The sequence below is a fragment of the Petromyzon marinus genome, chromosome 19, assembly GCF_048934315.1.
Source record: "Petromyzon marinus isolate PM22_M1 ecotype Great Lakes invasive population chromosome 19, UKy_Petmar_22M1.pri1.0, whole genome shotgun sequence".
Lineage (NCBI taxonomy): Eukaryota > Metazoa > Chordata > Hyperoartia > Petromyzontiformes > Petromyzontidae > Petromyzon > Petromyzon marinus.
In genome coordinates, this window is record NC_133685.1 from 13,100,616 (window position 1) to 13,172,704 (window position 72,089).

The window sequence follows — 72,089 nt, forward strand, 5'->3', positions numbered from 1 at the left end:
ATACTCTAGACCAGCGGTGTTTCACTCTTACGTCCCAATACTCTGAACCAGCGGTGTTTCACTCTTACGTCCCAATACTCTAGACCAGCGGTGTTTCACTCTTACGTCCCAATACTCTGAACCAGCGGTGTTTCACTCTTACGTCCCAATACTCTAGACCAGCGGTGTTTCACTCTTACGTCCCAATACTCTGAACCAGCGGTGTTTCACTCTTACGTCCCAATACTCTGAACCAGCGGTGTTTCACTCTTACGTCCCAATACTCTAGACCAGCGGTGTTTCACTCTTACGTCCCAATACTCTAGACCAGCGGTGTTTCACTCTTACGTCCCAATACTCTGAACCAGCGGTGTTTCACTCTTACGTCCCAATACTCTAAACCAGCGGTGTTTCACTCTTACGTCCCAATACTCTAAACCAGCGGTGTTTCACTCTTAAGTCCCAATGCTCTAAACCAGCGGTGTTTCACTCTTACGTCCCAATACTCTAAACCAGCGGTGTTTCACTCTTACGTCCCAATACTCTAAACCAGCGGTGTTTCACTCTTACGTCCCAATACTCTAAACCAGCGGTGTTTCACTCTTAAGTCCCAATGCTCTAAACCAGCGGTGTTTCACTCTTACGTCCCAATACTTTAAACCAGCGGTGTTTCACTCTTACGTCCCAATACTCTAAACCAGCGGTGTTTCACTCTTACGTCCCAATGCTCTAAACCAGCGGTGTTTCACTCTTACGTCCCAATACTCTAGACCAGCGGTGTTTCACTCTTACGTCCCAATACTCTAGACCAGCGGTGTTTCACTCTTACGTCCCAATACTCTAGACCAGCGGTGTTTCACTCTTACGTCCCAATACTCTAAACCAGCGGTGTTTCACTCTTACGTCCCAATACTCTAGACCAGCGGTGTTTCACTCTTACGTCCAAATACTCTGAACCAGCGGTGTTTCACTCTTACGTCCCAATACTCTCGACCAGCGGTGTTTCACTTTGACGGTAGCAACTGCACCCTTTTGGATCTCATTCGTAAAAAAAATGTTTTGATAATGTTAATTATAAATACTTCGATTTGATGAGATAAAGCAGTTGTACTTACGTGCCCGTGATTACTTTGTGTTTTGACGATTTACTTGCCACAAAAATCTGAACATCTCTCACCCCCAGGTTAAGAACCACTACATGAAGACATTGAAGGACGCACATTGTGTACCCATACGGATGTACATGCACAGGTATTATATACACACAGTTGTATGACGTACCGTCCCATATGCCTACAGCATATACATTCTTATACATTCGCAAAGCAGGGAATCATCTCTCACAGACGATTTACCTTGGGGAGTTCCCCAACTTCCCGTCGTTCAGTTACCATTCAGTTATCATTCAGTTACCATTCAGTTATCATTCAGTTATCATTCAGATATCATTCAGTTATTATTCAGTTATTCAGTTATCATTCAAATATCATTCAGTTATAATTCAGTTATCATTCAGTTACCATTCAGATATCATTCAGTTATCATTCAGTTATCATTCAGTTATCATTCAGTTACCATTGAGTTATCATTCAGATATCATTACGTTATAATTCAGTTACCATTCAGTTATCATTCAGATATCATTCAGTTATCATTCAGATATCATTCAGTTACCATTCAGTTATCAATCAGTTATCATTCAGTTACCATTCAGTTATCATTCAGTTATCATTCAGATATCATTCAGATATAATTAAGTTATCATTCAGTTATCATTCAGTTACCATTGAGTTATCATTCAGATATCATTACGTTATCATTCAGTTACCATTCAGTTATCATTCAGATATCATTCAGTTATCATTCACTTAACATTCAGTTACCATTCAGATATCATTCAGTTACCATTCAGTTATCATTCAGATATCATTCATTTATCATTCAGTTACGATTCAGATATTCAGTTACCATTCAGTTATCATTCAGTTATCATTCAGTTACCATTCAGATACCATTCTATTATCATTCAGTTATCATTCAGTTACCATTCAGATATCATTAAGTTATCATTCAGTTACCATTCAGATATCATTCAGTTATCATTCAGTTATCATTCAGATATCATTCAGTTAGCATTCAGTTATTATTCAGTTGCCATTCAGATATCATTAAGTTACCATTCAGTTATCATTAAGATATCATTCAGTTAACATTCAGTTACCATTCAGATATCATGCAGTTACTATTCAGTTATCATTCAGATATCATTCAGTTACCATTCACTTATCATTCAGTTACCATTCAGATATCATTAAGTTACCATTCAGTTAGCATTCAGTTATCATTCAGTTACCATTCAGTTGCTATTCAGATATCAATCAGTTACCATTCAGTTATCATTCAGTTACCATTCAGATATCATTCAATTATCATTCAGTTATCATTCAGATACCATTCAGTTACCATTCAAATATCATTCAGTTGTCATTCAGTTATCATTTAGATAGCATTCAGTTACCATTCAGTTACCATTCAGTTACCATTCAGTTACCATTCAGTTATCATTCAGTTACTATTCAGTTATCATTCAGTTATCATTCAGATATCATTCAGTTATAATTCAGCAAACATTTAGTTATCATTCAGATATCATTCAGTTACCATTCAGTTATCAATCAGTTATCATGCAGATATCATTCAGTTATCATTCAGTTATCATTCAGTTATCATTCAGTTACCATTCAGTTACTATTCAGTTATCATTCAGATATCATTCAGTTACCATTCACTTATCATTCAGTTACCATTCAGATATCATTAAGTTACCATTCAGTTAGCATTCAGTTATCATTCAGTTACCATTCAGTTGCTATTCAGATATCAATCAGTTACCATTCAGTTATAATTCAGATATCATTCAGATATCATTCAATTATCATTCAGTTATCATTCAGATACCATTCAGTTACCATTCAAATATCATTCAGTTGTCATTCAGTTATCATTTAGATAGCATTCAGTTACCATTCAGTTATCATTCAGTTACTATTCAGTTATCATTCAGTTATCATTCAGATATCATTCAGTTATAATTCAGCAAACATTTAGTTATCATTCAGATATCATTCAGTTACCATTCAGATATCATTCAGTTATCATTCAGTTATCATTCAGTTATCATTCAGTTACCATTCAGATGTCATTCAATTACCATTGATTTATAATTCAGATATCATTCAGTTATCATTCAGTTACCATTCAGTTATCATTCAGTTATCATTCAGATATGATTCAGTTATCATTCACTTAACATTCAGTTACCATTCAGATATCATTAAGTTACCATTCAGTTATCATTCAGATATCATTCAGTTATCATTCAGTTACTATTCAGTTACCATTCAGATATCATTCAGTTACCATTCAGTTATCATTCAAATATCATTCAGTTACCATTCAGTTATCATTCAGATATCATTCAGTTATCATTCAGTTAGCATTCAAATACCATTCTATTACCATTCAGTTATCATTCAGTTACCATTCAGATATAATTAAGTTATCATTCAGTTACCATTCAGTTATCTTTAAGATATCATTCAGTTACCATTCAGTTACCATTCCGATTTCATTCATTTACCATTCAGTTACGATTCAGATATCATTCAGTTACCATTCAGTTATCATTCAGTTATCATTCAGTTACCATTCAGATATCATTCAGTTACCATTCAGTTATCGTTCAGATATCATTCAGTTATCATTCAGTTACCATTCAGATACCATTCAATTATCATTCAGTTATCATTCAGTTACCATTCAGGTATCATTCAGTTAACATTCAGTTACCATTCAGATATCATTCAGTTAGCATTCAGTTATTATTCAGTTACGATTCAGATATCATTAAGTTACCATTCAGTTATCATTAAGATATCATTCAGTTACCATTTAGTTACCATTCAGATATCATTCAGTTACCATTCAGTTATCATTCATTTACCATTCAGATATCATTCAGCTACCATTCAGTTACCATTCAGATATCATTCAGTTACCATTCACTTATCATTCAGTTACAATTAAGATATCATTAAGTTACCATTCACTTATCATTCAGATATCATTCAGTTATCATTCAGTTATCATTCAGTTACCATTCAGTTGCTATTCAGATATCATTCAGTTACTAATCAGTTATCATTCAGATATCATTCAGTTACCATTCAGATATCATTAAGTTACCATTGAGTTATAATTCAGATATCATTCAGTTATCATTCAGTTACCATTCAGTTATCAATCAGTTATCATTCAGATATCATTCAGTTATCATTCACTTACCATTCAGTTACCATTCAGTTATCATTCAGATATCATTCAGTTATCATTCAGCTACCATTCAGTTACCATTCAGATATCATTCAGTTACCATTCAGTTATCATTCAGTTACCATTCAGATATCATTAAGTTACCATTCACTTATCATTCAGATATCATTCAGTTATCATTCAGTTACCATTCAGTTAAAATTCAGATATCATTCAGTTACCATTCAGTTACGATTCAGATATCATTCAGATACCATTCAGTTATCGTTCAGATATCATTCAGTTATCATTCAGTTACCATTCAGTTACCATTCAGATATCATTCAGTTACCATTCAGTTATCATTCAGATATCATTCAGTTATCATTCAGTTACCATTCAGATACCATTCTATTACCATTCAGTTATCATTCAGTTACCATTCAGATCTCATTAAGTTATCATTCAGTTACCATTCAGATATCATTCAGTTACCATTCAGTTATCATTCAGATATCATTCAGTTATTCAGTTACCATTCAGTTACCATTCAGATATCATTCAGTTACCATTCAGTTATCATTCAGTTACCATTCAGATATCCTTCAGTTACTATTCAGTTATCATTAAGATATCATTCACTTACCATTCACTTACCATTGAGATATCGTTCAGTTACCATTCAGTTACCATTCAGATATCATTCAGTTACCATTCACTTATCATTCAGTTACCATTCTGATATCATTAAGTTACCATTCAGTTATCAATCAGATATCATTCAGTTATCATTCAGTTACCATTCAGTTACCATTCAGATATCATTCAGTTACCATTCAGTTATCATTCAGATATCCTTAAGCTATCATTCAGTTACCATTCAGTTACCATTCAGACATCATTCAGTTACCATTCAGTTATCATTCAGATACAATTAAGTTATCATCCAGTTACCGTTCAGTTACCATTCAGATATCATTCAGTTACCATTCAGTTATCATTCAGATATCATTCAGTTATCATTCACTTACTATTCAGTTACCGTTCAGAAATCATTCAGTTACCATTCAGTTATCATTCAGATATCATTCAGTTACCATTCAGTTATCATTCAGATATCATTCAGTTATCATTCAGTTACTATTCAGTTACCATTCAGATATCATTCAGTTACCATTCAGTTATCATTCAAATATCATTCAGTTACCATTCAGTTATCATTCAGATATCATTCAGTTATCATTCAGTTAGCATTCAAATACCATTCTATTACCATTCAGTTACCATTCAGTTACCATTCAAATATCATTAAGTTATCATTCAGTTACCATTCAGTTATCTTTAAGATATCATTCAGTTACCATTCAGTTACCATTCCAATTTCATTCAGTTACCATTCACTTATCATTCAGTTGCCATTCAGATATCATTCAGTTACCATTTAGATATCATTCAGTTACCATTCAACTATCATTCAGTTACCATTCAGATATCATTAAGTTACTATTCAGATATCATTCAATTACCATTCACCTATCATTCAGTTACTAATCAGATATCATTAAGTTACCATTCAGTTATCAATCAGATATCATTCAGTTACCATTCAGTTACCATTCCGATTTCATTCAGTTACCATTCACTTATCATTCAGTTACCATTCAGATATCATTCAGTTAGCATTCAGTTATTATTCAGTTACCATTTAGATATCATTGAGTTACCATTCAGTTATCATTAAGATATCATTCAGTTACCATTCAGTTACCATTCAGATAGCATTCAGTTACCATTCAGTTATCATTCAGTTACCATTCAGATATCATTCAGTTACCATTCAGTTACCATTCAGATATCATTCAGTTACCATTCACTTATCATTCAGTTACAATTCAGATATCATTAAGTTACCATTCACTTATCATTCAGATATCATTCAGTTATCATTCAGTTACCATTCAGTTGCCATTCAGATATCATTCAGTTACCATTCAGTTATCATTCAGATATCATTCAGTTACCATTCAGATATCATTCAGTTACAATTGAGTTATAATTCAGATTTCATTCAGTTATCATTCAGTTACCATTCAGTTATCAATCAGTTATCATTCAGATATCATTCAGTTATCATTCACTTACCATTCAGTTACCATTCAGTTATCATTCAGATATCATTCAGTTATCATTCAGCTACCATTCAGTTACCATTCAGATATCATTCAGTTACCATTCAGTTATCATTCAGTTACCATTCAGATATCATTAAGTTACCATTCGGTTATCATTCAGATATCATTCAGTTATCATTCAGTTACCATTCAGTTTTAATTCAGATATCATTCAGTTACCATTCAGTTACGTTTCAGATATCATTCAGTTACCATTCAGTTATCGTTCAGATATCATTCAGTTACCATTTAGATATCATTCAGTTACCATTCAACTATCATTCAGTTACCATTCAGATATCATTAAGTTACTATTCATATATCATTCAATTACCATTCACCTATCATTCAGTTACTAATCAGATATCATTAAGTTACCATTCAGTTATCAATCAGATATCATTCAGTTACCATTCAGTTACCATTCCGATTTCATTCAGTTACCATTCACTTATCATTCAGTTACCATTCAGATATCATTCAGTTAGCATTCAGTTATTATTCAGTTACCATTTAGATATCATTAAGTTACCATTCAGTTATCATTAAGATATCATTCAGTTACCATTCAGTTACCATTCAGATATCATTCAGTTACCATTCAGTTATCATTCAGTTACCATTCAGATATCATTCAGTTACCATTCAGTTACCATTCAGATATCATTCAGTTACCATTCACTTATCATTCAGTTACAATTCAGATATCATTAAGTTACCATTCACTTATCATTCAGATATCATTCAGTTATCATTCAGTTACCATTCAGTTGCCATTCAGATATCATTCAGTTACCATTCAGTTATCATTCAGATATCATTCAGTTACCATTCAGATATCATTCAGTTACAATTGAGTTATAATTCAGATTTCATTCAGTTATCATTCAGTTACCATTCAGTTATCAATCAGTTATCATTCAGATATCATTCAGTTATCATTCACTTACCATTCAGTTACCATTCAGTTATCATTCAGATATCATTCAGTTATCATTCAGCTACCATTCAGTTACCATTCAGATATCATTCAGTTACCATTCAGTTATCATTCAGTTACCATTCAGATATCATTAATTTACCATTCGGTTACCATTCAGATATCATTCAGTTATCATTCAGTTACCATTCAGTTATAATTCAGATATCATTCAGTTACCATTCAGTTACGTTTCAGATATCATTCATTTACCATTCAGTTATCGTTCAGATATCATTCAGTTATCATTCAGTTACCATTCAGTTACCATTCAGATATCATTCAGTTACCATTCAGTTATCATTCAGATATCATTCAGTTATCATTCAGTTACCATTCAGATACCATTCTATTACAATTCAGTTATCATTCAGTTACCATTCAGATCTCATTAAGTTATCATTCAGTTACCATTCAGATATCATTCAGTTACCATTCAGTTATCATTCAGATATCATTCAGTTATTCAGTTACCATTCAGTTACCATTCAGATATCATTCAGTTACCATTCAGTTATCATTCAGTTACCATTCAGATATCCTTCAGTTACTATTCAGTTATCATTAAGATATCATTCACTTACCATTCACTTACCATTCAGATATCGTTCAGTTACCATTCAGTTACCATTCAGTTACCATTCAGATATCATTCAGTTACCATTCAGTTACCATTCAGATATCATTAACTTACCATTCAGTTACCATTCAGATTTCATTCAGTTACCATGCACTTATCATTCAGTTACCATTGTGATATCATTAAGTTACCATTCAGTTATCAATCAGATATCATTCAGTTATCATTCAGTTATCATTCAGTTACCATTCAGTTACCATTCATATATCATTCAGTTACTATTCAGTTATCATTCAGTTACCATTCAGATATCATTCAGTTTACATTCAGTTATCATTCAGATATCCTTAAGCTATCATTCAGTTACCATTCAGTTACCATTCAGACATCAATCAGTTACCATTCAGTTATCATTCAGATACAATTAAGTTATCATCCAGTTACCATTCAGTTACCATTCAGATATCATTCAGTTACCATTCAGTTATCATTCAGATATCATTCAGTTATCATTCAGTTACTATTCAGTTACCATTCAGAAATCATTCAGTTACCATTCAGTTATCATTCAGATATCATTCAGTTACCATTCAGTTATCATTCAGATATCATTCAGTTATCATTCAGTTACTATTCAGTTACCATTCAGATATCATTCAGTTACCATTCAGTTATCATTCAAATATCATTCAGTTACCATTCAGTTATCATTCAGATATCATTCAGTTATCATTCAGTTAGCATTCAAATACCATTCTATTACCATTCAGTTATCATTCAGTTACCATTCAGATATCATTAAGTTATCATTCAGTTACCATTCAGTTATCTTTAAGATATCATTCAGTTACCATTCAGTTACCATTCCGATTTAATTCAGTTACCATTCACTTATCATTCAGTTACCATTCAGATATCATTCAGTTACCATTCAGATATCATTCAGTTACCATTCAACTATCATTCAGTTACCATTCAGATATCATTAAGTTACTATTCAGATATCATTCAGTTACCATTCACCTATCATTCAGTTACCATTCAGATATCATTAAGTTACCATTCAGTTATCAATCAGATATCATTCAGTTACCATTCAGTTACCATTCCGATTTCATTCAGTTACCATTCACTTATCATTCAGTTACCATTCAGATATCATTCAGTTACCATTCACCTATCATTCAGTTACCATTCAGATATCATTAAGTTACCATTCAGTTATCATTCAGATATCATTCAGTTACCATTCAGTTACCATTCAGTTATCATTCAGTTACCATTCAGATATCATTCAGTTACCATTCAGTTACCATTCAGTTATCATTCAGTTACCATTCAGATATCATTCACTTACCATTCAGTTACCATTCAGTTACCATTGAGTTACCATTCAGTTATCATTCAGTTACCATTCAGATATCATTCACTTACCATTCAGTTACCATTCAGTTACCATTCAGTTATCATTCAGTTACCATTCAGATATCATTCAGTTACCATTCAGTTACCATTCAGTTATCATTCAGTTACCATTCAGATATCATTAATTTCCCTTCAGTTACCATTTAGTTACCATTGAGTTACCATTCAGTTAACATTCAGTTACCATTCAGATATCATTCACTTACCATTCAGTTACCATTCAGTTACCATTGAGTTACCATTCAGTTATCATTCAGTTACCATTCAGTTAGCATTGAGTTACCATTCAGTTACCATTCAGTTACCATTCAGTTACCACCGTTTACCGTCGACATTGCTCTAACCGCGCCATGTCGACTCGAGACGTCGAGGGGGGTGCGGGGGGCGGGGGAGATAAGTCCACGTGACCACGGGGAGACAGAGAAGCGCCGACTCCAAATAATACAGCGGGCTTCAGGGTTGGTGATCTGGAACCCACGACTCCCTGTGCACCAGGCGAGGTAGTTAACATCCCTCCCCACCGGGTCGCCCCGGTTGACCTCGGAGCCCGGCGCGTGCCTGGCGCCTGACAAGGGCGGCGGTGACTTCAAAGGCTTCCCCCGCTTGCCCTGGGCTATTGTGACGTCACGTGCGCCGTGATCTCTCTTGAGGGCGCGCGTGCGTTTCCACGTATCCGTGTGTATGGATGTGTGTCTGTGTTTTAATTCGAGTGTGTGTGTTCTAAATCTGTGTCTGTGTGTGTGTTAAATGTGAGTGGGCGCGTGTGTGTTCATGTATGTGTGTGTGTTTTAATTTGAGTGTGTGTGTGTGTTCTAAATCTGTATCTGTGTGTGTGTTGAATATGCGTGGGCGCGTGTGTTTATTTATCCGTGTATGTGTGCGTTTTAATTTGAATGTGTCTTTCTATAATTGTGTGTGTTTGAATGTGTGTGAGCGCGTGTGTGTTTCTATATACCCGTGTGTGTGTGTGTTACCAGTGGGGAGCGGTAATGTTGCGGTTCGTGCATTGCGCTACGAACCTGGCGACCCGGGGTTCGATTCCCGCTCACGGCCAACACCGGTGACGATTATCTGAACCGGTCCTGGGACTCCCCTAGGCCGACTCAGCCTAAAATGAGTACCTGGTGCGGTGTTCAAACATCGCCACTGGGGAGACAAAGGCGGCCGGGCGTGGTGCTGGTCACCCACCCCCTCGTGTGCCTTTTCCGGCCTTCAATGGTGCTCGCTAACAGCACTTGCCCCAACAGTCCCTTGAGGCTATACGGGGGATCTTTGACTTTGTTACTACATTTCGGTGTGTGTCTTTGAATTTGAATGTGTGTGTGTGTATTCTAAATCCGTGTTTGAATTTAGATGTATATGTGTTTCTATATAGCCGTGTGTCCGTGTGTCTGTGTGTATTACTCTGCATGTGTGTGTGTGTGTTCTAAAATGGACGTGCGTTTGCATCTGAGCGTCTGTGAGTGGTGGCGCTGTGGTTAGTGCACTCTGCTACGAACCGGGTGAGTTCGATTCCAGCTCACGGCCACCAACACCGGTGACGATTATCTGAACCAGTTCTGGGCCTGCTCTAGCTCGACTCAGCCTCAAATGAGTGACCTGATGCGGTGTGTAAACATCGCCGCTGGGGAGACAAAGGCGGCCGGGCGTGTGCCGTGTTGGCCTTCGTAGATACTACTCGCTAAAAGCACGTGTCTTTTAAGGCTATCCGTGGGATCATTGTCTTTTATATTTGTGTGTGTGTGTGCTTTGTTAGTTTTACTAATTGTGTGCGTGTGTGTCTATATGTGTGTTGTAATTGGAACGTGCGCGATCGCGCGTGTGGTGCTTGGAGTTTAATATGTGTGTGTCTTCATATCGTGTGTTTTAATTTAAATGTGTGAATGCTTATCTATGTGTGTGTGCGTCTGTCTTTATCCTATCTGTAATGCGTATGTATATTTTCATTTAAATTTGCGCGTTTTAACTGTGTGCGTGTTTTATTATTTGTAGGGAGAGGTAGTATAGCGGGTTAGCGGGCTGCACTACGAACCAGGCGTCCCGAGTTCAATTCCCGTCCACAAGCCAACATCGGTGACGGACAGCAGGAACGCTCCTGGGTCTTCAACCTCAAACGCTCACGCGGTGCGATGTGTCACCATCAGCATTGGGGAGAGAGAGAGGCGACAGGCGGGCGTGCTGCTTATCATGTCCACCGCAGGTGCTCGCGAACAGCAGCGTCCTTTGCCTCGACCTGCCTGGTGAACGCTGTATGGGCGATCTTTGTCAGTGTAGCCTGTGATTGTTAACAGCAGCCCCAACAATCATCACTTAGGGGCTAAACGGGGGTGTGTGTGTGTGTGGGGGGGGGGGGGTATTTATCCTCGCCGTAATAGCGGACTATATTAGGACGCCGTGAGCTCATTGGAAACATTTTCCCCTTCGGGCAACAAGAGGAGTCATTTGTCCTTTTTGTGAATCAGCAAGTCACAGCACTTACGTGAGTAATCTTCGTCGAAGGCATCCGTGTCACGAGGGATGGACCGGGTACAATCTGGCACTGGTGGCTCAGCTATTTAGTGACGATGTCCCCCCCCCTCTTGGAGCTCGTGCGAAATTGTTTCGACTCGCCCCGACTGGACATCCGTCCGAAAAGAGCTTTACAGCTCATCGGAAATCTCCAGGAGAAATACAGATTCCGATCCGATTCTGAAATTCAAACAAACCTGGGACGAAAACATTTTCGCCCGGCTCATCTAACGGGGACTTTCTAATGTTCTACGTTCTTCATTGTAAACGTTTCTTGGGATAGATCGCCTAAGTATGTGTCGTAACCCTCCGCCACCCGACACAGCCGGTAAGGTTTGTCACTTTAACAAAACGTGGCAATTATTTACAATTTCAGCCCACCGGTGTGTTGGAGAGTAAATCCACAACATTTACAACTTCAGCCCACCGGTGTTTTGGAGAGTAAATCCACAACATTTACAATTTCAGTAGTACGACGTTTCGCTGGTAATTTACATCCAGCATCATCAGGTGATTTTTCAGCATAGTGAAGCGATCCACCATGCTTCCGGTCTTAATAGCGCAGCAGGACGACGTGATTACTGTGACCCAATCAGGTGCGGAGAGCAGAGCTGGGAGGGAGGGGGGTATTGTAATTATATAACAATAGATTGCTAACCGTAGTCGATTAGCATGTGTTGCCTTTACAAGGAATACAATTGTAAGTGTTCCACGGTACCTCTTCCCATTGTACTATTACTATTAGATGACATTCAAAGTCACTCGAGCAAGGCAGCTTCATGAAAGTTTGCATTCATTTCTCCTTCTGAGATCCCTTCTCCTCCTCCTCCTCCTCCAAGCGAACCGTGGCCCATCAACACACGCGGTAGAGGGCATCACTTCCTCACCCGCTATGCTCACGAGATTCGCATGACCATCAAACCCATATTTTGAGTCTGGAATGTATCCCTCCCTCCCAGCCAGCCAGCCAGCCAGCAAAACTTAGTTTTTTGTTCTTGTTGAAAATAGTATAATTTTATGTGCAGAACCAAATGCGATGTAATGATGACTAGTTGTTATTGTTGGTGTGCGGCTATTAGTGAACATGCCGAGACCAACAACTAGCTACACTCAAGAGCCAGGATTCAATCACAGGTCAGCTGCCCGGCTTGGGCGGCACCACTTCAGCCCTCTTGACTGACCTCTGACCCGCGGGGGTTGGGGGGGTGACCTAAAGACATCCGCTTCGAAGCGGCGTCTTTGTGGTTTTTTTATAATTCGGCAGTCCCCAAAAGTCAGAGCCGCGTTACCGCTGCCACGGCGCCCGCGGACGAGAGAGCGAGACGAGAGCCTTGGAACTCCGTCGCCACAAAAACGCAACCGCCGCCGATCTCTCTGCGTGAAACCGCAGCCGGCCCTCGCTAATGAGCCCAAAGGGGGCGGGGGGAAGGGGGATGGCCGGGGGTGGGGGTCTCAAGGCGCCTGCGATTGTTCCGCAATTCAATGTGATTGCGATGTCAGCCCACGTGTGTTGGAACGAGTTCGCACGTGCGCGTGTGTGTGTGTGCGTGTGTTTGTGTGCGTGTGTTTGTGTGTGTGCGTGTGTTTGTGTGTGTGCGTGTGTTTGTGTGTGTGCGTGTGTTTGTGTGCGTGTGTGTTTGTGTGCGTGTGTGTTTGTGTGTGTGTGTGTTTGTGTTTGTGTGCGTGTGTGTTTGTGTGCGTGTGTGTGTGTGTTTGTGTGCGCGTGTGTTTGTGTGTGTGTTTGTGTGCGCGTGTGTTTGTGTGTGTGCGTGTTTGTGTGTGTGCGTGCGTGTTTGTGTGTGTGTGTTTGTGTGCGCGTGTGTTTGTGTGTGTGTTTGTGTGCGTGTGTGTTGTAAGCTCCGGAATATAAGACGCACTTTCCAGTAGCGGTGAGCGCGCTGCGCTACGAACCCGGAGACCCGAGTTCGATTCCCGCCCACCCGACGCCAGTGACGATTATCTGAATCGATTATGGGCCTCCCCTAGGTCGACTCAACCTCAAATGAGTACCTGGTGCGGTGTGTAGTAGACATCGCCACTGGGCAGACAAAGGCGATCGGGCGTGGTACTGGCCACCCACCCCCCTCGTGTGACGCGCCCGCCTTCATAGGTGCTGCTCACGAACAGCATCCGCTCCGACATTATGTTGAGGCTATACGGGGGTGGATGGGGGAAGCTTTGTCTTTGTAAACATCAGCGCTGGGGGAGACAGAGCGGCGGCAGCAGGGGGAGGAGGGGGTGGTTAAGAAATTGCGATTGTGGTGCCGTTTTGCGGCCAATTTCCTTCGTAAATAATCGCTCACGGCACTTGCGTGTTCACGTTCGCTGATGTTTTCTCGACACTCGCTAAGGGTGGCAGCCGCAGCCGCTGCGTGCGGCGTCTCGTGCATTGATCGGGGGTGGTGGGGGTGGGGTCGCTCTTTCATCTCAGCGTTTGCGCGATGTCTCTGTAATCTATTCCGCAAGGGAGCCAATTGCAAACCGCTTGGCTTAAAGCTGTACGCGTGTACAACAGCGCATGGGGGGTGGGGGGCGAGTAGCGTTTGGAAATTGCATCGCATTAACCGCTAACACCTAACGTCCTAACGCTAACGATCCATACGCGTGCGTCTGTGCGTGTGTAAATATATGTGGAGCTACGCGTTGGTTTTTTTTGGGGGCTTTTCAAGTGCGCATAATTAATACATGGCGCGCGCGGCATATATTCAGGCTATTAATATCAACTGAATACGTGTTGAGTATATTGTATGTGTGGTGTGTGTGGGGGGGGGGGGGGGGGGAATTGGTCTTTGTACGTATGTGGGGAGCGGTGGCGCAGTGGTTAGCGCGATGCGCTACGGATCCGCTGACCCGAGTTTGATACCCGCTCACGGGTATGATGATTACACTGAACCGGTCCTGAGCCTCCCGCTAGGACGACTCGGCCTCAAGTGAGTACCCGGTGCGGTGTATAAACATCGCCACTAGGGAGACAAAGGCGGCCGGGCGTAGTGCTGGCCTTCATAAGTGCTCGGTAACATCACTTGCCCCAACATCCTCTTAAGGCTATATGGGGAATCTCCGGCTTTGTTTTTTTTGTGTATGTTTACACATTGAGTCCTAAATTCCGAATGATTTAGTTACATTATCGTATTTACCGGATTTTTAAACGCCCCAAGGAAAGTAAGACGCACCCTCAAACGCCTCCTCGATTACAAGAGGCACCCACAGCATTTTGCGCGAGACGAGTCAAAGTGATTTCCTCCTGTTCAAGCGAACATTGGCACACCGGTGTTCATCTCCCGTTCACCAGCCTCGCACAGCCTATGGTGGAATGTCCACATTACTATGGCCCTGGGGGGGGGGGGGGCGAGTATAACCAGACGACAACGACCTGTTGACCGAACCTACGAAGTAGTACGTTATTTTATCGACCCCGGAGGAATGATGGGCTGACAACGGAGGTAGCCATGAACGTTTATTCACCGCGACAGAGGGGCTACGTTATGAATGAATCATGAATAACGCAGAATGGAAACTGTTGCCTATTTAAAATCCACCACGCATGACGAACGCAAATACGCAGAGAGGTTGACGTCATTCAGATATCAGCAGCAGCAGCAGGCAGTCATGGTGAATCCACTGCTGGATGAAGCCTCACCCCTAATGCCGCCGACACCACCACGTCTCACAATCCCCGCGGTGTGACATTCCACTCGGGCAGCAGAGGCAGCCAGACTCGCGAGCTTGATGATTTTAATTTGCTCCATCGCCTCTCGCGTGGTCGCTCGCTTCTCGGACGCGGCCCCTTTGCTCGGCTGCCGCTTCGTCACTGAATCAGAATGTCAGTTTCCTATTGGGAGAAATCCGATGAGCTGTGAAGCTTTGCTTTTTTTTTGTTCAAATATGTTTTTGTGCATATCGGGTTTTTTTCTTCTTCTTCTTCATCATCTTGACCGCCGATCACGAATCCATCTCTGCCAGGACGTGTGACGGACGGCTCCAAAAAATAAAAAATAAATCCCATTGCGCGGTTTTCCCTTCGCGGTTTTAGCACAAGTGAAGTCGCTAACCCTCACACGTGTGCTCCCCCAGTCCACGTGTTCCTCATCCTCCTCCTCCTCCTCCCGTCTCGCGACGCGACTCCAAGGAGGTTATTCCTCTCCGCGCTTCTCTGCTCAACCTCTTCTACGAGTGGGTTTTGCTTCGTTCGCAAACTTGAGCTCAATTGCTCACGGTTCACGCGCCTCCACCTTATGTCAAAGCAGGGCGTTACAGGTACGTGGTTTCCCACTCATTCACCCCATTTGTCTTCGTCGTCAATACCAATAGCACCGTGGCATATTTGATTTACATTGTCATGGGCTTCGTTTTAGCTATATCCCTCCAAGCGGATGATGATGATGGCACGGTGCCCCATTTCATAGGGTTATGCAATCAATTATAAAACATATATATAATTATTGATCTCATACTTTCTCTGTCTGCACGACACAACTGAACGGCTTTGCCAATGCCTCCACCGCAATTGTCCCGAGCAGCACCGGCAGCACGGACGGCGGCAGCGGGGGACGAGTGATGATTTCCCAAGATAATGGGATTTGTCTCAGATAATAACAACAACAACAACCAGCACCACCTCAGTGCGGGCAGAGAGAGAGAGCACGTCTTCGCGAAATTGTCCGTACAGTCCCCCAACTCACAAACGGCGGTTGTTGTTGTTGTTGCTTTCTACGATTACATAACCGGGCATTTGAAAAAAAGGGGGTTACGTAAAAACGAGACTAACAATCATGGTCAAGGCGCAGCCCTGCAATTGCTTGCTCGCGCTCACTGCTGGTGGAAGGGCCTCTACGAGGGGAGGAGGAGGGGGTGGCGGGAGGGCCTGTCGATCTCAGGAGAGGCTCAGGACAAGGTTCAAGACGTCAATCTTTTCAGCGTGGTGTCTATAAATGGATCGTTTTCAATGGTTAATCTTTTTAATTTATGTAGGCGCAGCCATGCAAGCTCTTGCTCACACCCACTGCTGGCAGACGAGAGGGAGATTAGAAAGCCCTCATCGCCATAGGGAGATGTTAACTACCTCGCCTGGTATACAGGAGGTCTTGGGGCCGACCCCGACCTTGACGCCTGCTGCTGTATATTTGAAGTTTTCACGTCTCTCTCGCCGTGGTCGAGTGGATTTTTCTCCGGGTCCTCCGCTTCTCCCCTCCACATTTAGAATCAGCATCGCGCGTTCACAGTATTTGGCTGCTGTAAATTCCCACACGATATGCCAAGTCGTCGAGCTATCACTTGTGGCCAAATTGTTTCTGAAAAAGAGCGACATAGCTCAGTGGGCCTTACCTGGTCAAATATAAATCGTTCGTTTAATTAGATGGCTGGATATCAGTCAACAAATCATCAGCAGCAGCATCAGCGGCAAGTGAATCCATGACGGAGCTGAGGATTTCTTCGAATCTTAATTTAGACTTGAGGAATCCGATGAGCTATGAAGCGTTGGGCGGCATCAGCCACCCGCAAAGGATGTCAAGCGCTCAGCGCGAACCGCGCAGAAATGATGAATGAATGAACCAAGCGAACGAGTAAATTGATGCGGGTGGAGGTGAAAGGTCAGCGAAATGTAATATGTCCTCGTGAATGGTGAGAGCCGTGCATGTAATAAACAGATCCCCTAACGTAGTGGGATAAAATAAACACGCGGACTTTACGCCTCCTCTCCCATATTTGCCTCTCTCTCAACATCAAAACAACAAACTAATGCAGGTATATTTTGATTTAAAGCTTTCGTGACTGCAGTAATTCATATTCTTAGCTCTATCGGTAAAGTCACGTTCAAGGGAAACAATAAATATATTTTATTATTATAAATATATTTTATTATTTTATTGTTTCCCTTGAACGTGACTTTACCGAAAGAGCTAAGAATACAATGCAGGTATAGTTTACACATCCCTTCAGCCGCACGGCCTTCTGGGAGATTTGTTTGTTTGCTTAGCTACTACCCAAGCAGCATTTGGTTTAATTCGAGCAAAAAATATATATAATAAAATCTGTACCGGTGTCTCATCAGCAGGGTCTGGCTTTGCTGGGGAAAGATCCGGGGCGCCTTCGGTCAGGGCAATTTGGTGGCAAGGCAATTTACGCCTTCGCCGTTTATTTAATCATTCACACCAGCGCTTGCGGACGGAATTAAGCGCCTTGCACGTTCACGGCGAGCTGATGCGACTGGGTGTTTGTAACAAGTTAATTGCCCCAACGCGGCTCGTAACGCTCCCATTGGGGCGCTATCAATTCACAGGTCGCACCTTTGCGTGGTGAGCGGTGGCGCAGTGGTGAGCGCATCATCGAAGCCCCGCGTCCCCGTCTGTGTTCGATTCCGGCTCGCGGCGGCGAATGGAAATTACCTCGATTCGTGGCTGCTGCTGCTGAACAGATGCTGCTCCGAAATTATCAAATGAATTGAACAAAACAACAAACGTTGATTCAATGAATCGTGAGCTTGGCGATAGGTAGCGCTGCGGTTAGCGCACTGCGCTCTGAAACCCAACCCTATGCCAACCGGAAACCTGAGTTGGATTTCGTGGCCAGGGTAAGCATCAGTGGCGCGTGATCTCTGAACCGGTCTCGCCTCGCCACCTCCACCAACCTGCACCGACCAGCGTGGTGAAGTATATTAAACACCACCCAACCCCCACTCCACTTTGACTGGCGTGGTGTTGGGGGAAGCCTTCATCTAGCAGTGGAGGATTGGCAGTGCGCTGTACATTACAGATGCAAAAAATACATTACGTCTCTTTGTCAATCCACTTGCAGGAGACCAATGGCCGTTCTTCATACCACGTGTCATAGGCGACGTTTCGGGCAATGAATCAGAATCAGAATCAGAAAAGGGTTTTATTCGCCATGTAAGTTCACACCGACACGGAATTTACTTTGGCAGGATGGTGCATACATTCAACATATAGGAATCTAAAATCTTAAATAAGTTTTAAACAAGTCTTACTATAATAAGGGTTAAAAGTCTAACACTAAGGGGCTGAAGTATATAAAATTAAATAAATATCGAATATAAAATAGCTTTAAGATATAATTTAAAAATACAAATGTGGCCCTCCATCATAGCACCACGTGCAACGAAGAAGGACCATTGCCCGAAACGTCGTCCATTTTATATACATATTTATTTCAGGACCCACACACATTGTGATACACAAATGCGTTGAGGATTTTTTTTTTATCACAGTACCACCACGCACATTGCATAAAATGAAAGTCTCGTACAGAGTATACGTGACATATATATGCTTGACGTAATGAATGCATGAACAATTGGACGATACATGATGCCAATGTGTGCAGATGAGTCCGCGTGTGCGCCGAAGCTCACGCCGCACGCGGGCCATGCACGTGGGCGAATCGCTGCCGCGTGGCAGCCGAGTGAGCGATGTGGCCACACGGAGAATAGACACGAGAAGGGAGAGGCAGGGGAGGGAGAGTGATGGACAGGGAAAGAGTGAGAGACAGACAGGGGAGAGAGCGAGAGCGAGACACGGTGGCATCGATACACGGGAAGGGGAGAGAGGAGGGGAGGGAGAGTGATGGACAGCGAGAGAGAGAGAGACAGAAGTAAAGCGAGATATGGAGACAAAGATACACGGGGAGGGCAGGGGAGTGAGAGTGATGGACAGGGAGATAAAGACACACACACATACACAGGGGGAGAGAGACACGGAGACAAAGATTAGCCTGACAGACTGCTAGCGATCACCTATGAAGGCCCCCAGCACGTGCGGCCACAACAACAACAAAAACGCCCGTCCGAATGTCTCCCCAGAGCTGATGTTTCAAGATGTCGCAGATTAAGGCCGAGGCAGGGGTGGGTGGCCCGGCACCGGCTCTGATAACCGCTGCTGACGTTCACTGTGTCCGGGGAATCGACAGCACGACGCCGCGTTCCGAGAGTCATTGCGCTGATCACTGCGCCACCGCTCCAACAAAAACTAAAACAAAGCTCCCACCCACCCGTATGGACTGAACAATTTGTTGGGTGTCAAGGGCTGTTAGCGAGCTCTGATGAAAGCCGGAACGGCACGCGAGGGGGCAGTTGGGTGGGTGGCCGGCACCATGCCCGGCCGCCTTTGCCTCCCGCAGTGATGATTGTTAACACATCGCACCGGGTACTCATTTGAGGCCGGGTCGACCTAGGGGAAGCCCAGCACCGGTTCAGATAATCGTCACCGGGTGTTGGCCGTGAGCGGGACTCGAACTTCTGGTCGCCGGGTTCCAAGCGCCGCAGCGCGCTAACCACTGCGCCACCGCTCCTCCACGCTCGTACACACGCAACGCTCTCTCTCTCTCTCCCACTTCTAGGAACTCCCCCCCCTCTCTCTCTCTTCCGCCCTCCCCGCCTCTCTCTCCCCCTTTCTCTCCCACACACAACTATCTCCCCCTATCTCTCTCCCCCCTCTCTCTCTCCCCGCTCTCTCCCCGCTCTCCCTCTCTCCCCCTCTCCTCCCTCTCTCTCTCTCCCCCTCTCTCCCCCTATCTCTCTCCCCCCTGTCTCTCTCCCCCTATCTCTCTCCCCCCTCTCTATCTCCCCGCTCTCTCTCTCTCTACCCCTCTCCTCCCTCTCTCTCCCCCCCTCTCTCCCCCTATCTCCCTCCCCCTGTCTCTCTCCCCCTATCTCTCTCCCCGCTCTCTCTCCCCCTATCTCTCTCCCCCTCTTCTCCCTCTCTCTCCCACACACAGCTCTCCCCCCTTTCTCCCCCCCCCCCTCTCTCTCTCTTCCGTGCGCGCTCTCTCCCACACATCTCTCTCTCGCTCTTATTCTTCTAACACACGTCTCCATTATTTATTTATTTCGTGCCACAAGGTCGCGTGTTGGATCGCAGCTAAGCGAGCGCGAATGTGATTACGTTACAGCGTTCGTCTTGTGCACGCGCGCGTGTATATATATACGTAGTTGTGTGTACACGCACACGTGCACGCGCATACGTACGCACGCGTGCGTCATCGTATCTTTCATATCTCTCTCTCTTGCTGTGTGTGTGTGCACGCGGGACGCGGTAAATAGAATAATAATAAGAGCAATGCTGCAGCTGCAAGCCGTGTATGCGCGGTTTGTGGAAGAGATCCTCCTCAAGGATGAAACATCAACCGTAGGTAGCGTTGAAAGTGTGTCTCCCTCCCCTGCTGTTCCAATGCTTCGACGTGAGATTCCAGTCACGCAGGTCGGGCGGTAGGCTGACTTGGCTGGCTAACTGGCTGGATAACTAACTAGCTGGATAAATAACTAGCTGGCTAACCAACTGGCTGGGTGGCTGGCGAATTGGCTGACTGGCTGGCGAACTGGCTGGTAAACTACTTGACTGGCTGGCGAATTTCGCCGCTAAACGAATGTGCTGGTTGGTTCGCTGGCTGGCGAAGCAGCCGGCGAACTGATAGTCGAGTTGACTCGCCAATTGGCTGGCTGGCCAAACAGGCTGGCTCGACGTTGTTGAAGAATTTTTGGAAGGTCACCTGCTTCGACTCTCAATAGGGGATGTCAACTGCTTCGACTCTCAATAGGGGATGTCACCTGCTTCGACTCTCAATAGGGGATGTCACCTGCTTCGACTCTCAATAGGGGATGTCAACTGCTTCGACTCTCAATAGGGGATGTCAACTGCTTCGACTCTCAATAGGGGATGTCAACTGCTTCGACTCTCAATAGGGGATGTCACCTGCTTCGACTCTCAATAGGTGATGTCACCTGCTTCGACTCTCAATAGGGGATGTCAACTGCTTCGACTCTCAATAGGGGATGTCACCTGCTTCGACTCTCAATAGGGGATGTCACCTGCTTCGACTCTCAATAGGGGATGTCACCTGCTTCGACTCTCAATAGGAGATGTCACCTGCTTCGACTCTCAATAGGGGATGTCACCTGCTTCGACTCTCAATAGGGGATGTCAACTGCTTCGACTCTCAATAGGGGATGTCACCTGCTTCGACTCTCAATAGGGGATGTCACCTGCTTCGACTCTCAATAGGGGATGTCACCTGCTTCGACTCTCAATAGGGGATGTCAACTGCTTCGACTCTCAATAGGGGATGTCACCTGCTTCGACTCTCAATAGGGGATGTCACCTGCTTCGACTCTCAATAGGGGATGTCACCTGCTTCGACTCTCAATAGGGGATGTCAACTGCTTCGACTCTCAATAGGGGATGTCAACTGCTACCGCTTGTGGCGGGTGTCAACAGCGAGTGCCCGCTTCTCTATGGCACTTGCGAAGAACGCCGAGTGGATATTCAGATCGCCGAGAGAGTATAAAACCACCACCCCACCTCTTCCTCCTCCTCCTTGGAAAGCCGAGCTGCGTTTCGCGCGCGGCCCGGTTCCAGCTCGCCTGATGTGGTAAGTCGAGGAACCTCGGCACGGCTCAGCCGGGACCGGAGTGCGTCTCGGGACCCTCCTGGCACGCGGTCGTGTGAACGCGGCGAACGAGTTGTTCGATTTAATTGGCCTAAAAGTTCGAAGTGGTTCTAATCGAGATAAGTGGTGAACGCGGCGGTGGGCGGTGGGGGGGGGGGGGGTGCTGGTGGGGACCAAATGGATGGCAACTGGACCTGGGGTGTCGATGACTCCAACGACACGCGGCCACTCGCCGAGCCGCGGCGGCGTTACTCAGTGTTCACCATCCTGACGCTCACGCTGCTGGCCATGCTCATCGCGGCGACGTTCGTGTGGAACTGCCTCGTGATCGTCACAATCATGCGCGTGAAGACCTTCCACCGCGTGCCGCACAACCTCGTGGCGTCGCTCGCCGTGTCCGACCTCCTCGTCGCCGCCCTCGTCATGCCCCTGGGCCTCGTCAAGGAGCTCCAGGGCAGGCGCTGGATGCTGGGGCCGCTCCTCTGCTACGTGTGGGTGTCGTGCGACGTCCTCTGCTGCACGGCGAGCATCTGGAACGTGACGGCCATCGCCCTCGACAGGTACTGGTCCATCAGCCGCCACCTGCAGTACACGCTCAAGGGCAGGCGACGCGCCTCGACGCTCATGATATCCACAGCGTGGCTTCTGTCGGCGATCATCTCGCTGTCGCCCCTCTTCGGCTGGGGCAATGACTACTACTCGCCCGAGCTGCTCGAGTGCCACGTGAGCCACCAGCCCTCGTACGCCGTCTTCTCGACGGTGGGAGCCTTCTACTTGCCCCTCTGCGTGGTGCTCTTCGTCTACTGGAAGATCTACAAGGCGGCGCGGCTGGGCGTGGGCAAGCGGCAGCAACGCAACGCCGTAACGCCGATGCTTCCCCAGCAGGAGGAGGTGATAATGGTGAGAGGATGCACCACCACCACCACCCTCGCATTGTGTCGCCTCTGCCGCGAGAGAAGGATGAAATGTCAACTGAGCCGGTTTGTTCTCAACCTCGTTTTGCCTACCCCCCCCCCACCTTTTTTGTTGAATTGTGTTTCAATCGAGTTTACGCAGCGGCTCCATCCTTCCGTGATCCACCAGCCCCCCTCCCCGCCCCCCGTGGTTCTACACGCACACCCCGTCTCAGGTTAGGGATCTCACCCACAAACATGATCCTGGGAACGTAGCGACCGTCCGGAGCCAGGTTCTGATCGTTGGGCTCGGCCTGTAGAGACATTGGAATGAAATGTTGAAACGAGATGAAGGGTGCAGCCCTGCAATTGTCCGCTCACGACGCTGCTGGCGGAATGGCCCCTCCCTCTAGAGGGAGCTCCACAACAGTGGGGCTCATCATTGTTTTGGCTGCTGTACCCCCTTTGCGAGTATACCCCCCCCCCCCCCGTTGCCTGACCCCAACATGCTTCTGAGAAATAAACGTATGAATAATTTACATCAATATTTTAACCATGTGTTAATTTTGATGAGCTAGTTAGTAACCGCAAGCGAAATTTTAATAAAAAAAACATGCAACGAAATCTCCGCATGCGTGACGCAATGTGTTCTCGCTCGCTGGTCTTGGAAACCGATTTGTTGACCATCAACGAGTTTAAAAAAGTCGATCATACCGTTCTAGGCTACCATGTGGATTCGAAACGTATCGTAGGCATTTCACATTGACAATATTTCACCACACTGGTCAGTTGGTTAAGACGGGTCGCGGGGAGCATAGAAGTACAGAGCAATAATTTATGTGGATGCACCGCCCCTCAACTGCCCACGCCGTATCGCCGCACGCGGCAAACCTACAGCACCTGTTATGCATGCCGGTTCGGCCCGAGCCAAATCGCAGTCCACGCTTCACCACGACTGATGATGAGTGAATAAAAGCACCGGGCTGGTCAACGGACTATAGCGTTGGCGGATGCTTCACCGCTGTCCTAACTCATCAGCAAGCCGCGGGACCTCGTGCACACGGAGTCCAGTAGTCGGGTGCGCGATGTGGCGACGCTTGCCTATCACCCAATAACCCGGGGACGTGAGCGCCCGACATCTGGCCAGAACCTGCGAAGATAATCGGAGCTCGGCCTGGATCGTGCGTGGACGCACGGACATCCTTGCAGGCTTTAACACTGCGGTGCTCAGCAGTGCCAGGATGAAGCTCGTGCGGGGCCTGTAGCATGATGTCATAAAGGGGCCCTAAAAAAAAAACGAAAATATTCAAACACAAATTTTATACTTGCATAGTAAAGTAATTGGATTTTTTCATTCGCTATACAGCCAGGCAATACGACAAATCACTAACTTTAAACATCCAGTCGCTCATTAAAGTTGAAGGCGGTATAGTACTATAGTAATAGAGCAAGTGCAGAATAACTGAACCGGAATTGACAGCTTGAAATCATTTAGTGCGGGGACCGTAGCATATGTCGCTACTTTTGCTACGAGGATCATCCGGCACTGGTGCTCAGTCTAAGATAAAGATTCTCCGTGTGTAGCCTTACAGTGGGGAAAAAAGTATTTGATCCCCTGCTGATTTTGTACGTTTGCCCACTGACAAAGAAATGATCAGTCTATAATTTTAATGGTAGGTTTATTTGAACAGTGAGAGACAGAACAACAACAAAAAAATCCAGAAAAACGCATGTCAAAAATTGTATAAATTGATTTGCATTTTAACGAGGGAAATAAGTATTTGACCCCCTCTCAATCAGAAAGATTTCTGACTCCCAGGTGTCTTTTATACAGGTAACGAGCTGAGATTAGGAGCACACTCTTAAAGGGAGTGCTCCTAATCTCAGCGTGTCACCTGTATAAAAGACACCTGTCCACATAAGCAATCAATCAGATTCCAAACTCTTCACCATGGCCAAGACCAAAGAGCTCTCCAAGGGTGTCAGGGACAAGATTGTAGACCTACACAAGGCTGGAATGGACTACAAGACCATTGCCAAGCAGCTTGGTGAGAAGGTGACAACAGTTGGTGCGATTATTCGCAAATGGAAGAAACACAAACGAACTGTCAATCTCCCTCGGCCTGGGGCTCCATGCAAGATCTCACCTAGTGGAGTTGCAATGATCATGAGAACGGTGAGGAATCAGCCCAGAACTACACGGGAGGATCTTGTCAATGATCTCAAGGCAGCTGGGACCATAGTCACCAAGAAAACAATTGGTAACACACTACGCCGAGAAGGACTGAAATCCTGCAGCTCCCGCAAGGTCCCCCTGCTCAAGAAAGCACATATACATGCCCGTCTGAAGTTTGCCAATGAACATCTGAATGATTCAGAGGACAACTGGGTGAAAGTGTTGTGGTCAGATGAGACCAAAATGGAGCTCTTTGGCATCAACTAAACTCGCCGTGTTTGGAGGAGGAGGAATGCTGCCTATGACCCCAAGAACACCATCCCCACCGTCAAACATGGAGGTGGAAACATTATGCTTTGGGGGTGTTTTCTGATAAGGGGACAGGACAACTTCCCCGCATCAAAGGGACGATGGACGGAGCCATGTACCGTCAAATCTTGGGTGAGAGCCTCCTTCCCTCAGCCAAGGCATTGAAAATGGGTCGTGGATGGGCATTCCAGCATGACAATGACCCAAAACACACGGCCAAGGCAACCAAGGAGTGGCTCAAGAAGAAGCACATTAAGGTCCTGGAGTGGCCTAGCCAGTCTCCATAACTTAATCCCATAGAAAATCTGTGGAGGGAGCTGAAGGTTCGAGTTCCCAAATGTTAGCCTCGAAACCTTAATGACTTGGAGAAGATCTGCAAAGAGGAGTGGGACAAAATCCCTCCTGAGATGTGTGCAAACCAAGTGGCCAACTACAAGAAACGTCTGACCTCTGTGATTGCCAACAAGGGATTTGCCACCAAGTACTAAGTCATGTTTTGCAGAGGGGTCAAATACTTATTTCCCTCATTAAAATGCCAATCAATTTATAACATTTTTGACACGCGTTTTTCTGGATTGTTTTGTTGTTATTCTGTCTCTCACTGTTCAAATAAACCTACCATTAAAATTATAGACTGATCATTTCTTTGTCAGTGTGCAAACGTACAAAATCAGCAGGGGATCAAATACTTGTTTCCCTCACTGTAAGAGGCTTTGTTTGGGGGGGAGTGCTGTCGACGAACGGGAACCCATGAATGCCGGCACGGCACACGAGAGGGGTTGGTGGCCAACGCTACGTGCCGGCCGCCTTTGTCTCCCCAGTGGCGACGTTTGCACACCGCACCAGGTATGCATTTTAGGCTGAGTCGACCTAGGGGGAGGCACCCAGGACCGGTTAAGATAATTGTCTGTCACCGGTGTTGGCCGTGAGCGCGAATCGAACTCGGTTCGCCGGGTTTGTCGAGCAGCGTCCTAACCGCTGCGCCACCGCTCCCCACTGCGGGGCTGAGTGGTGGACGCCACACGGCACATTGCTGTACTGTCCTTCTATGCTCCCACGACGTCTATAGCGAAATACAGTGAAGCTCTCCATGAGTCACGGGACGGAGCGAGGACTTCATCCAGCAGCGGATTAATGTTGGGGATCATTAACATTCCCACGCAACGTGGTCGTATGGCGTACCGGATTATCACTATGAAATACTGCATAAGAAGCTCCGCCAAAGTATAGGCGCGCCGACGGCTAAACGTGCTCCCTCTATCGATAAAATTAAACGTATCTGGTGTCACAAACGTACCTGAGTATATAAAACGTACACCCCCCCCCCCCCCCCCCAAACGTTTTGGTAATAAACCAAAAATAGAAGGTGGAGAATCCGGTAAATATGCTCTCGTAAGAAATTCAACGAGAGAGCGAGACGCGAAAGTGCAAAGAACAAACACATTCAATAGGGCAACTATCTAATTTCGCAGGCTAAAGGATGCGTCGTGGGTGTTAAGCGGAGTTTGTTTCTCGGGGGGGGGGGGTGGTTGTGTTCTGGCCGTAATGAAATCTTGAAGAGTCACTCAAGTGGGAAATGCAGAGTTGAGCGCGTGGATTTTATGCCATCCTTAAGACACTGGTTTCAGCATGGGTAGGTCCATCAGCACAAGTGCGGAAAAAAAAGACGTGTCCTGTTTGTTAAGAATGTCATCTCTCGCGCACAAAACACAGACAGCCTTTAACAGACTGTTGGGGCAAGTGCTGTTCGCGAGCACCTACAATGACCGGCACGGCTCACGAGGGGGTGGGTGGCCGGCACCACGCCCGGCCGCCTTTGTCTCCCCAGTGGCGACGTTTACACACCGCACCAGGTTACTCATTTGAGGCTGAGTCGACCTAGGGGAGGAGGCCCAGGAACCGTTCCAGATCAATCTTCACCGGTGTTGGTCGCGAGCTGGAATCCGAGCTCGGGACCGCCGGGTTTCGTAGTGCCGCGCGCTAACCACTGCGCCACCGCTCCCCACGACATACGCGCGTGCACACGCACGCACGCGCGCGCGTGGAGGGGTCGGTTGTTTGCTAGAGGGCAGTGCGCGCTTCGTGGATTCCACGAGCGCACGCCACATACATCACCAGCCGTCGCTACCACCGCTTCAGGTGGCAATGCTGTTGCCCGAAACGGTTCCTATCCCTCTCCCTGTCGACGCGGGCAACAGCAGTGAATTTATAACACCATTCCCACAAGATCAGGAGCAGTAAAGTGTTGTTATTAATGATTGTTTTAATTTATGTCAAGGGAAAGTAGAAGGTGCGTATTATTCTTGCGTGATGAGAACGTCTTCTTAATTATGACCTTTAAAATAATGGGAATTATTTTTTGCGATTGACGATTTTTCGATTTTACGTACCGTTTTTCAGGGACTAAATCCTAATCGTAAATTGAGGAATGCCTGTATTAAGGTTTTTTTTCTGGGTTAAATATTAATAGAAAAATATATAAGTTGTTCAGTTTAACACGTAGGCACTCGCGACTAATATCATCCATGATACAGGGTTTTGGGGTTAAATCGCGTAAACATAAATGTGTCGTTAAACCCGCCACCACCCGACACAGCCAATTAGTCACGTTACACACGTAGAAACTAAACTTGACAATCAGTTGCTACTTCAGCAAACCGGCGTGTTTTCGAGTAAAACCCACGACATTTACAATTCGAGGACGAGGTTCTGCTCGTGATTACAACCAGCTTCATCAGGCGATTAGCCCGGATTGTGAAGAAGTCTTCCCGTTGTTGCGATAACCGCTTGAAACGAGTGTGGTTACGCTTGAGTAAGTAATTCACTCTCATTAAGTAAGCTTATTCACTCTTAATTGGCAGTATATACAAATCGCCGTTGACTAAAGTTGAATCCGCCTCGAGGCGGTACCAGCTTCTGATGTGGCCCCATGGACTGTTATCGATTATACACCTGACGTGCACTTGGGTTGCATGCAACTTGGGTTGCATACAACTGGTGGCATGCAACTGGTGGCATGCAACTTGCCCCCTTGATAAAAAGTCAAGTCAATGAAGCGACCGGCGTAGCAGCCTTCAACAGTAGGCGGGGCCGGGGTCAGAGGTCGAGCAGAATGCGCGAGAGAGACGCAAGCTGATATCAGACATTTTCTCATCCTGCCGAGCCTCGAACATTTGTTGACATTTGTTGACCGATGTTTATTTAGAATTGCCCGTGTGGTGGCCTTCAACACTCAGTGCGTGCGTGTGTGTGGGGGGGAGCGGTGGCGCAGCGGTTAGCACGCTGCGCTACGAACCCGGCGAAAACCGAGTTCGATTCTCGCGTCACGACCAACACCGGTGACGATTATCTGGATCGGTGCTGGGCCTCTCCTAGGTCGACTCAGCCTAAAATACTCTCCAACACACCGGCGTGCTGAAGTAGCAGTAACAAAACAAAGTTGAACGCGTAGGCTTTCCCGTAACGAATTGTGTGTACAGCACACACACCGGTGTGTGTACTAGTAAATAATTGGCACGTTTTAGTTTACTAATTGGCTGTGTCGGGTGGTGGCGGGTTTAACGACACATTTATTACGCATCGAGGAGCAAGTCGCCCCTCCCCCCATCCCCCGCTGTGAGTCGGCGTTGTTCGCAGGCAACTCGAGTTTGACGCCACTGCCGCCTTCATTCTCGAACACCGCCCATCATCATCATCATCATCGTTTCTTCTAGCGGCGGTGTCGTCCACCTCTCCGCTTACTCTCCTGAGCAGCCGTCAACCAGCAGTGGATAGATCGGGGCACAGCATCATTGTGATTTTGACGTTTTGTTTTAATGTGTCTGTAGCCTCTCTCTCCCTCTCCTTCCACTTTCCTCTCTCTATCTCTCTGTATCGCTCTTCCACCCTTTCTTTCCCACTCTCTTTCTCCCGCCGTCTCTCTCTCTCTCTCTGCCTATCTCTCCATCTCCCACCCCCCTCTCTCCCTCCCTCCCTCCCTATCTCTGTCTACATATATCGCTCCCTATTTTTCTCCATGTGTCTCTCCATCCCCCCGCCTCTCTGTCTCTTTCTCTCTTCCCCCCTCTCTATCTCCCTGCCTCTATCTCTCCCCTTATCTCTCTATCTCCCTGCCTCTATCTCCCTGCCTCTATCTCTCCCCCTCTCTATCTCCCTGCCTCTATCTCTCCCCCTCTCTCTCTCCCTGCCTCTATCTCTCCCCTTATCTCTCTATCTCCCTGCCTCTATCTCCCTGCCTCTATCTCTCCCCCTCTCTATCTCCCTGCCTCTATCTCTCCCCCTCTCTATCTCCCTGCCTCTATCTCCCTCCCCGTCTCTCCCCGTCGATCTCTCTCCCCCTTCCGCGTCTCTCTCACACCATCTCTCTCCACCCCCCCGCGTCTCTCTCCCCCGGCCCCCCACTCTCCACCCCCCCGCTCCCCACGAGGAGGCCAAGCAGTCGTCGTCGCACGAGGCCCGAGTGGCGTTCGCGGCCCGCCACGCCGCGGTCTCCTTCCAGGCCGCCGAGGGCGACACGTGGCGAGAGCACAAAGAGAAGCGAGCCGCACTGATGGTCGGCATCCTCATCGGAGTGTTCGCCCTCTGCTGGATTCCCTTCTTCCTGAGCGAGCTCGCAGCGCCGCTCTGCCTCTGCGCCCCTCCTCCGCTGTGGCAGAGCGTCTTCCTGTGGCTCGGCTACTCCAACTCGTTCTTCAACCCGCTCATCTACACGGCCTTCAACAAGAACTACAACAATGCGCTCAGGAATCTCGTGCCGTGCGCGCAGCGCTGATGCGCGCACGGTGGGGGGGAGGAGAGGGAGGAGCAGAAGGTGGAGGAGAGGGTGGAGGAGAGGATGGAGTAGGAGAAAGAGGATGAGGAGGAGATGGAGGAGGAGAGGGTGGAGTAGGAGAAAGAGGATGAGGAGAGGGTGGAGGAGATGGAGGAGGAGATGGAGGAGAGGGTGGAGTAGGAGAGGGTGGAGTAGGAGAAAGAGGATGAGGAGATGGAGGAGGAGAGGGTGGAGTAGGAGAAAGAGGATGAGGAGAGGGTGGAGGAGATGTAGGAGGAGGTGGAGGAGATGGAGGAGGAGAGGGTGGAGTAGGAGACGGTGGAGTAGGAGAAAGAGGATGAGGAGAGAGTGGAGTAGGAGTGAGAGGAAGAGAAAAAGGAGGGGAGGGAGGAGTGGGAGGAGGAGGTGGATGACGATATAGAGGAGGAATGGGAGGAGGAGTGAGAGGACTCGGAACCCAGTAAACAGAACTTTGGAACAACGTTCGGCCAACGTTGGTGCGACGGTTTCAACCGCATGCCGACGTTGGCCCAACGTTGCATCCTTACCGGGAAGAGGAGGACAATGAGGATCACAAAGATGAGGAGGTGTGGAGGAGGAGATGGTGGGTCGATGTATTATTCATCACAATGAGACGTTTCTGTTCAGTCCGTCTGTTCAGGAATGGATTCTTCTGTGCTGCTGTTGTTGATGTTGGTGGGAGCAGGAGCAGCATGATGAGTAATCATCGTCAGCAGCAGCATCGACAACCCCATAATCAATACCATCTGCACCACCATTATCAATGGCATCGTGAGGAGTAGTATCATCAGCATCATCATCAACAGCAGCAGCATCATCATCAACAGTAGCAGCAGCAGGAGCAACCATATTTATATTCAACTGCAGGAGTAAGTTTAGCATCGTCATCAGCAGCAGCATCAACATCCAGATCGTCATCATCAGCAGCAGCATCATAACGGCAATTTTCATAAGCAGCAGCAGCAGCAGCGGTTGTACTGTATCATCATCATCACGAGCAGCAGCAACGGTAGTAGTATTAGCAGCAGCCATTGTCTATCAACTGCTGGATGGATCCCACCCCGTTCTGCTGTATATACTGATAGTCCACGTGTGTGTGTGCTTGCCATTGTTCTGGCCAATATTAATGCCTTGCCACGCAACGATCCGCGTAACTTTGCATTTTATCTAAAGAATCGTGATCATGATGATGAACAAAGCAACAATAACAATAAACATCCATTATGCTGAATTCTGCGGTGTGACTGCGTAACTCTCCCACCACCACCTCACGAGAAACAATTCCCAGGTCCTAACAGCCTCCTCGCGGTACGAGTCATTGTCTTGGGATGCGGGAGGGGGGACAACGATGGTTAGCAAGTTCGGAGCGGAGCTGCGGCTGCGATCTTTGAGAGCGGAAACTGAGATGGGTGAATTTTGACTGAAAACTTTCTTGACCGCAGGAATTCGTATTCTTGGTTCGTTCGGTAAAGTCGCATAGATAGAAAATAAAAATAATTAAATTAAATTAAAATTAAAAAATAATTAAAATAAATTGAAAATAATAAAAGCAAAAAACCATACTCTTTGGTTCTGTTCGGTAAAGTCACGTAAAAGTATAAAAAACAAAAATAAAAAAATAAAAAATTCACGACGTTTCGGCCACAACACAAGTGGCACTTTAAGGCCACGCGTCGTGTCGACCCTCCCGACTACGCACGGTTGTCTACGAAACGATTCAAAAGACGATCGGCATTACGAAACGCTCGCTGGAAGGAGGTCACGGAACAGACCCTAGGGAACGGGACTGACCGACCGATTCGTCGATGTCCCTGTCCGCTATAGCAGGGGTCCCCAGCCCCGCACAGCAGCAGAAGGTGAGAGCGGTGAGTCCGCGCGTGGCCCGCCCCCATTATTTTATTATTTATCACTTCCCTCCGCGCCTCTTTCCCGCACTGGGCACTCGTCTCAGTCACAGTGTTGGTAAGCCCACAAGCTGACCCTTAGTAGCCACAATGAGTAAGACCACAAGCTCTAACCCCTAGTAGCCACAATGAGTAAGCCCCATTATTGTATTATTTACCACTTCCCTCCGCGCCTCTTTCCCGCACTGGGCACTCGTCTCAGTCACAGTGTTGGTAAGCCCACAAGCTGACCCTTAGTAGCCACAATGAGTAAGCCCACAAGCTAACCCCTAGTATCCACAATGAGTAAGCCCACAAGCTCTAACCCCTAGTAGCCACAATGAGTAAGCCCACAAGCTGACCCTTAGTAGCCACAATGAGTAAGCCCACAAGCTAACCCCTAGTAGCCACAATGAGTAAGCCCACAAGCTCTAACCCCTAGTAGCCACAATGAGTAAGCCCACAAGCTCTAACCCCTAGTAGCCACAAGGAGTAAGCCCACAAGCTCTAACCCCTAGTAGCCACAAGGAATAAGCCCACAAGCTCTAACCCCTAGTAGCCACAATGAGTAAACCCACAAGCTCTAACCCCTAGTAGCCACAATGAGTAAGCCCACAAACTAACCCCTAGTAGCCACAAGGAGTAAGCCCACAAACTCTAACCCCTAGTAGCCACAATGAGTAAACCCACAAGCTCTAACCCCTAGTAGCCACAATGAGTAAGCCCACAAGCTCTAACCCCTAGTAGCCACAATGAGCAAGCCCACAAGCTAACCCCTAGTAGCCACAAGGAGTAAGCCCACAAACTCTAACCCTTAGTAGCCACAATGAGTAAGCCCACAAGCTCTAACCCCTAGTAACCACAATGAGTAAGCCCACAAGCTCTAACCCCTAGTAGCCACAATGAGTAAACCCACAAACTCTAACCCCTAGTAGCCACAGTGAGCAATAAACAAACGTCGCTGGAGAGCTTCTATGAAAAGTGGGAAAGACCCAATGACGAACCCGCCCCGGTCCGTGAAGACAGTTGTCTTCCACGAAACCGGTCCCTGGTGCCAAAGAGGTTGGGAACCGCTCCACGAGAGCCGCGGGGATTCGTGACCCGCGAAGTCCTCTCCACTCACCCAGCACCCCGAAACAGCGGAATATTCACGAATTGAGTCCATCAAGTTTCCATTCCGTTCCGTTACGCAGAATAACTTTAGATATTCCCAAGTTCACCGGTCTGCTGGGCGTTCCGCTTCTAAGACGAAGGTCCGTTGTCCGAAACGTCGTCTATTATCTATTGTTTTAATTGTACGGCCCCACACACGGCGTTGTTGTTGTTGTCGTTGTATTCATGAACGTGCATTGTGTTTTGTTGTTACTTGTGCTTGAGGACCGCTGGGAACGCGGCAGCAGTTCGCAGCAATCGGCGAATCATTTGTCCCACGTGTCGCGGGATTTCGCAGCCGCTGCTGCTAAGCAGGCAGGCGGAGAGGTCGACGGACCACGGGATGAAGGGAACGCGGTCCAGGGGGGGGGGAGGGGGGGTTATGGAGCAGCGCACGCGCGAGGTCGGTGAGGGGGGGGGAGGTCCGATCTTGTGACGAGAGAGAGCTGTTGTCTGTCCTATGCCGTGGATCTTGGGCCAAATGATCGAACGCGTCCTATCGGTACCGCGTAGGGTGGCAGAAGCTAACAAGCATTTTCTCGAAGAAGCTCATAACACAATCACAAATATCTATGATAGCAAGGTGACAATGGTAGTGTTTGTTTCTTTTAAATCAAAAGTTGTCATTAGATGAAACGTCTACCGTATGTAAATACATAGCAAAGTCTGTCCATAGACCAGGCAGTAGGTACGCTTAGCTTCTGGCCATAGTGCACACTGCCTATGATGGACACTGCCAATGGTGAACACTGTTCGTGGTGGACACTTTCCACGGTGGACAATGTCCATGGTGTACCGGAGCAATATGGGGGCGACGCGGTGGCGAGATGTTAACTACCTCGCCCGGTATGCACGAGGTTGTGGGTTCGATCCCGATCCTGACGACTGCTGTATATATTTGGATGTTTGCGCGTTCTCACCCCGTGGTCGCGGGGATTTATCTCCGGGTCCCTGCGGGTTCTCACCCCCCTACGTTGAGAAACGTGCGCTTCGAGTAATTTTGGCTGCTTAAGCCAGCATTGAAACGGTGGCAGCGCGGTGTTGGTGCAGCATCGACGTCAACGAGTCACGTTGACCTCTTGACCTTGACTCTCACCCGAATGTCATCTGGTCTGAACGCACGTCTGGATTCCCATCATCCACAGAAGATGCGGAGGCTAAACAAAGCTCGACACGTCCGTCAACATCGCTGTGTGGTCTTAAAAGGAAGGGAAAAAAAACAAGAGCAGACGACGTTTCGGGCAACGGCTCTTCTTCACGGAACATAAATAAGGCGTTAAAAACCCCCTTTATTAGGGATAGATATAGAGGCCAGTGGAGAGATTAGAGTAGTTGCTGAGAGTTGGAGACCGTACTTCTTTACACAACGAGGCCCTGATGATAGATACAAAAATAAACTAACGTATCCTGGAAGACGTAAGCTTGCCCTACGCACGATTTGAAAAAAAAAAGTTTGCCGGTACCTGACGATATATATTTATTTTAAAATAGCTCAACTCAATTATATAATCTCACCGCTTGATATTATCATCGGGGGCGGGTGAGGGCGGGGGGGTGATCGCCTTCGGCGTCAAATTCATCAGCTCGGCAATTGACCGAGACCTCCTGTGACCGCCTCCGCAACAGAGAACGAGTGGGGAGATAATGACCCCATTGCTAGCCGCGAGCTCTCAGTGCCGCGGTTGGCGCGCCTTCGTTTCCTGGCACGTGCCAGCAGCGATCATCGAAATCACTTTTATTTTATATTGCAGCTGTGACCGCGGCGGTCAAGGAGGGAGTCCGGTCAAGGATAGAATGCCTAGGGGTGGGGGTTGGGGAAGAGAAGAGGAACGGGAAGAGAGAAGAAGTAAAATAATTGGTAAATAAGAGGTATACGACGGGAAAGTAACGGAGAAGCGGAAGCGACGTGTCAGGCGGTGTTGAGAGGAAGAGGGCTACATCAGAGTCTCGATGCTGCTGCTGCTGCACGGAGGAGCGGCGTGTGCTTTCACAGCCTGGCGGCGGGGAGAACGGACGGGTTCAGAGTGACGGTGGCCGCACAGAGGTCACGCGAGGCTAGAGCTGATTTCTGATTTCGATATTTAGAGATGGGTTTTGTGTTGCAGGGTGGCCCAGGTGGCAACACTTGTGCCTCATGGGACAAAAACAGGTTTCTTGAGTTCGAATCTCGACTCGGGTGCCTTGCGGAGTGGAGTCTGTATATTCTCTCATCCCCCATTCTGCGGTGTCCTCCAATAGCTAAATGAATAAGTAAAGACACATGAAATATAATTGATATTGGTCAAAGATGCTCGCGCTATAAACGATAACTCCGAATTTCTCAAATTGGGATTTTTACACAGCAGCAAGATCTCCATGCTGCGAACATTTGGCAAGACTCCCCTGACTGAGTCTTGAGACTCGGTGAGGCTTTCTCGGGTAGACAAGCGAACTAATAATATTAATAGGAGCAAACGGTTCCAAAGCACAAGTGGCTAGCAATAAACGGCGCTATTAAACGTCGTATCAGCATCAGAATCGTGATGTAGACTGGATGAATCCGATTAGCTATGAAGTATATTTTTTCACAGATGTACAATCGTAATACACAGGCTGGGCAAAAAGTTAGGACAACATAGGGTTACGTCATTTATTTAAAAATTGGCATAAAAAAATTGTAATTGTTTCTTTTTCAAGGCAATATTTTATTCGACGATCATTATTCATATCTATTTTTATTCGTCTTCCTTTACAGATGACATTTCATAATTGGAAAGAAAATTAACAAAAGTCGAACGAGTTCAATTCATGTTTTATGTATGCTCGAGAAGGCAGCTGTAATCTAAAAAAAAGTTCAGAATTAATTTAAATAATTATTTAATTGATGCTTGAACGTTAATGGAGGTTGGTTTTAACATTTGTTCATAAAAATGAAATGAGCCCGCGTGATTTGTTAAAATCAATATAAGCACCATTTGCGTCCTGACATTTTGGGCCACCCTGTATAGAATATGGTTTCTCGAATTGAGCAACGTTACGTGAAAGTTGGGTGGGCGGGGTAGAGACGATGGGAGGAAATTCCAGAGTCGGGCAGTGCGAGAGACGATGAACGAAAGACGTTTTGTGACGTGCACGTGAAGGTACCGCCAGTCCAACGATGACAGTCCAATGAGGAAGCCACGGTTGCAGATGTTAACTACTGAACTTCCATCGCTTGATATGCCAGAAGGACGTGGGTTCGAGCCCCGACCCTGACGCTTGCCGTATATTTGGAGTTTGTATCTTCTCCCCGTGGTCGCGTGGATTTGTTTCCGGGTGCTCCGTTTTTTCCCCTCCACATTCATAAACATGCTTTTAGGGTTGCCACGTGATAAGCCACTTTGCTGAGCTATCATTTGTGGCCAGGTCGCTTCTCAAAAATGAGCTACGTAGCTCAGTGGGCCTTACTTGGTAAATAAAAAATAGTTAGTTTATATAAAATAAAAAATATTTTATTTAGAACCATCAGCTCTCTTCACCTGAGACGCTGCTTTAACAACGGGCGCATGAGACCCGGGTTCACACTCCAGGACATTCGGTGTCAGCGATACAGCTCTTCTACATTCCCGATTAACCACGTGGCCACCTCATTCCCCACGCCCTATACTTAATCTCGGGTTGCAGGTGCTAGGGTGGATTGTTACATAGGTCGACTCAGCCTAAACGTCGCCACTCGGGAGATAAAGGCGATCGAGTGTTATACCGTGATGCTGCCACCCCCCCCCCCCCCCCCCACTTCGTGTGCCGTGCCGGCCTTCATAGGTGCTACTTGCTAACAGCACTTGCCCCAAAAGTCTGTTATGGCTATACGGGGGATATTTGTCTTTGTTATATTCTTGCAACGCAGGGTCGTGAGAAGTAGAGACGCTTTGGGGAGGTAGCCTTCATCCAGCAGTAGAATTAGCACGACTGCTGCTGATGATGATGATTGTGTTGTTCAATGTTTTGTCATCTGCGCTGAATATTGATTCATTAACGTTGCCAGAAAAAACCTCTCGGATAAAATATAAAATAAATAAATAGAAGAAGAAAAACTGTCGCTTGAATATGTGAAGGGCATGCAATGTTTAATAGGGGGAGGTTAGGAAGAGCACACGTGACGTAAGAGGCGGCCTCACCGTGGTGATGGTGGTGGTGATGATGATGATGATCATGAATTATGAGCGGGCAGGAACTAAAGCGAATCAGACATTTAGAGGCGGTAGTTGATCAAATATGGAACAAAGTCTCCGGATGTCATCGGTGCACTCCTTCAACCTCCCGCGGTCGTCTAGCCGATTCATGACGGAATTTTAAATTGACTGATGCGTCTAGTCATCAGAATGGTAATGGAGCTCAGAGGAATCCACTACGGGGGGGGGATGCATCTTGCTTGTCCTCACAAGAACTAGGCTTCCCGCAACACAACAAAAAAATAACAACGGCCGTTCACCACTAAGTGGCGGCGATGTGACCCCGGCGGTTGTGCCAGGCTAGGTGCACGTTAAGGTCACTTGAAGTGTCGAACGCCCCCTGGCACCCAGGTGCCATGGGTTGCATCACTGAGTTAACTGGCTGATGCACCACCCGTGCCCCCTACTGTGCCAACCTGCTGCGCTTTAGCCACCCGGCACTCCGCTCCTTGTTGTGAGCGTCGCTCCTCTGCCCTTCGTTTTGCTGGAGGGCGACTGCCTCCAACTGCCCAGTAGCGTCCTTCACGAGCCTCCTCCACAGAGGCCGATCCTGACACCGCTGGTACCAGTCATCGGCAAGTCCACTCAGCTCCACGTCCTCCTGTACCACATCACTCCATCTCTTCTCTAGCCCGTGCCGTGCCCGTTTAGCCTTTGTCTCACAATTTAACTTTATATACAAATACATGTATTTAATGCTAATACTTTAGGTTGGTGAAGCGGTCGTGTGATACTCAATAGCTACTATTTGTTAACTATTCGTATGCCTATTTCGTATTTCATTTCCATCGGGCACCAGCCCCACGGTGTAGAGTGCAGTCTTCACCTCTTATCCTCCTATGTGCTCATGAAGACGAGCCATTGTCCGAAACGTCGCCGATTGTGTACCTGTGTTCCTCGCATCGAGGTCAACAAGATCCACACGCGTGCCGGTTGTGATGTTCGGGGCAGTGGCTGTGGTGACGTTGAATAGAAATCACCGCCTCACAATTTCTTATTTTTACTTTTTTTTACTTTTCATATCCATCATCATAATAAACAACCACGATTAATCCACTGCTGGATGAACGCTTCCCTCCCCCAAGCCGCCACCGCTGGGCTTACTAAACGATCCTGCGGGCGAAAGTACCATTGCAACCCAGCGCATGAAACTCACACTGCAATTATTTGACAACGCTCTCTCAATTCCGCTGCTGGATGAGTGAAGGATGCTCCCAGGCGGTCAACCGGGCTTGTTAGATCGCACACAGCAACGTTGGTCAGTGCGGTCTGTTGGTGAGTCGTTGATGCTGTGGGTGTTGTCAATTACATTTGTTCACATATCACTGACCTTAACCGGTTGGCCCCGAATCAAACTCAGGTGGCCAGATCGATCGCGCAGTGCAACGGTGAACAGTGACGTAATAACAACAGCTGCAGCAGCCACGAAAACACGTGGGGCGAGTTGAAATGGTGAGTTAAAGGCACGTTTGGCTACGTGCGGTGCGAAAGAAGTTCAACGCGCAGGACATACACTCACGGAGCAACCCTTGACATCGCTTGCTCGAGCCGCTGGTGGTCGAAGGGCGTCCACGTGGAAACTCGAGAGAGATTTTGGCCTCCTGTTTGGCATTTTGGCCAGACGTTTTGTAAGAGAGGTGGCATTTACCCACACTTTACCCCACCACCACCACTCGTGTGATGCACACACACACACACATCGCTGAGGTTGATAGGCTGACAGGCTATGACAAAAAAATATCCCATACGGGGTGAAAGAAGACGTTGAACTTCACCCCACGCGCGCATCTGTTTGATCTCGTCACTGAATGATGTCTGCCTGCTTGCCTGCCTGCTTGCATGCTGCCTTTATAAAGTGTAACAATTTCCACCACCCCATCGGATCATTTAACACACGTCCCCACATTGAGCATCCCTGGTTGTATTCAAAAGTAGATTACTACGCCTTTTGGCGTCCTCTGGTCTAACACCGTTTGAAGACGAGGCTCAAAAGATAGCCGTCTCTGGTGTGGACCAATCAGTTTCAAAGACAATGCATCATATTATCCGAGTATGTTTTTTGTTTGCATTCTGACCACAAGTATTGTGGTTAATACAGACATGATTCCTTGTAAAATGTTTCAATTTGGTGTTTTAAACATCTTAACAGAGCTGTTTTGTTGCCAGAAAAAAATGGGAAAACCTATTCTCAGTAGATTATTAATGCATTAATAACAACCCATTGCGGTGAGTGCTAGCGCCTCTAGCGGCTGCTGCGGGGAACACGGGGACGGCGCTGTCCAGCAATTTCCCACGAACAGAACAGCATCGGTGCTCTGTTTTATTATCTTACCGCACGTTCATCCTTGCATGAGTGCATCGTGAGCTTAGGGAGCGGTGGCGCAGCGGTGAGCGCACTTCGCTATGTACCCGGCCCCACATGCGCTTGATTCCCCGTCATGGATAACATCAGTTGCGAATGATATCTGAACTAAGCCTGCCCCCTCCCCCCCCCCCACGCTGCATCCCGCCATAGGAATGTGGAATGTGTCCACCACCGGCTCAAGGCTGCAAATAAGAGATGCTCATTTGAGAAGGCGACCATGGGAGAGCTACGCTCTTGTCAACACCTGATGATGCTGGATGCAATCTCAAGCGAAACGTCGGACATAATGACCGACACAGAATCTGTCAATCAGATGCGGGAGGAAGGCCAATAAATTAACACACACACACGACAAAGCAGTTGTAAAGAGTTGAGTTTTTAATTGAGACTTTTTGGGCAAGTGCTGTTAGCGAGTAGCAGCTATGAAGGCCGGCACGGCACACGAGGGGGTGGTGACCAACACCACGTCCGGCCGACTTTAACACTCAATGCGATCTCCTCTCCAACCTGCCTCTACCCCGATCCATGCCTTCCACTTTCTCTCTCACCGTGCAATTCGGAATCAAGAATCTTTAAATAGACAGAAGAGCTATGCAGCTTTTTTTTATTTCTTTTTTAATAAACCAATTCAGTTGGCACGTTTATCCACGTGTCAACTTCATTGGCCTGGTAAAATAAAAACTAGTTTAGTTTAGCTTAAGTAAAAAAAAAGTTTTCATTTAAGTAAAAAATAAGTTTTCATTTTATTAAATCTATCGGGTGGTGGAGAGGTTATAGCAAGGTCGTAGCCATGGAGTCAACATTGGGGGGATCAAGTCTTCCAGGGGGTCTGGGGATCCCCCCCCCCCCCCCACCAGAAAAAAAATCTAAATTTGAAACCGAATTTCCTGCCATTTCCTGCCTAAAATATTACTAAAATTCACTAACACATAGGATGGACTTGTTTATTTTTTACAACAATGTCTAATAGTGTATTGTATTACATTGCTCTGTTTTTTTATTTTACTTTTTACCTTTTCTTGTTTCATTGTATGTAATGGCAGCGATTAGGGATTAATAAAGCACAACCATAACCACAACCATATAAACAGAAATCTATTTTATAGCAATATATTGGGGGGGACATTTTGAGCATATTTTAATATTGGGGGGATGTGTCCCCCCAAATATATATTATAATTACGGCCTTGGGTTATAGTTAAACTAATTAGAATTATACCAGCGTGCACAATGATCGACCCTCAAAATAAACGTGTTACGAGTCGTGAATAATGGTCGTGAAATTACTACGCATGAAATGAACCCGCAGGAAATTTCCAACATTCGTCTCGACCAGTTCGGATACCCCGAGCCGCTGATGTTAACCATGGACGGGTTCCAATGGCGCAGTGCGCTAACAGCTGCGCCATCGCTCGCCGCGCCAGCGTATGGTAGATATTGCTGCATTGGCATATCGTCGAATTGTCTAACCGAGACAGACAGCGGAAGAACACGAGACGTAATAGACTATGCTATATACAAAAACCAAGTAAATTCCAATTCATCGTTTGTTATGATTGAAATCACGTCAATTGTAATCGAATCGTCGGGGGTTGGTGGGTGTGGTGGACGGGGGTTGGTGTAATAGTTACACCCCGACTGACAGCTTGTCGCAAGAACTCACCACATCCGTCACTAACACTGCGCTAAACATGACAACCGGATATCAAATTCGCGACGTTCGCCAGCAATAGTCCATCTGCGTGGCACATCCGAGATAAAGTGCATTGTCAGAAACGTCGTCTGTTTCATACGTACATATACAAAGAATGTTTAGGGCCACAGTGTTGTTGACAAATGTGTTGAGCTTCTTGAACTTGCTGCTTGTGCGCCACTGCTCATCAACGCGGCATCACGAGAACTGCGATCGCGCTCCGAGCATGCCAGCTGCTGCTGCTGCTATGAGGCTGCTGTTCGCTCTGAGTCCGCGAGAGAGCGCTGCGATTGCTGTTCAACGCTGTTGAGAACCGGATGAATGAATCAATTTTATCCAGAAGCGGTCGTGTGATTCTTTTTCAGGAGGGTCCCGCCGAGATGTTTAGAGCCGATTAATGATGAGTTGTGATTTTGTGTGTGTGTTTAGTTTGTCGTTTTTAACCCGCACCTCCGATTAGCACGTACGGGTGTGAAAGAAGTGCAACGTACATTCAGATATTATGCGAGAGGCACACCGAAGCACTCACAGAAAACCCACGCGAACGCTCCGTACAGATGGAAACAGATGGCGATCAGTCTACTTGCTGCACGGCCTTCTCCTGACGAGTCCAGGGATATGACATCTCCTCCGCACCCACCAACCCGCACTGGTGCCTCCACAGAGTGCTGGATTACAGGCGGCCGCGTGCAGCAGAGCCACCAACGCCGGGCCAGTCCGTTGAACCTGCCAGGGCGATGTTTATCAAGTGGCGTGGATGGGTGGCACGTGTGGTTAGCGCACTGCGCTATGGGAACTCGACACCTGAGTCTGATTCGCGGCCGCGGCTAACATCGGTGGCGAGTGACGTCTGCGCCGGGTCGTGAGACCAACCACCCCCTCTCCACCCCCTTTCTCTACTCTCTGAAGGACGATTGCCTGAAACGTCAGCCTATTACACTTGTTTCTGTTGAAGGCTCCCGTAGACTTCAATGTTAAAGGCTTCTATAGACTGAATGTTAAAGGCTCCCATAGACTTCAATGTTAAAGGCTCCCATAGACTGAATGTTAAAGGCTCCCATAGACTTCAATGTTAAAGGCTCCCATAGACTGAATGTTAAAGGCTCCAATATACTTCAATGTTCAAGGCTCCCATAGACTTCAATGTTAAAGGCTCCCATAGACTGAATGTTAAAGGCTCCAATATACTTCAATGTTAAAGGCTCCCATAGACTTCAATGTTAAAGGCTCCCATAGACTGAATGTTAAAGGCTCCCATATACTTCAATGTTCAAGGCTCCCATAGACTTCAATGTTAAACGCTCCCATAGTCTTCAATGTTAAAGGCTCCCAAGACCTCAACGTTAAAGGCTCCCACAGACTGAATGCCCTTCTGCTGAAATAGCTATGGATCGCACAACGTTCTGCTGCTCTACGGAAACGATGGCCAGACGCGTTAATCGGGCTTGGTCCATGGTACGCCGCAGATAATTTGTAATTAAACATTTAACAACAACAAAATCCTTCACATTTGTGTTACTTGTTTATCTGTTCATCCGGGGTCCCCCTGTGTCCGACTGAGCCCCTACGGCCTAAAGTTGCGAACCCGAGTCGAATGCAAACATTCACGTGACATTCACGTCGGTAATCCAATAAAAATACAACTATTAAACTTCATTATTGATATATATATTCATTTTCGGAAACCCGGTATATATAAAAAAATAACGCCAAAAAAATAATTAATAAAAAATCGTCAAACGCGCATGACAGTGCCAGACGTGCCTGAGGCCACGTCTGGCACTGGCATGCGCGTGTGACGATTTCGTCATGTTTAGCGCACCGAACTAGCGATGTGCAAGAGTCGTGGCGGTGATTTTTTCTTGTCAAACATGTCTCACTGCCTTACCTATATCACGTGTGCGGCATATGAGAACGGTCACTGCGAACGGGGTTACAATTGCCTCCCGCGTTCAGATGTTTGGCGGATTACTTTTCAAACGAGCAAAACTCGAATCGTCAGCCGTGATCAATCCACTGCTGGACGAAGACCCCCCAGCCCCCCCCCCCCCCCCGAGCTCCCTGCAGCTGGAGCTGACCTCGTCGCTCAATCTCCGACAGCGGACGCCCTCTCTGTGCGCGATCCCGCATCTGGCTTCCACCGCCCGCCCTTCAGTCTCGCTGACTCGCGGTCGGCCCTTGCGGCCGTGACGCTGTTGTCCTGCCCAAGCCAGCCCGCTTGACGCTCCTCAGACAATGATATCGCCTGAACAGACCTCTATGTACGTTGAAGTTGGTATTCTCTCTGTCTCTCTCGCACGTACTTGACCAACCGCGCTCATGGGGGATGCGGGAGGAAAACTAACACACACGCAGACAGCAGGTCTAAAGAAATGAGCTTTCAATCTAAGAAATTCGTTTTAAATTTAGACTTTTGGGGAAAGTGCTGTTAGCGAGTAGCACCCATGAAGAGGGGGTGGGGGGCCAGCACCACGCCCGGCCGCCTTTAACACTCAAGGCGATCACCTCTCTCACCTGCATTTCTGCGTATTCCGCGATCCATGCCTTCCACTTTCTCTTTCACCGTGCAATTCGGAATCAAGAATCTTTAAATAGACAGAAGGAATCCGGTGAGCTATGAAGCCCCCTTTTTTTCACAGGTGTCCAGTACGGACGGGTCACCAACTCCGAGCATGGTATCTCGCTCCCAGCGCTGCCTTGCTCACTCTTCAGCTCTTTTTTGCGCCATTCTCTATTCGCCATTGTTCAAATTTTATGACCCACGCGGTCGCATGCAGCAGATAGGGCGACATACGCCGATTCAAACGTTATTCTTTAGCTCGTGAGTTTGCGACTGTGTTAGCCTGCAGAGCAAATCCACCAGGCATACAAGGGAATCAACACTGAAAGCTCCCCACAGAGAGAGGGAGGGAGGGCAGTTTTCACGGACAACACTTTTGCTTGCGCTGCCTTGCCACCGACGCAGCAGCCCAGCGGGTTTGGGAGTCTCACAAATCTGTGCGTGACCCACCAACCCTCACCGCCAAAGCGCCGGATGACAGACCCGGCGTTCGGACGGACGGCATCGTCCTCTAGAGCAGTGGCTCCCGTCCTGGGCTCCTCTTGTACCTCTCTGGCGGTGGTGTGCAATGTTCGTGCGAAGTGAATCGCTAAATTGTACCGTGGCACTACTAAACATCGACTGCTGTTGTGTCTCGTCGCCACTGCCCGGATATTGCCGGACTCTGCCGACCGCCGGCACTGGTTTGGAGTACCGTTTATAAACATTTTCATTGGCGCATGATACCCCCCCCCCCCAATAACAGATTTAGTTTTGCAGGGTATGGCAGCGGCCCGATCGTCCAGAAACATTTGTGAACCGCACTGCTTAACAATTGCGAACCGCACCGCTCTCTGTCATCGGCCCAAGTGATGGACCACATCCGGCTATCCCGAGGGCCCCCCCGGCCCTAACGAGGGGCTTTGTGTGCTCATCTGCCTCCTCCACGCGGCCAGCGAGCCTGAGTGTTGTTTGCACGGAGAACCCGGCCACCTGGCGTCTCTCCATTGGGCCCCGTGCCTCGTATTTAAGTGGAGGTCCCATGTACTGGCCCTTAATCTCTGTCTCTGTCTGTGTGTCTCTCTCTGTGTCTCTCTCTGCCTGTGTCTCTCTGTCTCAGTGTCTCTGTGTGTGTCTCTCTCTCGGTCTTTCTCTGTGTGTTTCTCTGTGTCTCTCTCTGCGTGTGTCTCTCTGTGTATGTGTCTCTCTCTCGGTCTTTCTCTGTGTGTCTCTCTCTGTGTCTCTCGCTGTGCCAGGGACCATGACGTCGCTCCTGGCAGCAGCCACGCTCCTGTGCGCGGTCGCGTGCGTCGGAGAAGGCAGGGTCCAGAGGACGTTGGATTCCGGTACTGGCAGTCTACAAACAATCTATAAACTATAAATTACTACAAACTATTTATTTTTATTTACCAGGTAAGGCCCCGCGGAGCTATGCAGCTTTTTTTTCAAAAGCTACCTGGCAAAAAATGAAGGCTCAACGAGGTGGCTTATGTGAAAATTGATAGCAGCCAATATCTATCATATAAACGCACGTGTCTATATATACTATATATACACACAGTACATGTCTGTATAATAGGTGGTGGAAATGTGACGGTGTGTGACGCTGTTTTCCCATAGCCGGCACTTCTCAGAACATTTGAGACATATTTTAATTGTGGCTTATGTCGTCGTGTAGGTATAATGTCCATTTAGTTTCAATCAAATCAAGATGCCACGTTGGGCGAACACGCCAATTGGTTTATCATTAAAAAAACGTAAGGCTGTTAACAATTCTACATGAATCATCGTCATCATCAGCTATTAATAAAACACAAATCTCAGCTTGGCATCACATACAGTGCCTAAGCACAGTGATCGAACCTCAAAATGATCTAATTATTGTGAATCATACTATTGGTCGTGAAAGGCTAAGACATTTTTGCAATATCTAATCAGCTCAGAATGAGAATCTGAATATGTATTCATACTGGAGGAAGCCGATGAGCTATGCAGCTCTTGTTAACAGATGTTCAAGGGGGCGTGCTACGATCGCGAGATGTTAACTACCTCACCTTGTACACAGGAGGTCGCGCGTTCGATCCCGACACGAACAACTCTTTATTTGCAGTTCGCGGTGTCTCTCTGTCACCTGGATTTTTTTCCGGGTCCTCCGGTTTTTCCCTCCTCATTTAAAATCAACATCACGCGTTTAGGGTATTTGGCTGCTATATATTTCCACGTGATAAGCCACTTTGTTGAACTATTACTTGTGGCCAGGTCGCTTCTGAAAAAAGCTATTATATAGCTTTGTGGGCCTTACCTGGTAAAATAAAATTTATTAGTTTAATAAATTATGATTTAAAGCTTTCGTGACTGCAGGGATTCATATTCTTGGTTCTTTCGGTAAAGTCACCACGTAGAAGGGAAACAATAAAATAATAAAAATATAAAACAATAAAATTATCACGACGTTTCGACTGCAACACAAGCAATCATCATCAGGTGTGAAAACCACAGCAATAACATTTTATTATGAAGAAAATTTTGTTTTATATTTTTATTCTTTTATTGTTTCCCTTCTACGTGACTTTACCGAAAGAACCAAGAATATAGTTTCATAAAGTCAAGTGGGTCGTTTGAAATAAACGGGGTTGCCTCTAAATGGATTACCCTATGTTGTATACGCTGTGCCCAGATTTAAATGCTTATTGTGACTGAGTGGCTGATGTAAGCTCCACTTATGTTCCATGAGGACGATATGGTTGATAGTTAGCACACGTGTAATGTGATATATACTTTTAACAAAACAAAAGTGAAAACAAATTACGATTTGGACCCTCAAAAAATATTCTGATCGTGTAGTCTGGTTTCACTCATAGGGCAGGCTCAGCCTAAAGTTATCCAATGCTTTGAGTCTCGTGTTGTGTTGGCTGGGCCACATAGCCCGCATGCGCAGCCATCACATGCCCAAGCAGCTTCTGTTTGGCCGAAAAGAGGGGGCGAAATGGGCGCGGCACGGGCTTGGGAAGAGGTGGACTGATGCGGTCCATGAGGATGAGGTTCATGAAGGACGCTGCTACTGGCCAGTTGGAGGCAGTCGCCCTCCAACAACAGCAGAGAGCGGAGGAACGACGCTCACAACAACGAGCGGAGCACCGGGTGGATACAACACAACGAGTTGGCGCATTGGGGAGTACAGGCGGTGCATCTGCCGGTATTCTCAGTCAGTCAACCCACAGCACATGAGTTTGTCCAATAGCCTCCTGCCAGCAGCGATCCTTCCACACTTTCCGTGACAACCTCGAAGTGCACCTAGCATGGCACACACGCTGTGGTGATATCACGGCCAGTCGGTGCATGGTGTTGTTATAATTGCACTCATTGACGGAATGGTTTGGCTTGTGTGTTCTGCTGTGCCCTGCAGGCTGGGGAAATGACATCGAGTGGGTTCAGACTTATGAAGAGGGCCTTCTGAGAGCCAAAGAGACGTGCGTACACTCTGATGACTTCCACACATCTCATAGCTCATTTTAACACGCAGTAGGCTTTTGCGATCAATATCATCCATAATACAGTGGGTTTTTGGGAGGGGTTAGATCGCGTAAATATAAATGTGGCGTTAAACCAGCCACCACTCGAAACATGCCAATTGAAAAAAAAAGACTCACAAGTGATGTCGTCACATGTATCCCTCTTCTTCTTGGTTCTCTCGGTAAGAAGATGAATCCCTGCAGGCACGAAAGCTGTAAATCGAAATCTATCCCTCTATTTAAGGAACGAAACAGGTGGACTTCTCCACAAATCTGGCTGTCGCCTGATGAAGCTAGTTGGAATTACTTGGGAAACGACATTCTCAGATTGTAAATGTTGTGGATGTACCCCCCAACACACCGGTGTGCTGTACTAGTAACGAATTTGCATGTTTATTTACAAACCTTACCAATTGGCTGTGTCGGGTGGTGGCGGAGTTAACGACATATTCATATTTCTGTGATCTAACCCAAAAAAAAAGCTGTCTTATGGATTATATATCATTACTAACCTAAACTATTGTTTTTATTTGACCAGGTAAGGCCAATTGAGCTATATAGATATTTTTAGAAGCGAGCTGGGCCATAAAGGATAGTTAAACGAAATGGATTATCGTGTGGAAATGTATAGCAGCCAAATGCTCTAGACGCGTGATGTTGGATTCTAAATGTGGAGGAAAAAACTGGAGAACCCGCAGACAAAACCACGCGACCACGGGAAGAGAGAAAGACGCAAACTCAAAATATACAGCAGCAGCAGGCGTTAGGGTCGGAATCGAACCCACGAACTCCTGTAAACCAGGCGAGGTAGTTAACATATCCTAGCCAGTGTGATGATGATGAGAGAGAGAGACACGCAAACTCAAAATATACAGCAGCAGCAGGCGTTAGGGTCGGGATCGAACCCACGACCTCCTGTATACCAGGCGAGATAGTTAACATCGAACCCACGACCTCCTGTATACCAGGCGAGATAGTTAAGATGTAATTAGGGAATGCCTGAAACGTCACCTATTATATTTCTGTTTCCTTTAAAGTCCTCATCGACGAATGTGTTGCATACGGTGTTTTTGCTGTTGGTATTTGAATAGAAATTGAAACACGTGGAAGGAGATCGCATGACGGGTTGCTATGCTGCAGTGTGGGAATGGCGCTGCGGTGGCTAGGAGATGTTAACTACCTCGCCTGGTATACAGGAGGTCGTGGGTTCGATCCCGACCTGGTGTGTCTCTCTCCTCGTGGTCGCGTGGATATGTCTCCAGGTCCTCCGTTTTTTCCCCTCCACATTTACAATCAACATCACGCGTTTAGAGTATTAGGCTGCTATACATTTCCACACGATAAGCCACTTTGTTGAATTTTCATTCGTGGCCAGGTCGCTTCTGAAAAATAGCTACATCGCTCAGTGGTACTTACCTGGTAAAATTAAAATAGTAAAAAAAGTATTGTTTTTACATACATTTTCCATTTTAAGGTCACACGGTGTTATTGACGAACGTGTTGCGTTTGTGTACAACGCACGAATGTATGTATGTGTATGTATGTTGAACTTATTTCGCATGTATGTTGAACTTATTTCGCACCGTACGTAGCCAACCGTGCTAATCGGAGGTGCAGGGGAGAAGGACAACAACACTAAACACACAAAAAACAGTTATAAAGAAATGAGCTTTCATTCTAGATGTTTTAAAAGTGCAAAGCTCTTCAGTGGCGTCCTAATCTCGGAACGAAGAACGTTCCAGACGGCCGCAGAAGCGCGATGTGAAATCGCTCGATGCGGCGCCCGCCTTTGTCCGATGGGCCGCTTGGCGCGACGATGGCCGGAGTTCACGTCGCCGTTTTCTTTAATGCTCCTTGACGAACGGAGTTCGATGGCGGTGATGAAAGATAAATAAACGTGTTGCTCTGACGCCCGCAACGCGTGCCCCACAGGAGGCAGCCGCTCATGCTCATCATCTGGCTGGAAACCTGCCCCTACAGTAAAGGTGAGCTTGCGCCACGGAAGGACGTGGGAGCTGATGGGACTTGCCGATGGACCGGTTAGCGGCAGTGTCGAGATCGGCCTCTGCCGAGGAGGTTCGTGATGGACGTTGCGTGCGGGGGAAGTTGGAGGCAGCCGTCGTTCTCCAGCAACAGCGGAAGGCCAGAGGAGCGACGCTCACAACAACGCCGGGCAGCTAAAGCGCAGATAGCTAGTCTGCGTAGTGGGGGAGCACAGTTGGTGCATCTGACAGTCATCTCATTCGACCCATGGCGACTGGGTCCGTTGTGTGACCTCCTGCCAGCGGGCCTTCGACACTTCACGTGGCCTCAAAGTGCACCTAGCCTGGCACAAGCACCGCGGTGACGTCACCGCCACTTCGTGGTGAACGGCGTTTGTTATATATACATGTATGTGTATATATACATGTATATATACACATACATGTATATATACATGAATGTGTGTGTCTTTGTCTCTTGTTGGGAGCGGTAATTTAGCGGTTAGCGCACTGTGCTACGAACCTGGCAACACCAGTAACAATGATCTGAACTGGTCCTGGGCCTCTCCTATGTAAACTCAGCCTCAAATGAGTACCCGGTGCGATGTGTAAACATCGCCACTGGGGAGACAAAGACGGCCGGGCGTGGTGCTGTCCACCCACCCCCTCGTGTGCCGTGCCGGCCTTTATAGGTGCTCGCTTACAAGCACTTGCCCCTGCAGTCTTTTAAAGGCTATCTGGATATCTTTGTATTTGTTTCGTGTACCGGGGAGCGATCGTGTCCATTAACGCATTGCAGTATTTATATCTGCAAGGTAACGGAAGCGGCAAATGCATACCGGTAAATGCCACGCATTGGTTGTTGGTCCGGTCTGTGGTCGCGTGCAGAATTGCGCACCAGGATGAGTCAACACAGAGGCATTCAGAAGCTCGCCTCCGAGAACTTTATCTGCCTCAACGTTCGAGTAGGTCACCCGAGCCGGGGAGCTCACAGTTTGATGCCAAGCTGTCGACGATTCTTGATGATGACGACTTTCAGTTGCAGTTTATATATATACACACACACGATGCTCCAATAATATGTTTCCACTTACATGGGACTGTCGTTTAAAATTGAAAAAAGAACGGATGATGCACTATGAAATGATAACAAATAGCTTCAAAAAGTCAAAGAATCTCCACTTGTTCACCATCATTGTCAACACGTAGCCTGGAATCTTCTCCAGGTGCTGTCCAGAGTCAGGAGGCAGTAGCACATGTCACGTGGTGTTGGTGCACATTCTTAAAAGTGTTAACGTATTTTTTGAAGCACTCCGTAGAGTATCCTTGCCCGTTTACACAGCAATATATCGAAAGCAACTCAATCCTCCCGTAAAGCACGTGACTTCTGTGTGACCACCCGCACTTTGAATCCCTCTCTTCTCCCCGCCCACTGTGAAAACAGACGCTGCTGCTCCTCTGTGCAGCTCACTTCTGCTCCTGCCTTCCTTCTCTCTTCTTTCCTCTCTTCCCTCAACTCTCATCTTCATCCCCATTTTCTCTTCCTCCCTTTCTGCTGCCCATCTTGAGCCGTGCCCTCCTCCTCTTTATCCGTCTTGGGGACGCACATACCGACCCTCCCTCCCCTCCCCCTGTCTGCTGCTGCCCTTATGCGCAACTGGCTCTACTCCCCTCACCGTGATGCACCACGGGTGAATAGTTGCATTCGTACGATAGTCACCCTGTATCCGCTCAACGCTTCTGTAAATCAACTGCGAGTTTACTTGTGAACTGGCTCAGTCGACTCACACCGCGGGGGGGGGGATGCACAATTCAGCATCGAATTATGTTCGTGCAATAATTTAAACGTATCACGTGACAGTTGTTTTCGGCTCCGATTTCTGTTCGATTCAATGCAGTGCTTTGTCCCATTCGCGTGGCTATTGTCAGTTCGGTGGCACGTGGTCACGCCTGCGAATGCTGGTCTCTCGGGGTCCCTCACCGTGGTTAAACGGAATCGACTCTCCATAGAGGGCTCCTCTAGAGCAGTGCTTCTCAATCGGGGGGTGGGGTTACGCGGACCCCTGGGTGGTTACGTGAGGTGATTGATAAAATGTGTGAAATAATATGGCACGTGAGAGTCATTGGTGAATAATTATCACGCTGTCATGAATCTACCAACATAAAATAACGACGATGACATTTAAATCAACGTGGTCACCTAGAACGGTCGAAAATGCCTTGCTCAATGATCGTAATTTGTTAATTGATCGTATTCTATGAACAAATTAGGGCATGCGTGCAGAGCGTCCGTTTAAATTGTTTTTGTTCGCTTACAAGTTACTAGCAAGTTAGGATACCTCACCACAATGGACACGTGGTTATAATATTGATGCTCATTATTCATACGTTTATTTCTCAGAACGATGTTGGGGCCAGGCAAGGTGGGGTTATACTCAGTTGAAACTAAATCGAACAATGTGGGTACAGCAGCCAAAACAATGATGAGCCCCACTGTTGTGGAGCTCCCTCTAGAGGGGCCGTTCCGCCAGCAGCGTCGTGAGCGGGCAATTGCAGGGCTGCACCCTTCATCTCGTTTCAACATTTCATTCCAATGTCTCTACAGGCCGAGCCCAACGATCAGAACCTGGCTCCGGACGGTCGCTACGTTCCCAGGATCATGTTTGTGGGTGAGATCCCTAACCTGAGACGGGGTGTGCGTGTAGAACCACGGGGGGCTGGTGGATCATGGAAGGATGGAGCCGCTGCGTGCACACGCACGCACGCACGCGCGCATGCACACGCACGTGCGCGTGCGTGCATGCGTGTATGAGTAGAGAGAGTTGGTGCAGCAGTTAGCGTGCGTGTGCATGCGTGTGTGAGGGGAGAGAGTTGGCACAGCAGTTAGCGTGCGTGTGCATGCGTGAGTAGAGAGAGTTGGCACAGCGGTCAGCGTGCGTGTGCATGCGTGTGTGAGTAGAGAGAGTTGTGCAGCAGTTAGCGTGCGTGTGCATGCGTGTGTGAGTAGAGAGAGTTGGCGTAGCGGTTAGCGTGCGTGTGCATGCGTGTGTGAGTAGAGAGAGTTGTGCAGCAGTTAGCGTGCGTGTGCATGCGTGTGTGAGTAGAGAGAGTTGGCACAGCGGTTAGCGCTACGCCGTGCTACGAACCGAGTTCGATCCTCGCTTGCGGCCACCACCGGTGACGATTATCTGAACCGGTCCTGGGCCTCCGCTAGTTCGACTCAGCCTCAAATGAGTAGCTGGTGCGGTGTGTGAACATCGCCACTGGGGAGACAAAGGCGGCGGGGCATGGTGCTGGCTATCCACCTCCTCGTGTGCTGTTTCGAACCTCTGATTAGCACAGTTGGCTACGTGCGGTGTGAAAGAAGTTCAACATACGTTCCGGCCAATCATAGGTGCTCCTTAACGGCACTTGCCCCAATCGTCTGTTCAGACTATACGGGGGGGCTTTGTCTTTGACCCCTCACCTGCAATGGTGCCGGTAGTACAGCAAGTAGGTTACAGCCCCACTTGTGCGGAATCTGAGCGCTATGCCATGGCGATGCGTGGCATTCACCGAGACAAGCACGTGTCTGTAACACATTGAAACTTATGCCATCTAACCCAAAAAAAACATGTATTATGAAAAAAAGCCATGCTGGAGAAATGAATTGGCCAAACATCCCCAACCAGGACCCTCTTTAAAATAAGGCCTGCATGATGAGGGAGGAAGGGAGTGAGGCAGCTGGGTGGCTCAAAGGTGCAGAACCACTGAGTGGGCATCACTGGGTCACAATCCCAGTATGAGTCGACCATGATCTAAGTGGGTTCTCAAGTGGAGTGAGGTGTCCGCTCACCAATGATTCCACACACACACAAACAACATTACATTACATTTGGTTGGACTCTTAATTTCGGTCATTTTCGGGTCTGAGAATTAAATATTTGGGTTTCCCTATCTCAAGCAGTGACCATCGATTCTAGATTTTAAGCTTTCGTGACTGCAAGGATTCATACTCTTTGTTTTTTTTTCGGTAAAGTCAAGTAGGTAAAAATCAATAAAACCGTCACAGCAAAATTGCTGTATCTATGTATATCTATGTATAGATACAGCAATTCTGCTGTGATGGTTTCGACCTGAAGACGGAGGCTTGTGTTGCCTCCGAAACGTCGTTATTTAATTTAGTTGTCTTTTATTTTATAGATTTTTACCTACGCGACTTTACCGACAAAACCAAAGAGTAGAGCGGCCATCGCTTTCACGGATGAGCAAGTGCTGCCCTCTGCTGTGTAGACCAGGGCACTCGAAGGGTTGTGACTTTACCCAATAGCACCAAAGAGTATGGATCCTAGCAGTCACGAAAGCTTCAAATCTAGACTCGAAGGGTTCCCAGAGGCGGCTCTGTCGTCTTGGCTTCCACGGAGCGTCCCCTCACACGAAGGGTTCGTCTTCACCAAGTGACAGCGATAGCAAAACAATCGGCGTCACGTTTGTGGCACACCGTGACATTATCGGGAGTGTGTGCAGCCACCCCCGTGGTAACCTCATCCCGTGACACCACCACGTCTGCTCACCTGTCCACAACATCTTCACGTTCACCCCGCTCACCTGCACACCTTCGCCGACTATGCCGCAGACCCATCGTGGACCGTGCGAGGTGACATCACGGGCAGATACTCCAACCACCTGTACCTCTACCACGCGGCAGACGTGGACCTACGTGAGTGGCGCTCGTGGTGGTACCCGAGACTGGAGTGCGACGCACGCGGATACACGGAGACTGAACATGGAAATAGTGTACGGTGTTTCTTCCCGTCATTGGCGAACGTGGTAAAGTGACGAGATTAAGTGACGAGGTAAAGTGATGAGGTAAAGTGACGAGGTAAAGTGACGAGGTAAAGTGACGAGGTAAAGTGACGAGGTAAAGTGATGAGGTAAAGTGACGAGGTAAAGTGATGAGATAAAGTGACGAGGTAAAGTGACGAGGTAAAGTGACGAGGTAAAGTGACGAGGTAAAGTGATGAGGTAAAGTAACGAGATAAAGTGACGAGGTAAAGTGACGAGGTAAAGTGACGAGGTAAAGTGATGAGGTAAAGTGACGAGGTAAAGTGATGAGGTAAAGTGACGAGGTAAAGTGACGAGGTAAAGTGACGAGGTAAAGTGACGAGATAAAGTGATGAGGTAAAGTGATGAGGTAAAGTGACGAGGTAAAGTGATGAGATAAAGTGATGAGGTAAAGTGACGAGGCAAAGTGACGAGGTAAAGTGACGAGGTAAAGTGACGAGATAACGTGACGAGGAAAAGTGATGAGGTAAAGTGACGAGGTAAAGTGATGAGGTAAAGTGATGAGGTAAAGTGACGAGGTAAAGTGATGAGATAAAGTGACGAGATAAAGTGATGAGGTAAAGTGATGAGGTAAAGTGACGAGGTAAAGTGACGAGGTAAAGTGACGAGATGAAGTGACGAGGTAAAGTGACGAGGTAAAGTGATGAGGTAAAGTGACGAGGTAAAGTGACGAGATAAAGTGATGAGGTAAAGTGATGAGGTAAAGTGATGAGATAAAGTGACGAGGTAAAGTGACGAGGTAAAGTGACGAGGTAAAGTGACGAGACAAAGTGACGAGGAAAAGTGATGAGGTAAAGTGACGAGGTAAAATGACGAGGTAAAGTGACGAGATAAAGTGACGAGGTAAAGTGATGAGGTAAAGTGACGAGGTAAAGTGATGAGGTAATGTGACGAGGTAAAGTGACGAGGTAAAGTGATGAGGTAAAGTGACGAGGTAAAGTGATGAGATAAAGTGATGAGGTAAAGTGACGAGGCAAATTGACGAGGCAAAGTGACGAGGTAAAGTGACGAGATAAAGTGACGAGGTAAAGTGATGAGATAAAGTGATGAGGTAAAGTGACGAGATAAAGTGATGAGGCAAAGTGATGAGGTAAAGTGACGAGGTAAAGTGACGAGGTAAAGTGATGAGGTAAAGTGACGAGGTAAAGTGATGAGGTAAAGTGACGAGGTAAAGTGATGAGATAAAGTGATGAGGTAAAGTGACGAGGCAAATTGACGAGGTAAAGTGACGAGGTAAAGTGACGAGATAAAGTGATGAGGTAAAGTGACGAGGTAAAGTGATGAGATAAAGTGATGAGGTAAAGTGACGAGGCAAAGTGACGAGGTAAAGTGACGAGGTAAAGTGACGAGATAACGTGACGAGGAAAAGTGATGAGGTAAAGTGACGAGGTAAAGTGATGAGGTAAAGTGATGAGGTAAAGTGACGAGGTAAAGTGATGAGATAAAGTGACGAGATAAAGTGATGAGGTAAAGTGATGAGGTAAAGTGACGAGGTAAAGTGACGAGGTAAAGTGACGAGATGAAGTGACGAGGTAAAGTGACGAGGTAAAGTGATGAGGTAAAGTGACGAGGTAAAGTGACGAGATAAAGTGATGAGGTAAAGTGATGAGGTAAAGTGATGAGGTAAAGTGATGAGGTAAAGTGATGAGGTTAAGTGACGAGGTAAAGTGACGAGGTAAAGTGACGAGGCAAAGTGATGAGATAAAGTGACGAGGTAAAGTGATGAGGTAAAGTGATGAGATAAAGTGACGAGGTAAAGTGACGAGGTAAAGTGACGAGGTAAAGTGACGAGACAAAGTGACGAGGAAAAGTGATGAGGTAAAGTGACGAGGTAAAATGACGAGGTAAAGTGACGAGATAAAGTGACGAGGTAAAGTGATGAGGTAAAGTGACGAGGTAAAGTGATGAGGTAATGTGACGAGGTAAAGTGACGAGGTAAAGTGATGAGGTAAAGTGACGAGGTAAAGTGATGAGATAAAGTGATGAGGTAAAGTGACGAGGCAAATTGACGAGGCAAAGTGACGAGGTAAAGTGACGAGATAAAGTGACGAGGTAAAGTGATGAGATAAAGTGATGAGGTAAAGTGACGAGATAAAGTGATGAGGCAAAGTGATGAGGTAAAGTGACGAGGTAAAGTGACGAGGTAAAGTGATGAGGTAAAGTGACGAGGTAAAGTGATGAGGTAAAGTGACGAGGTAAAGTGATGAGATAAAGTGATGAGGTAAAGTGACGAGGCAAATTGACGAGGTAAAGTGACGAGGTAAAGTGACGAGATAAAGTGATGAGGTAAAGTGACGAGGTAAAGTGATGAGGTAAAGTGACGAGATAAAGTGATGAGGCAAAGTGATGAGGTAAAGTGATGAGGTAAAGTGACGAGGTAAAGTGATGAGATAAAGTGACGAGGTAAAGTGATGAGGTAAAGTGATGAGGTAAAGTGACGAGGCAAAGTTATGAGGTAAATTGACGAGGTAAAGTGATGAGGTAAAGTGACGAGGTAAAGTGACGAGGTAAAGTGACGAGGTAAAGTGACGAGGTAAAGTGACGGGGTAAAGTGACGGTGATGCTAAAGTGCAGCATCATCATAATGTAAGGTAGGTTAATTTATAAACAATGATTTAATACTTTAATATTCATTTTTAATGTACTTTCTGTCCATTATATCCAATTTTTATTTTTGTATCATAATAATGTTCGTGTATTTAATCGCTTATTTACGTATTTATTTAAGATGATTCATTTGCAAATCTGACTGTATCCACTACTCACAAACATTTGAAGGGGCACCCCCAGTGGCAGCTATCCCTTTGCAGAATAAGGTGTTTTAGCACGTGGCCTGCAATCTGGTATCAGCCTGCCAGTAGGTAGAGAAGAATTCCATGTGTAATCCTAATTGAGTAATGCTATTGATGATGATAAAGTTGGTGATGATGATGATAAAGTTGGTGATGATAAAGTTGGTGATGATTAAGTTGGTGATGGCGATGAAATCTCTGTCGGTTGTGCGTGTCTCCTAGTCTACAAGTCTATGAATCGGGCCCTGCAGCTTCTCAAGGATGAGCTGTGAGCGACACCGGGTGCAACCTGGTGCCTGGTTTAATCAACCTGGCAGGATGATGGGTTGAGTGGACCTTCATAGGTGGCGATAATGACAATCATTAAACTGGTAAATGTTGAAATCTGTTGAGAACCACCCGTAAACTTGTGTAACATTATAAGGGTCCTGTATTTGATTCGGTAATGGTTCTGTAATGGATAAGATAAGGGTTCTTTATTGGATGAGATCATGCTTTTGTTTTGGATGAATACTGGTGCAAAATTGTGAGGTATCCTCGTTCTGTAGTATGAGACAATGGTTGTTTTATAATGGATGAGACACTGATTTTATATTGTTTGGGACAATTAAATTATCCTTTAATAGTGAGGTGACGGTTTGTCATAGAATAAGACGAAGGCACGAAATTTAATGATAACACAATGAATGGTTCAAACTTGGATTAAGGCAATTCTGTGGATCGGATGAGACAATGGTGATGTATTGATGCTTGAGAATGGTTCTTATTGAATTAAACAGTGGTTTCTTATTTAGTTAAACAGTGGTTTCTTATTGAATAAAACAGTGGTTCTGTATTGTATGAGAGAATGCCTCTGCAATGGATGAGACTCTGGTTCTATTAAAATAACATAAAACGACGCACAATAAAGAACTATTCCAGTGTCAAGTTACGTTTTCAGTGTCTTCCAACCTATAGATGAGATCAGTTGGCATAGCAGTGTGGTCGTATATGGAACACAGTGCCAGGAATGAAATATGTAAATCATCGTGTGGGTTTGTGAGTAATGGAAAGTTAATTACCCATTGTCCCATCAAAGGGAAGTTTGTAATCAATATACAGTATACATCATTTGCTGTGATGTGGTCTATGGATCAGATGCGTGGACATTGCCAAAGAAAACTGAGCATAATCTGAAACATGTGCAGAGAGGCATGGGGAATGTGCAACCAGAACTAAACTAAATTTTTATTTTTTATTTTACCAGGTAAGGCCCACTAAGCTGTATAACTCTTTTTTAGAAGCGACCTGACCACAACTTATAGCTCAACGAAGTGGCTTATCATGTGGAAATGTATAGCAGCCACATACTCTTTGTTTTTTTCGGTAAAGTCACGTAGGTAAAATAAAATAAATGAAAACAACTACATTAAATCACTACGTTTCGGAGGCACTTAAAGAACAATTAAAGAACTCATGGACTGAAAGAAAGTAAGTGGTGCTTGGGGCAGGACAAGTCGCTACAAGAGGGATGATGGCTGATGGTCGAGACTAATGTGGGAGTGTCAGTCCAAGGAGGGAATGCGCCCGAGCTCCTGTGCAGCTGCTGGGTGGATTATTTCCATTGTGAGATCACGAGAGATGGCGACGGCCTGGAACAGAAGGCCTTCATCCAACAGTGGATAGATCATGGGTGACGGTGGTGATGGTGGTGACGATGAGATTAATGCACGAGTGGTGAAGGATTGAGAGAATGAGCACGATTAAAATAAATTGTGGACGAATGAATAAGCGGAAGGGGATAGGGGGTGGTAATGGATGAGCGTTCACGTCACCCCCCTCGTCAGCCCCCCGCCATCCCGGGGAAGCTAATCCCAGTCAATATGCAACGTTGGCCCAACGTTGACCGGGCACGTTGGTCCAACGTTTCATGTTGAGAGGGATGATGCAATGAGCAGACTGCCGAAGTCTGCAAGCTCGAACTCTACAATCTCTACGAACTCTACAATCTCTACGAAATCACGGATCTCAAAGGCACACGCTAAAATAAACAAGCGCTCTATACGAGCATCTCACGAGTTTCTAGACGATTACGTGAATGCATGAATAGGTAAATTAACGACCAAAGAAACGATTGAACACACGTTAAATGAACCATACTGTACATTTAGTGACGCAATTCATTGTCAATTAAATGCATACTCAAATGAATGGAATACATAAATTAACAGATAAAGTATTAAATAAATTATTATGCAATTAACAAGATGAAAGATTAAATACATTACCAAATTCAAAAGTTATCGAAACGAACGGCTAACTCTATGACCAACCGAATTAATCAATAAATTATTGAATGAGTTAACTGATGAATTTCCAACTGATTAAATGATCAAATTAATACTATAAAATCATAGTCACTAAATAAGTGAATGTACAGAGTGGACCATACGTATCTACCTGATTTGTTTAGCCTATAACTTTTGAAAATAAAATAAAAACACAAACTCTAAACGATAGAACATTATTTAATTCGTGGAGATTCGATATAATTACGGACAAAAAGTAATATCTTGTAAATGACCGCCTGCATTACGTTGGCAAATCCGTGCTCTTTCAACGGCATTTTCCATCACTCTCCCTTACTTTTCTCATTGACACAATCTCCCTTGCTTGCTCCCAAGAAGTCGGAGATCGACTGGCTCTAGGTCTGCCAACACCGCTTTGCATTCACCGTTGTTACCGATTTCCGAATTTGGGAAATCAACGCCCCAATACGGTGCGGAGTTGAACAATTGTTTCTGAAATAAATTTAAACTATTATTGCACGTTGCTGAGGTGTAAAACCGGTTCATCATAAACGCCTCGGCTTATACTTTATTTGTGCAGCAAAATAAAGAAATAATTTAACACAAAATACCGCTATTTCAAATCAGGTAGTTCCTCATGGCCCACCCTGTACAACTAAACGACCAAATGAACACAAAAACAAATATATATGGGTATATTAACTCGATGACCCGTACACCAATTCAATCACGCAATGAATGAGGAACTGAATAGCCCAACATGACAAGCAAATGATCAATTGCCGAATTAAATGATCCAAAGAGAGAATGAAAAACTAAACGCCCAATTAAATGTCTACATATCCCTACGAATGAGTAACTAAACGCCCAATTGAATGTCTACATATCCCTACGAATGAGTAACTAAACGCCCAATTGAATGTCTACATATCCCTACGAATGAGTAACTAAACGCCCAATTGAATGTCTAAATATCCCTTCGAATGAACAACTAAACGCCCAATTGAATGTCTACATATCCCTACGAATGAGTAACTAAACGTCCGACCAACTCAATGAATGAAAAACCAACTGACCCAAAGAATGAATAAGAATACAGTGTAGAGTATAAAAGAAAATAGACAGACTATGCACCTTCATATTTCTGTCCCTCCACATACTTTTTTGTACCCATTAGCCGAAAGGCATTCCGGGAGTATTTTATTCATGACATTTTTAAATAAACTGGCCACCTATAATGCAATGTCAGCAATATTTATTATAATAACCCATACATGTCGACCCTTCATTAGTGCCCTACCTTATTACAGACCAATTCAGGACCTTATTGGTCACCCCGTGCCCGAATACATCTCAATGTTCATCCTACAAAGTCCCATCACAAGGGAGAAATACAAATAAATATATTTTTCTGTGCCAGTATTGAAACGGCTGTACGCCGTATGGACCTGAAAACGCAATTTTCCTGCACAAGAAGACGGGGTAAACCGTATGGGTTCACACGGTATGCTAATGCTTCGTCATACACTTTTAATTATTGAAGGGTTTCTCTGTTATTCAACAACTACTCTTCGGTCACGATTAATATACCAATTATAAACTCTTCGTTTTGAAAGTTGTTTTAAAAATCTTAAATGTAATTCTCATCAGGCCCCGCGGTGTGCAGTGCAATCTCAAAACATTCTCTGCTCCGCCCCTCTCTTTTTACGTGCTCTGAATAAGGGCCCTTGGCCGAAACGTCGCGTCTAAGGATTGTCTGAGTGAGTCCAGTGAACGAATTTAAACGGGTGACCCCCGTGACCTCCCTCCGCCCACTGCCGCCACCGCCCCTCCCCCCTCCCCTCTAGCACCCCCCACCCCCGCTCGTGACGTCACCGCCTCTTCGCCGCCGCCTCCAGTCAAAATGGCGGCTCCCAATGACTACTTTAGCGTCGGGAGCCAGGTGGCGTGCGTGACGTGCCTCGGGCAGAAGATCCACGGCGAGGTGCTCGCCTTCGACTACCACTCCAAGATGCTCACCCTCAGTATCCATTCTCCGTCGCGCCGCGGTGTTTCGCCGTCGTACGTTTTGAGCCGGTCGGGTGTCGAGGCCTAGTCGGCCGCCGCGAGGCCTCGAAGAACACCGCGCTTGCCTAGATGCCTCGACCCGGGGAGGAGGAGGGACGGAGGGGGAGGAGGAGGGAGGAGGGAGGGGGGTGCGCCGCGACCTCGCCCGCTCTGCGCTCGTTGCCCGAATGTTTCAAACAAAAAAAAACCTCTCGACGTGGTCACTGTCGGGCGTTGCTTGGTCCGGCGATGCCTGCGAGTTGATCTCGGGAGGGCTTTGGGGCGGTGTTTGTGGTGGTCTTTTTGTGGTTGGCGCGTGTCCCCTTATAAAATGCTTCTTCGGTGTGTTCACGTACAGTTGGCAGCTTGGATGTTAAGTGGTCAGTATTTTTTTGTGTTAAAGGACGCTTTCAAGTCACGTAAATGTAGGTGTGTGTTCACACCATTTGGTATACGTTGTCTTTAATGATAAAGTAATCGTAGGTTGGATACGTTGCTTAAAGAAAGTTTAATCTTATGCCCGATATGGCCACTATCGATAAAGGTGAAAAAAACCACAATCTTGTGCCACATTCAAGCCGAGGTTTAATTGTACGAACAATTGTTTTGCAATATTCTTTTAAAACGGTAACAAAAAACTGTTGCAGGCGAATCCATTCATATGTTGTATGCAATAGTCCACGGGATATTGCTTCGGGCCGGCAGTACGTGTACCGTAATGCTTAAAGTTGCCTTGTGAGAGTAACGTTACGTGGCATTTAAACCATACACACACTACAACCATTGCCCTGTAGGTCACAAATACCGTAGTTTTGTGGCCACGTTACGTTTTGATGTGGCCTCAGGTTATGCCTCTCTGCACATATTTTTGTTACCGGAACGAGGATAAAATGCGCAACAGGAAACATTTTGAGGTTGCTGGTTTATTTCCCACGTGTTTGTGTAAGGGCGAGGATTGCGGGCACGAGTTGTGCGTCTCGTCGCTGTTTTTATCTAATTTGAAGGCCGAACTGGGTTCAGGCGGAGGTCAAGACTTTGGGGTTGAAGTTCAATGCGGAAGATTGTTCTCTCTTTGTGGAGAGAGCCGTGTTCGGCGGCTTAATGTGTGTGTCAATGGCGTATGGATTCTGTACGTGCAAAGCCCGTTGGTCAATCCATTCGCCGTGTGAGGGTTATAACTCGCACCATAATTGAACATACTTCACCGCACTGGTCATTTCGGGTTTTGTGAAGGTGGAGGGGTTAGTTCAGAGAAGAGCAGTGGATTTTGCTGCACGGCCCCACTGCCTGTTTATAATTTATTTCGCACATGGTCACATCCAAGTCTGGGCTCAAAGCTGCTTAACTTTACATCTATGACAAGATTGGACTCATTCAGGGTCATTTGTTGACTGACGAGCGTAGTTTTAGTCTGGTTGTGACAACTAACTGATCACAGCGACATTCAGTCTGTCTGAACTTCTTTTGCACCGTACATAGCCAACCGTGCTTTTGAAGGGTGCATTGTCTGAAGACAATTCAGGACTCCTGAGAAAAGCCTCTTGTGACTCAATGGAGCATTTCCTGGAAAATGCAATTACTGTACACTATTCGTGAAAATCTTAACTGGTTTGGCACAAGCGTTCTGTACTAAAACGTTTCCAAAAATGAACTGCCTCATTAAAGTTGGGTTTCAATTACAAAATTACGAAGTTTTAACAAGTTGGCTTGGGTTTATATGACCAGTTAAAAAAAAATCTGCCTAAATCCGCTTTATTCTCCTGTGTGAAAAAAATGGACTTTTATGGTCCCAATAGGCCAACCAGGTTGTTTATATAAAATAAAGTGAAGATCTATCTTTTGTTGTAGAGGAGCAATCAGCAGTGAGCTGTACCCACTTTCTGCGAGGTTTAGCGTCACACTAGTGGTGGGGATTATATATTTGTCAGCGTTTAGTATGATCCTTAAAGCACCTGCGATTCGCACGGTTGGCTCTGTATGGTGCGAACGAAGTTGACATACATGCAGAACTTTGTTTCGGTTGGGCTTGTGTTATGGGTGAAACTAATCAACTTCAACGTGATTATTTTGGTCAATTCTCAAATGTTGCTTGTGTCCTAGTTCTAAGTATCGACTTGCTGTATTAATTTAGAAAATGTAGTGTGTGCCGAGCATCATTATAGTTGTAAATTTAATCAGCTATATTTTCAGGAATGCTCATCAACTAGAGTGTGGAGTTGAGTTTGTACTGTTTCCAAAACACCCACAAGGCGTGGGCAGGTCGCCATCGTCCAGCAGTGGATTGACAAAGAGTACTGTGCATGTTCCAGAGCAGCTGCATTGTACATCTTATTGTATATATGTTGAACTTCTTTAGCACTGTACGTAGCCAACCGTGCTCATCGAAAGTGCGAGGGAAGGACAACAAACTATGCACAAAAAGCACTTCTAAAGTAATGAGTTTTCAATCTACATTTAAAAGTGCACAGCTCACGTGGCTTCCTAATATCGGAAGGAAAAGTGTTTCTAGCCAGCCACAGAAGCACATTTGAAAGCGTGCTATGCGGTTACTCTCTTTCTTCGTTGGCTAGCCATGTGCAAAAGGTTGACGTCTTACGATCTTTCCAGTCCTTTAATAATACATCGGCAATAACGTACGGCGAGGATTGACAAAAAAAAGACTGCATTGCAACGGCGTCTTGGTCGATGGCTAACGAACGTGTTTGACTCCTTAACTCGGCCGGTACCCCAGAATGCCCGTCGTCGAGTGGCAAGGTGGGCGTGTGCGACGTGCTGCTCCTCAACCTGGCGCTCGTCTCCGAGGTGGACATCCTCGCCGAGAGCAGCGAGCCGCCCCCCGTGCTCACGTCGCTCAACACCAACAAGGTGCGTGCATGCCTGTGTGCGTATTTCTTGTGGGGAGCGATAGTGTAGCGGTTGGTACACTGCGCTACGTACCCGGCGACCCGGGTTCCATTCCCGCTTGTGTGCAACATCGGTGACGAATATCTGAACTGGTCTTGCGCCTCTCCGAGGTCAACTCGGCCTCAAATGAGTACCTGGTGCCATGTATAAACATTGCCACTGGGGAGACAAAGGCGTCGTGCGTGGTGCTGGCCACCCACTCCCATGCGTACCGTTTCGGCCTTCATAGGTGCTCGCAATAGCACTTGCCCCAACAATCTGTTAAGGCTATATGGGGATCTTTGTCATGGGGAGCAGTAGTTTAGCGGTTGGCGCAACGTGCTGCGAACCTGAACTGATGCTGCCCCAGCCCTAGGTAACCTCAGCCTTAGGAGTAACTGGTGCGCTATGTCCAAAATATCAGCACTTGTGCACAGTGCCAGCTTTCATAGGTGTTTGCTAACAGCAGTTGCCACAATAGTCTATAAAGGATACAATGGGGAGAGAGGGGTCTTCGTGTGTCCCTATAGGTGTGTAGGAGTGTTTGTCAGTGTGTGTAAGGATATGATTTTGGAGGTGTGTAGGCATGGAAGATTGTAGCACAGGTGGTACATTTTCCATTCATCTCGGTTAGCTAATCCATAATACGTGGATCTGTCCCTTAACCTGCTAGCTAGCAATCGACACTTAACATGGCCTCAAAATGCACGTAGGCTGGCACAAATGCTGTGGTGATATCACAGTCGCTTCGTAGCGCATGACGGCTGTTGTGTGTATGGTGGGGAGCGGTGGAGCAGTGGTTAAGGCACTACACAATTAACCTGACGACCTCTGCTCAATTCCCTGCTGTGGCTAACATCAGTAGCTAGTGATATTTGAACCTGTCCTGGGTCGTCTGAGCTTTAAATGAGTGGCTGGTGCGGTGTGTAAACTTGAGCGCTCGGGAGACAAAGGTGACCCGGCATGGTGCTGGCCACACCACCAGCATCGTGCGCCATGCCGGCCTTGATAGATGTCGGCTACACTAAAGCACATGCTGAAGCTGAGGTTCGTTTTGTTTTTACAATAAACACATTGTTTTCCTTTTCTCCAAATAGTTTTCCAGTTGTGCTGCCATCAACATTGAATTGTTGACTCCATTCGAACAGATTTGGTGGCAAGCAAACAGACTGAGCGGTGAACTCACCGAGCTACCGGCAACTCATCCGCCCATATCGATACCCGACGGAAAGTCCTGTGCGTCCACCCGTCCCTCTTGCGTTTCCAGTGTTTTATCTTTTTATGCTTTTGTTGTTTGTGCAATAGGGGGGTGGGGGGGGGCATGCCTATAATGGGATTCTTCAGCTATTATATTTCCTGTGGGCTACGCGATAAAGCTAACTTCCATGTGCCGGAGGGCATCGTGGCATTTCACGTGAAGTTTTAACCTCGTCGCGTTGGCGTTTACAGATGTCATGTGGTGTCGTGACATCATAACGTGTCTTTTTATTTCTCCCTTTAATCTCACAAGTTTTTGTAAACTCTCGCCTACGGCTCTCTCATCTCTTATCTCGTGTGTATCTCGCTTTCATCTCACTAATCCGTTGTCTTTCTCCGTATCTCAGTGAAGTCATATGTTTTTAGTGAGTTGCTCCAGGAATCTTCAAGTGGCCAGATGTGGTTGGTCCGTAGTCCGCCAGATGAATAATGATGGCTTATGATATCAAGCGAATCAGAATGAGAACCCTCACAGCTAGAAGTGTGACTGGATGTCAGAGTGGTCTTAGAAGCTGACGTCATAGGACTACTTCTGAGGTTACTTCGGTGAGCTTCTTAAGCCACAGTAAAGGCACCCCCCATCCCCCTGTGGTGTGTGCCCTGTAACGAGTCAACTGCATGGTAGTGAAGCTGAAATGTGTAATCCACAGAGCTTGAATATCCAATTTCAGTGATCCGTTTTTGTGCAGCCATGAGAACAGTTTAATCACGGGCAGCCGTAACCCGGATTTGAACCCCTTCAGTAGTGCCGGCTTAATTGCTCTGATGTGCCCCCCTCTGTGCCACCCAGTGACTTGGGGATGTACATTTCATACTTTGTGGAGGACACAGGGTAGTTAAAACACAACCAAGGCAGTTGAGTCAATTATCCTCTTGGGGGATTTGGTTGTCATTTAATTATCAATTCGCCATTGCATGAAAATTTATTTGACAAAGAAACATAAATATAAACATTTAGGCTCAGGTTAAATGTGAAGTGTTTTAAGGTCTCGATAAGATTATAATGAAAACGTGAACCCTTCTTGCTCACACGTTGACTTCAAAACTGGTCTCCCAAAATAGAGACGCGCAAACCAAATTGGAGGTGGCTCATTTGCATGAATGAATGTTCCTGAGAAAACTGGGCCAGAACTTGTGAGAATCTGGGTTTCATTCTTGGGTCAGCCATCTGAGACTAAAACCAGGATCTTAAGTGAAGTGAGTTAATGGTGTCAGCCCAGTCAGCTGTTCAACCCCTCCGATGTGATTATCTTATAATGATTCACCACAGCTAGTGCTCAACTCAAAAACTTTACTCGAACAGATCCATTGTATATATGTTGAACTTCTTTTTCACCGTACGTAGCTGAACGTGCTAATCGGAGGTGCGGGGGAAGGACAACAAACTAAACACGAAAAGCAGTTATAAAAAAAAATCAGCTTTCAATTCAGAATAATGCCAATAATTAAACAAATCCATGAGTCATTCTATTAATCTCTTTTGCTGGAAGGCTTTGAATGAGGGATGATGGCTACAGGGTATTGTGGATTTTCCAGGAGCTTGTGCTGAATTCAGATGACTCTCTATTGTTAGAGGGTTTTTCTTCAATATTTTGCAGAGGCAGATAACGAGATTGTGAACGGTAAAGCGAAATGCGTTGCAACACTGACGTGTAGTGCACATTGCTGCTCAGCTTGCAGAGTATAGAACTTTGGGTGTGAATATGGACACATGGACATCAAAGACCTGGACTTAGTTAAATAGCACAACATCATCTTCAAGCGTCACGGAGAATATTAATCACAAATTCAATAATGCCTCGCATACATATTTTTGTCCCTACACGTAAAATATAAAAGTTATATTTTTTTACCATCTCATCGAGCCTCATCAGTATTGTTTCAACAACCAAACTCTTGACAAGTTTTGACATCCATTGTCTCATCAGCAGAGTCGGGCTTGCTTTAGCCAATGCTGATGAACTGCCGGATGTTTATAGGCGAAGACCCTTGCTGTTATGTATGGGGCCTAGTTCGACACAACTATTTTAATTACACAGCGGCTGAGGTTACAGTTTACCTTGTGATAGCAATTCACAGCGAGTGACACGAATACAGTTGTAATTGAACCCAGGTCTATTACAACAACAAGGCACGTAATGATCCACCATCAATTAAAACCCGTGCAGAACAAGATTCGATCAGGTTTAGCAGTAACATAGTGCCGTCTAAATGCCGACATATCAAGGCTCTGCATAGGGGACCAGTGGTGGGTGCATTTATTTTAGGGAGGGGGCAGTCAAGATCTAGGCAGAGGAGAAGGAAAGTCTTGAGCCTCTACGTGAACATGGGCAGGGAGTATTTGGGATACTGTAGGGAAATATATGTTTATGTTAATTATATGCAGATGTATTTAAGACGATGGAATTAAAGCGATAGACCAGTCAAGATGAATGATATGTAAAGGAATGAGTTCTTGAATTGAATCGGGACCTCCTTCCCCTCCACCCTATGAATTGTGACGATGAAACTCATTTCATGGCAAGGAAGGTTGAATAGTTGAATATGTAATAGGTGTGTAAATGATCCTGTTTGTCGATTAGTATCGATTCCTTCGCTCACAGTGTATCAATCTTGCGCTGCTAAGAATAATTGCGTTTAATTTCTTGTAAATCGTATGCAAATGATTCGCTCGCATGTCGGGCGACCGGAGCAAACAAAACTGCTAACGCGACGGAAGCGAAGCCAAGCCGATCGGGACACGTGTGAGAGAACCGCAATCGGCTCTAGAATTAAATCACGACTGAATCGTAAACATCAAACAATCTAACCGCTGAGTGGGGTTGATGGATCATTGCCCGCCGATAAAAAAAAAAATTACACCGCGGATTTTTCAATTGTGATTATTCACAGAGCAGTCATTGCCCGCTTCCAGCAGACTGGACATCTGTGACAGACAACTTTATACCTCATCGGATTCCTCCCAGTATGAATAGAGATTCTGATTCTGACTAATGCCCTAGGTGGTCGCTCATGCAAAAGAGATTTGTGTAAATCCTGCTCATTGAGTTCTTGCCTGGTAACATCTGACGGCAGTGTTGAGGTACACCTCTGTGTGTGGGGAGCAGTTGTGTAGCGGTTAGCGTGCTGCCCTACGAACCCGGCGACCCGAGTTCGATTCCCGCTCACGGCCAACACCGGTGACGATTACCTGAACCGGCCCTGGGCCTCCCCTATGTCGACTCGGCCTAAAACGAGTACCTAGTGTGGTGTGTAAACTTCAGCACTGAGGAGACAAAGACGACCGGGCGTGGTGCTGGCCACTCACCCGCTTGTGTGCCGTGTCGGCCTTCACAAGTGCTACTTCCTAACAGCACTTTCCCCAACAGTCTGTTAAGGCTATACAAGGGGTTATTTGTCTTTGGGACACCTCTGTGGACCAGCACGGTAGCGTCAGAATGCGTCGGTGCCGTGCGCCGCACCCAAACCCCGTGCCGTTTTGTTCCGCTCATGTTGTGTCGTTTTCCGGGCAGCTCTCAAGCCGGGTGCACAGCGAGGTGGAGGAGAAGTTGAGTCACGCTCACGCCGTGAGCATGGGGGTGTCGCCCGAGGGAATCCTGTTGTTCCAAACGATCCAGAAGACGTGAGTTAGCCGACGCGTCCTCCCTCCCTCTCTCCCTTTTTTTTTTTTTACGATCAGGAGAAAAAAAAACAACACGTTCGGTTATTCGGCATTTTGCTTCATTTTGGCTTTTATGGCCTTCCTCCGTACCTCCCTCCCTCCCTGGTGTCCTCTTCCATCGGGCACCATTGACTTTTGCTTGCGCGTCATCACCGATGTCCTGTATCTCACGGGCTGCAGTAATGTGAGGCAGATGTTAATATTGGGATGATTATTTTTAATTTAATCTACTGAATTACCTAATCGTCCCAAGTCTACGAACAAAACGTGTGTGGTTGTACAGCCGCTTGTCAATTCACTGCTTGATCAGGCCTTCCCTACAGTTGTCCATGGACGTATTTGTATGGCTGCGTGGCCCTTAATAGGGGCAAAAGAAATCCACATAGAACAGAATTTGCAGTACGCCTCAACTTGTATGTTTGACTATTTGGCTCAACGCGTTGCCAGCGCATGCCAGCACGTGCCAGTCTAACCGAGGCACTTGCCTCTATCTCTCCAACCTTCTCCACCGTCGCCTCCGTCTCTCCCACCACTGCCCTCTCTCCTCGCTCCACTCATCTCTCTTCTGCTGACATTTTTCTCCATCCACCATCCATCTCCGGCCTGCTTGCCTCTCTGACATCTGTGCCTCTCCCACCTATCTTTCTGTACCACCGCCATCTCTCCCACCACCGCTCTCATTCCCACCGCGTCCTCTCCCCACTGCCATCGTGTGTGCCAGGATCAAGGAATGCAAGTGGAACGAGAAGAACATCATCGTGCTGGAGGACGTGGTCATCTCTCCGCCGTACCGCGTCGAGAACTGCAAAGGCAGAGAAGGGAGCGCACTGACGCACGTGCGCAAAATAGTGAGTGCCGCCCCTTCCTTCCTTCCTCTATCTTCCCCCCTCCTTTCCTTCTTGTCCATCCATCCTTCTTGTCTCGTACCTGTCCTTCAAGGCGCATTTCGCCTCTGGAACAGAGAAGATTGGGCGAGATGGTAAGGAAGACCGTGGTGGCTTGCGATGATTTGTTTTGTTATGGGAGAAGGGAATGATATTTTTTATTGAGCTCGCAGATATTGTCTTTCCCCTCTAAGCTTGCAGAGCAATGCTACCCGTCGTGCTAGAGAATGTCCCACAGAAGCATATTTAATGGAACTGCTCCTGGGATTCCTTTAAAAAGTAACATTCTGATGCCAACACTAGGGGGCTGCACTTCGTCTCAAACCAAAATTAATCTGATGGGGTTTTTTTTTTTATCAACGGTGCCTGGGCTGACACCATCAACTCCACTTCACTTGAGAATCCGGCTCAATCGAGGACTGTGTTTTAACCGAATGACCTCTGCCGTGCCAGCTCAGCATTCTGACCACTAATCCACGCGACCACCTCGTGCCATTTGATTGTTAATTGAATCTATTTCAAGATAAAACATTTTCAGAATCGCAGCCGGACTGCAGTGACCACTCGTGGCACCCGATTGTGTGGTGCGAGGACTATGATGGCTTGTCCGCTGTTGCGCAAGCTGCGTCGTATTGATCCGTCGGGGGGGAAGACCTAGAGAGAAGTCCGTGTGGAGCCTCATTGCCCTGTGGTGCATTTTAGATGCGCGTACGCAAGTGTGGTGGACTTGCTTTCGCACCGCCGCACGTAGCCAGCGGGGCTAATTGGAGGTACGGGGGAACGCCAACAAACTAAACAAAAAAAGCCGTTCTAAAGAAATGAGTTTTCAGTCTAGGTAGGTGTTCCATCTCAGCAAAACCCGCCATCCGCACATTCGCTTCGTTCCGCCTTAAACCATTGCGCCGGTAGCCGAGTCACTACTGTCAAAGTCGTCAGGTCACTAATTACAAGCGAGCAGTGTTTGCTACAGACCTTTGTGAGTCCACTGCTGGATGGAGGGTTCTATGAGATGGGGAAGGTGGGGAGGGAGGGGTGGAGAGCAGCGTGGAGGTGAAACGGAATCGATTCTTGAATGGAATTGCGCACCGCACACAACCTCTCTCCCTCTTCGACTCGGGGCTGTTCACGGAATCTCTTTGGGGGTTTGGGTTATCGTGTCAAGAAGCCTTCATTGCAGCAATGCACCCGTGAAAAAGTTCTTTATTCTTTTGCCGTTCAGGTTGAAAAACACTTCAAGGACGTGGACCAAGCCAAGTCGGGGCAGCCTTTGGCGCAGCAGCAGGCGGCACAGAGAGAAGCCCCGCTGTCGTTATGAACCTCGGGGTTGCTCGTCCCCCCCACCTCTCCCTCCCCACCTGTACCCCCCCTGCCCCGTTCCCCCAACCCCAACCCACCATGCCCCCCTCCCCCCTGCCCTCCAACACCTGCCCAAACGGACAACCACGACTTCGTCCACTCTACCCATGGCCACTCGGCTCTGTCCGAGGTGATGGGGCGATTTAATAAAACAAGCATCAACTGGGATCTCTTAATCGCAGCCCCGCTCCCCCGGTCGCCCCCCCCCCCCCGGTCGTGCCCCCCCCCCCCCACTCCTCTCAGAGAGGTCCCAGAAGAATG

At 46.5% G+C, this 72,089-nt stretch overlaps 3 protein-coding genes across 5 annotated transcripts in view; all 3 read left to right on the forward strand.

Annotated features, from left to right (window-relative positions):
* The first annotated feature begins 20,690 nt into the window (after positions 1-20,690).
* Positions 20,691-31,752, forward strand: LOC116943816 (5-hydroxytryptamine receptor 5A-like). 2 transcript variants are annotated; one of them, XM_032957043.2, is made up of 2 exons: positions 20,691-23,251; positions 30,156-31,752. In XM_032957043.2, exons 1-2 carry the CDS (start codon positions 22,529-22,531, stop codon positions 30,498-30,500), a joined length of 1,068 nt encoding a protein of 355 aa, XP_032812934.1. In that variant the 5' UTR covers positions 20,691-22,528; the 3' UTR covers positions 30,501-31,752. The 2 variants fall into 2 exon arrangements, with proteins under 2 accessions (XP_032812934.1, XP_032812935.1); XM_032957044.2 differs by having other exon boundaries at positions 20,692-23,251; positions 30,159-31,752.
* Positions 31,753-45,130: 13,378 nt separating this feature from the next.
* On the forward strand, positions 45,131-58,386 carry LOC116943815 (anterior gradient protein 2-like). Its single transcript, XM_032957042.2, has 7 exons — positions 45,131-45,689; positions 47,750-47,813; positions 49,788-49,840; positions 50,726-50,802; positions 52,443-52,506; positions 54,453-54,536; positions 57,676-58,386. The coding sequence occupies exons 1-7, from the start codon at positions 45,386-45,388 to the stop codon at positions 57,723-57,725; spliced, it is 696 nt and encodes a 231-aa protein (XP_032812933.2). The 5' UTR covers positions 45,131-45,385; the 3' UTR covers positions 57,726-58,386.
* Positions 58,387-61,601: 3,215 nt separating this feature from the next.
* The window catches only part of LSM12 (LSM12 homolog), a 10,980-nt gene continuing 492 nt past the window's right edge, over positions 61,602-72,089 (forward strand). Inside the window, exons 1-6 of one of the 2 annotated variants that reach the window (XM_032957041.2) lie at positions 61,602-61,765; positions 64,519-64,652; positions 65,819-65,906; positions 69,440-69,549; positions 70,310-70,436; positions 71,692-72,089. The exon at positions 71,692-72,089 is cut by the window's right edge and continues 492 nt beyond it. In XM_032957041.2, the coding sequence (XP_032812932.1) occupies positions 61,645-61,765; positions 64,519-64,652; positions 65,819-65,906; positions 69,440-69,549; positions 70,310-70,436; positions 71,692-71,696 (585 nt within the window). In that variant the 5' untranslated portion in view covers positions 61,602-61,644 and the 3' untranslated portion in view covers positions 71,697-72,089. The remainder of the gene's footprint in view (positions 61,766-64,518; positions 64,653-65,818; positions 65,907-69,439; positions 69,550-70,309; positions 70,437-71,691) is intronic. The other variant, XM_032957040.2, reaches the window with a different exon arrangement.

Bases quoted from the DNA above. Each gene is read 5' to 3' on its own strand.
- LOC116943816 (XM_032957043.2), top strand. From the start codon at position 22,529: ATGGATGGCAACTGGACCTGGGGTGTCGATGACTCCAACGACACGCGG. The intron at 23,252-30,155 runs GTGAGAGGATGC...GCTCCCCACGAG, and splicing joins AGCAGGAGGAGGTGATAATG to GAGGCCAAGCAGTCGTCGTC.
- LOC116943815 (XM_032957042.2), top strand. From the start codon at position 45,386: ATGTACTGGCCCTTAATCTCTGTCTCTGTCTGTGTGTCTCTCTCTGTG. The intron at 45,690-47,749 runs GTACTGGCAGTC...TGTGCCCTGCAG, and splicing joins CCAGAGGACGTTGGATTCCG to GCTGGGGAAATGACATCGAG. The intron at 47,814-49,787 runs GTGCGTACACTC...CGTGCCCCACAG, and splicing joins CTTCTGAGAGCCAAAGAGAC to GAGGCAGCCGCTCATGCTCA.